Source organism: Xiphias gladius, chromosome 20 (assembly GCF_016859285.1).
Source record: "Xiphias gladius isolate SHS-SW01 ecotype Sanya breed wild chromosome 20, ASM1685928v1, whole genome shotgun sequence".
Lineage (NCBI taxonomy): Eukaryota > Metazoa > Chordata > Actinopteri > Istiophoriformes > Xiphiidae > Xiphias > Xiphias gladius.
This window is the reverse complement of record NC_053419.1, coordinates 10,305,927-10,378,015: the sequence shown is the minus strand read 5'-3', so window position 1 is coordinate 10,378,015 and position 72,089 is coordinate 10,305,927. Positions and strand designations below refer to the sequence as shown.

The 72,089-nt window shown below is 38.2% G+C and overlaps 1 protein-coding gene across 1 annotated transcript; it reads left to right on the top strand.

Annotated features, from left to right (window-relative positions):
• Positions 1-20,198: 20,198 nt before the first annotated feature.
• Positions 20,199-68,283, top strand: LOC120806402 (splicing factor SWAP). Its single transcript, XM_040157551.1, has 20 exons — positions 20,199-20,577; positions 22,188-22,351; positions 24,503-24,634; positions 26,404-26,480; positions 28,221-28,446; positions 28,691-28,791; positions 29,755-29,905; positions 33,523-33,787; positions 34,154-34,306; positions 34,485-34,578; positions 41,599-41,668; positions 42,595-42,698; positions 42,823-42,952; positions 46,735-46,931; positions 52,768-52,965; positions 53,182-53,333; positions 56,147-56,278; positions 56,793-56,933; positions 60,850-60,922; positions 67,562-68,283. Exons 1-20 carry the CDS (start codon positions 20,378-20,380, stop codon positions 67,625-67,627), a joined length of 2,826 nt encoding a protein of 941 aa, XP_040013485.1. The 5' UTR covers positions 20,199-20,377; the 3' UTR covers positions 67,628-68,283.
• Positions 68,284-72,089: the final 3,806 nt, after the last annotated feature.

The window sequence follows — 72,089 nt, the reverse complement described above, 5'->3', positions numbered from 1 at the left end:
TTGACTGACTCCCTCTGCTGTGTTTGCTGCCTGGGATGGACGATTGTGTGTTTGTTGCAGGGTCGGGTTTGTTTCAGAGGCTATCCATCTTCTGAAACTCAGCCTTTGTTATCTACCACCCTTTACTGACACTGACAGGAACAATGTAAATCAATATGCACTTTCAATAAGAACTAAAGGGTAACATTACCTTACTACCTCTGACTGCTCCAGGTGATATCTCATATACGTCAACATTTCTTGGTGTTTGGCAACCCATGATTGTGATTTGAATATGTTTATCCAAACACATCCATTACAATCACTTTAATGTTCTATATGTATTTCATACTCTTGTTTGACAGACCGGCAGGTTACTTTCATGGAGATTACAGGTATTATCCACTTCAACAATACAAAAGATAAACTTACAAAAGCAAGACTACTATTATGAGGTGCAGACAGGCTTTGCGTAAAAGGTAAGTTTTCACCCCCACTTTCAAATCACAAGGGATTAGAGGGAAAGGGGACAAGTAGGGCAGGAATTTTAACCTCAGTTTTCTCATTTTTAACCATTTAACTAAACACAAATATAGATAAAACGGCTGACAAGACTGAAAGCCAAGCAATGAGTTTAATACAAAGACATTTTTGAGGAAGGGACAGGGAAGACAATGCCTTTCATATTTAAAAACATGAAAACATGACTGCAACAACAGAAGAAGACCTAAAAACTACGTAAACTACAGTTTTCATTTAGCCAGCAAGACACACTGTTACCCTCAGATTTCTTTACCTAAGGAGGGTGTGTGGTTTGTATTTTTGATGAGACACAAGCCGTCTCACTTTGAAGCTTTTTGGGCCCCTTCTTGTACAGATATTGACTTTCACTGATCAGGGTGGCCATCTGAGCCTTTTTTGTAACCCTCCAGTAAGCAAGTAAACCGTATTTGAATGTTGATGCCGTTGCAGTTTTCAAGTTCATACACTTACATCTCCTGTGGGAGGAAAGGACATCAATACTACTGGATCTAACCCACAACCAACTCACAGCCCATTTACAGATGACAGCTCGAATGCTCTTTTGGAGTCAAGTATGTCTAACTGTGAATTTAGGGCATCTGTTAGAAAACCACGACAAAAAATCAGGCCAACAAGTTGACATTCTATGCAAAAAGAAATCAAAGGAGACCTTTTGTCAAGGATGTATCTATTGTCACCTTATAAACATAACTTACTGTAATATTTGAACATACTGCAAAAGAAAAGCGAGGACTCGACCTCTTAATAAAAAATAAGGCTGACACTGTAATTGGACTACTAGTCTCAACGGTATTTGACATGAGTCTCTTATTTTCTTAGTTATTACAGGTACTTTTTTGAAGGAAACCTAAACATGAAATATTATAAAGGGATACAGCCAAATGCACTTTGTGCACCAAAAAACATCCTGTGCCATATGTGCTAATCTGTATACAAACATCCTGTATCATATGAAACAGCTTATGACAACTCAACAAAGAGCTTGCAATTCAAGCAGTACTGAACAGCACGATCAGCACAACAAAGTCAACATTGGTTGTGAAAAAGTGCTGGCAAAGGCTTCTCCAGTTCTGTTAACTACTTATTGGTGGTGCCAGTTATTATATAACTATGCCCAACTCCAGACAATACCAGAGCTTTTGGGGTAGAGTTCCTGCCACACCTTGGGTTCCATTGAATTTAGATTTTATAAAGCTGGCTTTTTTGATACAACGTAGTACCACCACCAGTGTCTTTACTATTTTCACTAAAGACAAGGAATTAACCATTTAGAGCAAATGAATTTGGTGGACAAGGCTCTGATCTTTGAAGGAGATCTCAAAAAATACAACTGGGGTGGTGGAGGGAGCTGCAGCTGCAAACAGTGTTGGCATAAGACAAGTAGCAGAATAATAGAGAGTGTCAGGTTACAGTGGCTGTCGCTGTATAACTGGATGAATTTAATTGGATGTTAGTAGTCAGCTGGTAGCCAAATAGCTTGAGAGTGAGCTAATGTTTGGAAAACATGAATAAATCAGCTGGTGCCAATCATCCAATGCAAGTGTGACATCACTGCTCTGCCTGAATAACCCTTTGCTCCATTTTCTTGCTGCTTATAACATAACATAACATGGCCTGTATACAACACTGTATTGCTTAATTGCATGGATAGCCTGTAACCAAATGGGACCCAGTTACCCATATCAAAATGCTGTCTTCAGTGGTCAGTATGGATTTGCTTTTCATGTTCCAATTAGCGGCATATAGATTGTCAGAAAAAAAACAAACAACTTAAGGTCCACTTCTAGATTTCTTCAACATCACATGACCCACAGCAGTAGATGGAGTCTGTTCAGTAAGCGTATAGATGGCTGTAACGACTGTTTTCAAATTTAGAAAAATATAACCAGTTCTTCAACCTACAGTACAACCTACAAACGTAAATTCAGATTCTCCAATGTGTCATGAATGAATTATTCAGTATTAAACATGTGATGGCCATATTCCAGTTTGTTCACTTAATTACTAAGTAACACCGCTGCTTCTGAACATTAAATCATTATGGTTTTATCACCTATAAGTCTTAACTGTGTTTTTTAATCCAGAACTGACTGCTGCTCTCTGGGGCAAACGTCTGACTCTCTGAGCCATCTCACTTGAGGCCACCAGCCCTTGTCGCATAGGGATTTATTCTTTAATACAATGTACTTTTAAATAAAATGCTTATTTTGTCTTCTGGCTTCCTAAGGGGGTGAGCCCAGTGGGTGCTGCTCTTCAGCTGTCGCTCACTTATGCCAGTTTTTTTTTCTCCCTCCTATTCCGATCACTGTGGTAGCGGGGGGAAGGGGGATGAGAGGGAGGGGTGGCTGTTCACATTTTACCATCAAGTATACATTGGCAGGGGTTATGGGATTTAGAAGTTGGGCAGTGGGGTTTAGGGGTTTAGAGGAAGTGCAGAGCATAGAGTTAGCAGTGTTGTTTATACGAGGCTGCCAGTGACATGAATATTTATAAAAATGTGTCTGTGAGCATCCATTTGAAAAAAGCACGGGTGGGTGCATCTGTATCCTAATGAAGGGGTTTATTCCAGTGAAACAGAGCAAGGAAATGGCTCTTGAGAATTTCTATGGAAATCAAGGGCCTGGCTCCTTGGATGAGCTGCACCTTCAGCTATGATATAGGAAGGGAAATACATTTTTCAAAGGTTGGTACATTGAAAGACTGAAAGAGACATTAAGATATGATAAAGTCATCATCTACCTCTTTGTGCTCATATCATATGGCTTTCATTTGGACATTGAAATTACACCTGGATACCTTTTCTGTGTGTTTTAAATTGAGTACACTACTTGTGTTCCATTTATTGTGTTGGATACTTTCCTAGTTGTCTTAATGTTACCTTTGACAGGGTAGATACACCCGATGGTAATTCCCACTCCCCACCCAAAAACTCCTGAAGATGTATATTTACTGAAGAGATTTAATTTATTGTATACAACAAACCTGAGTACACCCCTGGCCCTGGTCAAAATCACTAAAATATTAAGTAATTAAAAATCCTGTTCATTTAATACAGTTTTATTTGTATTTGAACCAAAGCCCATGAAGAACGAAGCCAAATTATTGAAAAACATGTTTGACTATTGACACTATAATGAAAGGTCCATAGTTAAGAACCAACTGCAACAAACACCAGTACACCCTTTTATATTTTTAATAATTTGTATAACCACCTTTATTTTAGATGAAAGATTCGATCTTCCTGGGCTTGGATGATACCAGTTTCCCACAAATCGGTGGAGAGATGTTTTGCCATTCTTCACAGATGATTCTTTTCAGGTGCTCTTTGTTGGAGGGGTTTTGTTGCTCCACCTTCCACTTTAAAATACTCCAAAGTTGTCCAATTGGATTCAAGTCAGGGGACACACTTTGCAAGATCATAGTTTTCACTTTTTTCTTCTTCAAGTAACACCACACCACATATTTTTTTCTCACAATTAAGTTTACACCCACCCAAAGCCTGTTATGTACAGGTACTAGTAGTAAAGTGATGATGTATTGCAACCTGCTTCTTCAACTGTGTCTTTTACAGAAAATCATTAAAAAGATGCTCTGGATGACTGGAGGGGGCTTATTTGACAACCAGTTGGTTTTGACGGTTTTGACGCAGCTGGTATTTGATGCCCTGTTGATGCATCACAGTAGGCATAGTGTCCCTACATCAGCAGGGATCCAGGAGACTTTTTTGTGTATGTGAAATAACTTGGAAGTTCCCACTGTTCTTCACTTTGACTTGAAGGCAGACCTTTTCATCAGCTTAAAATCATCTTTTTTCTTGTACCACCTTGAGCTAGCTTTCTGTTAATTTGTGGAAAACTAGTATGCAGCCAAGCAAGGGGACCTGAGGAGGGTAACCAACAGTGATGTTTTGTTAACTCTGCAGTTTTCTGTATGTCCAGCAGATACAGAGTAACACTAGCATTCATTTGGAGTCTTATTTTAATCTACCTTGAGAATTTAAGTCCAGTATTTACTCTCCTTTTTGCTCTGATTTGCTCTAATATCTGGTTCTTTATCTACTAAATGTTCTGCTCTTCATCAGTCACTAACATTGTCTGTCTGCTGTTTGGTGCTGGGCAGGAAGCATGCAGTGGGTTTTTAGACCTTTGTTTGCTGAAAACAGCTACTTGCTACTCACAATGAGAACGGTGAAAGTCAACCAAAACAGCAAAGTTGCAGGCTGGAAAACAAAGGTGAAAGATGCTATAAAACACCCTAGAACTAAGTGAAACTACAGAGTGGGTTTAATATTTTTCACTACAGGTGTGATCCTTTGTTAATATAAAAATATGGATTAGAACAGCTTTAAAAAAAGTTTAAAAAAGAGAGCTAATTGGACATAATGCAAATTAAGTCACTGTCCTAGGGCATTGAATGGCAAGATAAAATATGGATTTCACCTGCAGATATGGATTTTAGGTGGAAAACTTTTTCTATACATACTATTGCCAAAGTTAACCTCATATTGCAGAAACAAAGGTTTCACAGGCAACTTTTGATCAACTTTTGAAACACGGACATTATTTATTTATTTTAAAATGCAGCAGGGGTGAATATATGGCTTTCCCTAGAACAAAATTTAATTAATCTTTAAGAATTGTAGTTTAAACATAAAGTTAATTAGCTGACTAGCAAAGAAGAACCTCAGAGGAACATTCTTTAACATGATACTGAACAGAGTGTTTTGAGTGTGTGTGTGTGTGCATACAAAATCCAAATCATATAAAAGTAGAAACTGATTAAGTTAGGATCAAATTTGTGTGTCCAAACGTCTATGTACTCCAAATGCATGAGATACAGAGTAAACACAACTCTATACAAACAGCACCACCAACTACCTGAACATACCTGCAACCAGTTCCCTAATTACCCACCGAGAAGCTTTAACTACAATCTGGGAAAGAGCTAAATCTCTTGGCCCTTGTGAAGCTCAATGCTGTGGAAGCCAGACACCCGGAGAGAGGAAACTGCGTGCAGTCTGTAACCAACATTGCATTTACAAAGTCTCTCTTTTCTCAAAAGTAGCACTACAGTACTATAGTTCATGAGTTTTAGAGAGCAGCAAAATCACTTTAGTTTGCTAGGATCACTGTTTATTTTTTTCTATATGTCTCTCTCTTTGTGTGTCACAGACAGCTTAAGCTTAAGAACAACAAGCATAGAAGGGTAAGTCTTACTCCTGACTGGGAATAGTGACGTTTTCAAAAAACAAATAACACAAAACCCTTTTTTTATTTTTGAAAAATTGTTTTTAAAGTATACTCCTGTGTTGCTGCACTCCTGTACACACACATACAGGATGCATGCCAGTATACTTGGGACATGTTGTCATGAATTCTTTAGAATTATGTAACAATGTGAATGTGCATGAAACATCAATACCAAAAAAGCTCTGGATTGATGTTTGGGGGTTGGAGGAATTTATATTCATAATACTCGTGTATAAGTAGCACATACAGAGGTGTATATACAGAGGTAGAGGAGGTGATGGAAAAACTTCTCACGGATTACAATGCTATGTTCAATTCTTTAATACCTGAAAATGTATTTTAAGGACAATGTGGTTGTGTGTGATAAATTGTATGTCTTGAGGGCTTACAAAGTTCAAATCAAAATCTATGTATATTTGTTTTTTCAGTATTGTTACAAGCAGTTTTCAAGTAACCAAAACAAGCTTAACATAATTCTAATCAGATACAGTATTTGTGGTTATAAAGATATTTTTCACATATTTTCTGATAATTGGAGTGTATATCTTCAGCACTTAATGTATCTTTTAACGTTTGTTTTTCCTTTTAAACAAATTGAAAATGGGCAGCTGTATAGGACATTTTTATAATGTATGGTAAGATTGAGCTATTTATGAGACTTAATTACTCGATCAAAACAAATTAAAATTCTACTCTCCATCTCAAGTAATGAAATGTGTGCCCTCGAAGAAATGCACTATTGACAATAAAAGGAACAAATTGACTCATAAATCAGCTTCTGTTCGAGGCCTGCTTCCATGTCTAGCTACAGGGCAGATAATAAAATACAACAACAAAAGAACAGGACAACAGGTGCCACAGACACAAGAGACCAGCATTTTCACATCAGTTGCCGTACAGGGAGAAAAAGAAGGAAGATGACATTTTACCATGTACATACATGTATTTTATGGCTATTAGTGGGTCCTCAGGGTAGCTGGAGCTGGATCTTAAGACAGAATAACACACGGCCGGTAACAGTTTGTCTTTCTGCTCTCTCTTTGGACCATCTATCAGATCTCAGACTCATTGGGTGTCAGATTATTCGCTTAATCGTCACAGCTGGTCTTGTTTTCTTTGTGTCGTTATGACAAATTAAGAAACTGGAAATGCAGAACTTACTTACATCCAGGTGATTAATTCAGCCATTGCTGCTGACGCCAGGTTCAGCATTTGCTGACTGATTGCCTGCCCGTAGGCAGTAGTGATGACAGTATTTCCACTGTTTACTCACTCATTATATTTGCATACTTCACCTCTCAAACAGTTTATCACAGTGAAACTAAGACACAGGTATAAATGAATGATGCCTAGACGTAGACAAAGAGAAATAAGATATTTTACAAGGTTGCTGGAATGTCCAGTGCCAATTCACTGCTAAGTGATGAGGTACTATTTCAAGCATACAGCAAATAGCATGTGTATATCTCATAATCCCAAGTGTAGCAAAAAGATGATGCAAGAAAATCTAGCTGCTCCCTCCATCTCTTGTAGCCCAGAGCAGATGTTGCTTCTTTTGCCTGTGGGCCCAGACAGAGCCAAGAGACTCTTTAAGTAGGATCCCACAAACACCATTATTTTTCTCCTCCTCTCCTCTCCTCCTCTCCTCCCCTCCCTCCAACCCTTTCCAGCCCAGGTGGTGAACCGTGGCCTGTCTATATGACGCTTTTCTCACAAACTGCTGAAGAAGGAAAAAAAGAGGAAAAAAGAGGAAGAATGATTGGAGCTGGAGGTTTAATCCTTTCCATATATGTAACATCTGTGCCTATCCGAGCTGCTAGAATGGAAATGAAAAAGTATTATGCATAGCACTGAATACAAAGTCGCAAGAAAGCAGACACAAAGTAGCAACACAGACAAACAGTCAAACATAGTTCCACTTCATGTAAATAAAAAAGTAAACCTAAGTTTTGCAGCAGCTAAGTGGCAGTTTACAAAATTTTCAAAGTTTTTGTTCAAGTTGTCTGTTGCTTATTTCCTTTCAAACCATATTTCTATTTTTGATTGTAGGTTTTTTTTTTTCATTCCCACTAAAACACATTGTGTGTATGCTTGAGGCTGAACAAATATGCTAAATGCATTTCCAACCTCATAAAACATTTGCAAAGCCTTTTTTTTCTTTGAAACACGCTGTGTTTACATCAGCTAGCGGTTGCCCTCGTCTCCTTTTATTGGCAAATAAATAAAACCTTTCATGAGTCATTACTGCCATCAGCTGTCGACAGGTATTACGACCTCTGAAATTGACAGAAATATGTATCACATCACCTTCGTACATGTACAACATTTTTGTAATACATCTTTTAAAAAATATGAAGAACCTCTCATTATTAAAACAGGGCTTTGCCAATAGGGGTCAAATACTCAAGAGGGTATCTAACTTGTGCAGCCACGTCCTATTTATCACAGTAGAGTTAAAGAGGACATATTTTTCAATATCTTCGATGCCCTTTGATCAACCCGAATAACATTGAAAGTGCCAGCCAAGCCCCCTAGAATGATCAAAATCCAATCAGTGATATCAGTGCATTCAGTTGATGGACAAACAATCGAATCATTGGAGACGGATTAATACATGATCACCCACCAAATCCATCTTGGGTAACAACAAATTTTAGTGACCAATTGAAGACATGATTATGTATGATAAAGTATGTCAGCTGAAAAGACTGGGGTTTGAAAGAGACACAGTGTGTAATAACTTATGCATGGACACCGAGCTTTAATAGGAAGAAAACAAAACAAAATGTAGTGTGATAGGGACACACTGGGTACAGAGAAATTGGCTTCCAGTTGATTGGCTCTGAAGAGGGACTTCATTATACCTCATATATTATCAATTTGCAAATACATTGCAGCCATTCAATAGTTTCTTTTTAGAAGCTTTTACACCAGGGTACAAAACAAGCTCTCAGGCCTGTCACAAGGAGTTGAACCAAAGTGGTAAATTAATTCAGCTAAATATTCCCTTCAGCAGCAGCTGCGCAGAGACACCATATGCTGAGGTTGCAAGACTATAAATCATTTTGCAAGACACTTTCAACAGGTATCTCGAGTTGTTTGTGGAGGGGGCTGTTTCTTCCACTCTGGGTGTGTCTTCAGTAGTATAGTGCTCTTTTTATGGCGTCCAATTGTTGCTACTTTCTGTGGCTTTACAGTTTCTTTTCTGAGGCATCAGTCCATTAACAACTAGGACATGGTGATGGAAATCTGAAACACTTATTAGTGTTTTTGTTCACGGGGGTGGGTGTAACTTTGTCTGTGTTCCCCGTGTTTACTGTATAATACTTGCTTTTGAAGAAACACTGAACTCCAGCTCTTCCAGACATGTAGACATGACCTTGCAAAATACTAGCCTGGTTCCAGACTTTTGAAGTGCCACTTACATCTCAGATTTGTTCAGATATTCAGATACTGTAGGTTTGGTGTTGTGCCCATTGTTGGCTGTTTCCACAAATTGAGAGAAAAGTCAATCAATCAGAGTTTCTTGGCAGGATTAAGAATAGGGATGTTATTTTATCAAATGTTGATGAGATTCAAGTATATCCACGTTTCAAATTCTCATACTTATTTTACAGATGTGGAAAACATTCTCGTGTCAACTAAATATGATGTTGGCGGGACGGTTAATCACTCACTACTAGTAATAGCCAAGCAAACAAACAAAATACCCCGCCCCATCAAGAAATCAAATTAAGACTAAACTAAGAACACAAAATCAAGCTTTGTGAAGGGAGTGAAATGAAAAGGCAATTCAGACTGATTGTTAGGCTATCATCAGAAAAAAAAATCTGATTAAAAATAAAAATACAACAAATACTCGAAACAAAACACTGAGCCCAATACATTTGTCTCCTTCCAACCACCAATAATGCACCATATACTGTATGTAAAAACTAATAGAGGAACTGCCTTTTACGCTGGTTGGGCATTTGCTTTCCCACTCAGCAGTAATGTTTCCACTTAGCGACTACCACAGCGAGGACCAGCTGAACAGGTCAGCATGCTGTGATGTTTAGGTTTTCCACTACTTATATATGTTGATTAAGACATAAACAGAGTGATGAATTATCCTCAGTGATGTCCAGTATTTGAAATATGCCACCATTCTGCCCTCCAGTTCTCTCTCTGTCAAAGACGGTCAGGCTGCCATTCCATTAGATTCCAACCATGCCAAGATGAAGAATGAACTGACCACAGCCCAGTCAGTGCCGGTGAGTTGTCCTATTTATCATTCGATCTGGGAAAGGCTCACAGTTTTCAAGGATTTCCCCCCAGAAATACTCATCTAAAAAGAGGCAAATTTCAGCAGCAACTGTCTGTTGGCTGTTTCTTTGTCTCTATCCATTTATTGGTTTGTCCCAGTCCGGCAATCACCTTTTGACTTCTCCCAGCCTGGCTCTGTCAAGTTCTCTCTATTTCTCTGTCTTGGCCATTTTCTATTTACATTTTGGCAGATGTAGCAGGGGCAGAGTTTATTTTCCCCTCTTGTGCTCTTTCTGCTATTCTGTATCTTTGTGTCTTTGAAAAACATTACTGTAGGATAAAAACCAATTATCCCTCATGACTGATTATATAATTATTCACAATAACCCATACATTTTAATAGTAACTCACAGTATAAAAATATGGCCCTTCAAAGCATAAATGAAGGCTAAAAAATTCTCAAAGTCATTCATAACTGTCCAATATAATGTCCAAGTCAGCTGCTGACTTAGACATTATATTTGTTGCTTTAAGATCTAATAATTAATGTTTTACTACAAAATGACCAGAAAACTAATTCCATACCAACCTGTACAACTCTCAAACAACATTTATAATCTTATCCCTGGGGCAATCTCCCAATTAAAGAAAAATCTGTTGATAATTTTTGAAAAACAAAAAGTTGACAAAAATAACAGACCAGAAACATAGCTTCTTCAATGCTAACACATGCAACATTCTCACAGTGACAACGCTAACATGCTGGTGTATAGCAGGTATAATGGGTGCCATGTTCACTATCTTATTTTAGCATGTTATTATGCTGACGTTTGCCAAAAGAGAGCCGAAGTCATAATGTCACGTCCGGGCTAGCCTCTTTTCCACTAGCTCTGTTACTCAGTGCAATCTGTCATTCAGCATTTCTTTCTTTGGTCTTTCTGAAAAAATTAAGCATGTTCCCGGGATTTACTTTCCATTTTCTCTAGACAAATCAACATCCACTACAGCAGCTGCAATAAGAAACTGAAACCTTTTTGATTTCAACAAAGTTAAACGATGACTTTATGAGCACTGAAAAAAGTAAAGTTCCCTAAAACTACTACTACTAAAGAGTCAGTGCAGTTACTTACATCATCATAACTTGGTTTCGTCCATATCCATAAAATTGACCAACACTAAAGTCATTTTTTTCTAATCCTTAGAAGTAGTCATTGCTGTCTAAAAACATCTACAGTGTCCAGTCATCTCTGTCCTGCTGTTATTTCAGACATTTTTGAGCTATGACTACAAACTCTTCGACTCGCTCATGGACTCTTTTGTCAAGCTGTGACATATAGCAAACGTCCACGGTTTATGGGAAATGGTATTTGTTAAAGGCTACTAAAAACCATAAATATTGAATAAAAGACAATATTAGTGGGAAATTCAGTGGGATTTTGAATGATCCTACTTCTGGAACAGAACCTGGTAGTTCCAGTTACACTTCGGCTCTCCTTTAGCATTAATGAGGCATTCATGTCATAATGTTTAAGCCATAATTACAAGAAAAATCAGGTCACATCAGCCACCGACTTGTAATTCATGGTGAAAGAACGTGGTGAAAGAACTACAGACATGTCAACAAACTATTGATAGAATGGCTGCAGATGCACCACCACTGGCAGTTACATCGAAATAAAATTCAGTTTTAACACTAATACTATTGATTTGGTTCATTTTATAGGTGCTCCACAGTATTTGTTTGTATCTAGTTTCACACGTTATCTGATGCAACTATAAGTTTAGCGTTAGGGCTAACCACCTTGGAATAATGCATAAACACTGAATTTGGAATAATAGGTGTTTTTCCTGTTCTTCCCATTCTCCCGATATTACGTGAACCCAGCATATATACAGTACAAAGTGCAGCTGAGGTTGATGGGCTGATGATGTGACTAGAAGAAAGGTCAGAATATCACCAAAGTTGTTACAATTCATCCTGAGGGGAACATTAATGTCAGAACCAAATTTCATGGCAAGCCATCCTATAGTTATTGAGATATTTCACTAAAAACCACATGTGAATTTCATGGTGGTCCCACAGGAAAAGTTAGGGGATCACCAAAGTCAGTAGGATTACTCTTCTGGGAACAATGAATGTCTGTACAAAATTTATTGGCAATCCATCCAATACTTGACATATTTCAGTGTGGGGCACAGTGGTGGATTGACTAACAACCTGACAGACCAACCTTGCCTTCCCTAGACCCAATCTGCTAAAAACGACTTCAACTGGAACTCAAAACAGAGTTAAGTTTTACTCTGTGCCTGCTCTGTGATCAGGGCAAGCTTAGGTGTTTGGTCTCATCTGTTGTCACAGATACTTCCTGTGATTAAATATCATGGACCTGCAGCTCAGTGAGTGAAATGCCAAGTCTGGGGCTCATGGAAGCATCTATATATTCTGAGACAGGGGTCAGGATAAAATGGGTTTTACTCTGCACTAATTCAATCCTGCCAAGAACTGCTGTCACACAGCATTTCTATTTCTATTTCTATTATTCATCAAAAAGGCCACAGGCAAAGGTCAATTTACTAGGGGAAAGCTTCTATTGATTATTGATACAATAATAAGTTTTGATCAGTCCTAAAATAAAACTTTAGAGTTAATGTTTATGACATGCTGTCTAGTGTGATTTAGGGAAGAGGCTAATATACTTGGGTGGATTAAGTGTATATCTATTTGATTGACTTGGAGACTGGATGAGGCCTGATAATGCAACTCAAAAACCAGAAGTCTTGAGGGAAATTAAAACTCTTTTTTCAGTGATTGCAGTGTTTAATTTCACTCTGTTGAGCATTTATGACATTGTGGGCCAAAAATCTTTAGCATTACTTAAAGGACCAGTGTGTAGGATTAAGGGGGATCCTTCGGTAGAAATGGAATATAATATTGATAATTATGATTTCATTAGTATAGAGTCACCTGAAACTAAGAAACATTGTGTTTTTGTTAAATTAGAATGAGCCCTTCATATCTACATAGGGAGCAGGTCCTCTTCTACAGAGCCTGCCATGTTTCTACAGTAGCTCAGAGCGGACAAACCAAACACTGGCTCTAGAGGGGGACTTTCGTGTTTTTACGCTACCTTGGTAACGTAGGTTCTCCTACATGTTTGGAAAGGGAGGGGTGAGGGGAGGGTTATTCACCTGGTCGCAATCTGCAACCTCACCGCTAGATGCCAGTAAATCCTTCGCACTGCTCCTTTAAGAGTCCTTGCTCAAACCAATGGCCTCTGCTTTCCATAAGTTAATTAAAGTGCAAATATTGGTTCATAATATTAAAATAACTGGATGACAACGGTACCCTTGCGGATTCTGAGCCTTAGGACTCCTCAATGACCGGGTTCTTTACTGAGGATAGGTAGGTCTGACAACCCAATTAGGGGTGTACTACTATTCCTACCCCCTGTAGGAAGAGTATGATTGAGAGACTGAATAAATTAATGAGTAAATAAAAAATACAAGACCTACACTAACAGAAACGTTCCTCAGTTTATAATATACAAGGTTAACCAATAGCCATTTAATCAAATACACACATGCCCTACGTCTAATGTGACAATTACTTTTTGAACGAAAACAAGACAGTTACTGTATTCAAAATGTCACATTTCCCCTTTAAGCCACATTAACGTAATCATAACAGAGATCACGTACGGAACATTTAAACTAGATTTGCACAGCGCTCTTTGCCTCAGCTTGGTAATGACCTAATTCATAACAATCTACCCATTACTCATCACTGGAAACTCATGCCAATGTCATGGCTGCAGACAGCCTGCATGTCATCCTGTGCAGCCACTGAATGTGAATTGCTGAATATATATCATATATATATGGAGGCATGCATATATGGAGGACCGGATTTCCTGTATAAACACACACACTGAGACAGTACACACAGAGTTATCCTCTCACCAATCTTCTCATCTTCCAATATTCTTAATCTTCAAATAATGTGTGAGTTTGTGTCTGTGAACACGTACATGGCTTCAGTTTTTGTATCTTTGTGTACATCGTGAATCACTTGATCATAAACACCTTGATGATGGCCCTTGGTGGCTAATAAAAAGCTAAAATCTGTCTTAGGCAAGATGTAATCACAGCATTAATCACTCAGATATTGCGAATAAAGTAGATAAACAGCCCTAGAGGTGGAATGCTCAAAATATCTCTACACAATTCTCCCAAAGAATCCTGATGGATTAGCAGGGCCTCATTTGAAATGGCCATAAATATTCATAAATTAATTTCATACTTTGTTTAACCCCACCTGGAAGGGTTGGCTCTCTGTGAAATAATGATTAGAGCCCAGAGGTCCCATTAAGCCTCTGACTAATCCCAATAAATCCACTTGCCTCTGCAGTTCAATCCAACTTACTTGTCTTGCTCCTAAATAATAGTGACAGAAGCAGCACAGAGACATTTGTCTTGTTGGCTCATGTATTGTTCAACATGTCATTCACAGAAAGAATCACCTGGATTGATTCCATGGAACTTGAACTGAAAGGCACATGAGACATGTCTGAGTGCATGATACTGCATAAAGCAGGTGATAAGGATACTTGAATGGTCATTTCTACCAGTGTTGTCTGACATCTGACTGTTAAACACAGAGAACAGCTGACTGCGCTCTCAGCAGTCGGCTATGGTCAGTGAATCAGTAAAACAATCCATGCTCAGTCATAAAAAATTGTTCAATACACTGCTGGATGCACTCTGCCGCAACAATTATTTTGAATTTCATCCAACATTTTTATGCAGCAATGTAGATCTGTCTTTCCTGTCACCCTTGTGAGTTTTGAAATGTTGTGTCAAGCATAACAAGAAAAAAACAAAGTGTCTGGCGAGATTGGAGAGATTTGCATTTTCCCATTATGCCATCATATACAGTCGGTTGATGCAAAAGGTTATGGATCTCGCTGCAGGGAATTGGAAGATTTATATTACTCTCCACAGAGGCAAATCTATCTAATACGACAGTATGACAATATGACAGAGAACTATTCAGCAAGATCAAAGAATAAACTTCAAAGTTCAAAGTTCCTTCATGCCCTGATTCTGAGAGCTGATTACTGAGACAAAGTTACTCATGAGACATTGATGCCATTGTTTAGACACAGCATTAAATGTTCTGTCTAAATACTCAGATCACGCAAAAAGTCCTATTTGAGATTAAAATAATAATAATATTACTGTGAGACAGCAGGTTCTTCATAATACATTCTGTAAATTGAATGGTCTTTAGAGGGCAAAATAAAGAAAATGGACAAAGCAGCATTCTTTTGACTGCATCATTTCAAAAATATAAAAATAATTTTTCAAGGCTTTTTTTATTCCCAGTTCAGAGCACAGCACAGCCTTGTTATTGATGTTGTTGGCTGACTATAAAGAAGAGACACTTGGATGGATCCTGAAATCTTGCCATAATATTGTACCTCCTTTTCAGTGTAGTACCACAGGGTTTAACAAGAGAGAATGGAGTGAATGGCTTTTTGTGAAATCCTTATTTAGTTTATGTACCAATACTTAAGAGCTGATGTTGTAGTCCTTTGTCCAATTTATACACAAAAAGAAACTATAGAGGGTATTGAGCTGTGCTGTTAGACCATCAGACAGCCAGCACCATTCGCTAGGAACCTATAGCCTAATTGTCGAAGTGGTGAGTGTGTGACTGTATATCTCTTACTACTCTCTTTTACCATTTACTGCTCCTCCCAACTTTCATGAACTACTAGTACTATGAACAGTAACATTAATATTGGCATGTGATGTAGTTGTATGTATAGACACAGTCTGCTTGTTTTAATTTCGGCAGACCACCCACAAAAGCGTGGCTGTTTAGAGGGTGGAAACGTGCAATTCTCTTGTTGCCAACTAACTAAAAATATTATTCAAGCCCTGACCATTGATGTATTTGCATCTAGCCTTCCTCCCAAGTCCACACATAAAGCTCCAAGCACAGAGAGGGAATGGAGACAGAGGAAGAGAGGCATAAATTACCCACATTAATGCCATAAGTGTAGTGGGGCTTTGTAGCCTTGCTCAACATCTGTCTACCAACTTCCAAATGGCACCTCTCATGGTTGCTCTCTAGCCATCTGTGAATACAACTGTTCAAGGTATTCAATTATCTGAATAAGAATGGGTTATTACAATGCCTATGAAGAAAGCCCAGCATAACCTACAGTACGTACCAGCACATGTGAATAGCACTTAAAAGATGTATATACAGTATAGTGTTAATTATAGGGAGAAATTTACATGTAAACATGTAAGTCTACTTTTATAAATGTACTTAGACTATACTTGCAGCATATTAACAGTTGCTAAAGTTAAAACAAAAATACTGTTTTAACTCTTGAAAAATATGCATTTTTTTTAAATATAGAAAGCTTTCACAACTCCAGATTTTCTCTGATTCTCGTTGTGTCCTGTTTTGTGTTAGTGCATATGAACATATGCTGCATTAATGCAGCTGCAACAAGTAACAGTAGAGAGTCACAACACTATAACATACCTAACTATTAACCTATAATCCTATACTGTATATAAGATCTTCTAGTCATATTTATGAGCATATTAAACAACAAACAAAAACTTCACCATAATGCCCTGTGTATGTGCGTAAAACACACAAATGTTTCTGCTGCAGTACTACAAACCATTGTCTGAATACTCTAATTCTCTCCGTCTCTCTCGCTCTCTGCCCTACTTGTTTCATCCTTTGCTTTCATTAGTCTGTTATTCTGAACCTAATGACAAATTTTAACAAAACATAGGGGTTGTAAATAATAGAGAGGGAGAGATAAAAGCTTTGTGCCAAGGGCTACAAAGCCAATCTGCTCTATCTCCTTTGTGTCACTTAGTATACCAGCTCAGCTATGCACTTCATTAGGCTTACTGTAATGAGTTACTCAGATTTTCTTTGATAAATAATTTGACATTAAATAGAACTATTGTTTGTGTGCATCATAAAAAACCTCAATTATAGTACATTAATCTGAGTGTGTCTCATACACACACATATACTTGTCATCCAATGCCATACTATATCTTGCATGTTCATCATTATTCATCCACCATGTGGTTCAATGCTACATTTACGAAAAATACATCTGATTGGGAGCAATCAATTGAATGATTTAAAATAGCTTTATAGATTTTGAAATTAACAGTTGGGATGAATGCTCATACCTAGTCCGATTTGAAGGACATTTTATATCGACTTGAATATTTCTTCACCTTTTATGACTTAAACTTTTATTAGAGTAAAACGAGATCAAAACTGTCGCCGTTGGAATGAAGGGGGTAACTCCAGTTTACTTCCACAGTAACTGACACCTGAAATCAGTTTGAAACTCCTGCAGTACTCATAATTTGGGTGATGTCGTCACTGATTTCACCACTGTGTGCTGAAGTGGTTCTCTGAGCAAGAAAAAATATTAAACCGCCCTCCCTCCAACAATTTTCATTATTCATAAACACAACTGTGAAAATGTGATGTGGGCTGGTGGTCTAGACATGGAAAGTGCTCAGTCCATTAGAAAGAGAGTGTCTTGCTTGTCGCTGATATGCTTTTTGAAGCGTTTCAACAACAAATTAGTCTTCATGGAAGTGTACCCATCGTTCCACTATAACATGTGACATGCTTAGTATGCTGCTGTATACCCTAGCTACAAGCTAAGCTGAATTGCCAGTCTGTTCAGACAGCTGGCCTGCGTTCATGTTGAGTGTAAGTGCAACTCAGTCACTTAGACAACAGACCAGAATAGAGAGCGAGACAAATCCGCAGACAATCAAAAAGTGCTGATTTTTTTCTACTTCAAAATAGGCCAGTTAGATTGTGTCTGCAGTGAATCTCTGAATCTGCAAGAATCATTTAATTCCTACTAAGCTATGGACATACCATTCCAGCACACACATAAAATGCTTTATTTGCAGTGGCAGATTTTAAAAACCAAATATTAAATTTTTGGAGTTTTTTTTTAACTTTGGAAATGCTTATAATATGCATATATATTCTTGTATTCTTATTTTCTCTTTTGGCTGTGTATATCCATAGGTTTTTCCATAGACTGCTGCAGATTTAAAGGGTTTCAAGAACAATAAAAAAAAGTTAAAAAATATATATGTCCTGAATGGTGAGAGAAAACAGTGATTCCATCAAAATCATATGAGAAACTAGCCTGTACAACTCTTGTCCAGTATGCTCTTCATTCCAAAGTATTTTTGGCTTCAATGCATTCATCAGAGAAAACAATGGACAGTGTCTGCTTCCATTCCACTATATGTGCTGCCAGATTTGTGTAAGAGATTACTGGTACAGAGGCATGTTTGAAAAGAGGCAGAACCGGGAAGGCCTAAAAACGTTTTCCCCTCTAAATCTTAGTTTACCTATCTAAAAATAAAATTGGAATTGAAACTCAACGATTTACTCCAAAACAGGGGCACAACTAAATCACAGTCTCAACAAATCTAAGCCTTCCCCTTACCCATCTCAGCTAAAGAAATCAACCTTAATCTTAAAAATTATACAAATCAACTATTGCCAGGCCGCTGTTTTTAAGGTAACTATTTCTCAGTACACTCGCAGCTCCTCTCTTCTAAAACATTTAGTTTGCATTTGATACCAACCTTTTCCTAATCTTGCTGCTCTTCAATAGTCAGAGAAAGTGTCAGTTCAAGCTTCACTGCTCCATCATACACCCACATCTTTTCTCCTCCCAAGATGAAATAATCTACCCAACTAAGGATAAAATAATGCCCTTCTTTATCTGAAAACCATTTCCAGGCATACCTCACTATCACCTGTACCTTATGCCTGACCATGACCTGACCTGATTCATGGAATAGGCCTAAAAAGCAGGGGCATCAACGTTTTTTCTGGACTTGAGAAAAGGCAGTTTCTCTTATAGTTCTTTTTTTATAGAAGTTTTAAAACATGGCAATCCGTTCCGTAAAAACTGTTTAATGTTGGATATGTCAGAAATGTTTCTTTTGCCTTTTAACATGCCCAGAATGCCCCAAAAACACATGTATTACAAAAAACGCACTAATCCTCCAAAAATACTGTACTTAATAGAACTGCTGCCCATCGTTATATAGTACATGAAAATGCACTTTATCAACAGCATGTGAAACTGCACTCTTTCAACATTCATAGCACCTTTATCTAATTTAATGAAAATAACTTGGATGTTACCATAAGTATTTTACCTAATTCATTGTCTTCTTTATTGCCTGTTTTTGTGTCGACCTGCTTGTTTATTTATTGTGTACACAAGAGCACAGAAAGAAAACAATCTGCCTTTTGAATTTGAGTTCAATTTGTCCACTAGCCTTCTCCAGAAATTGTTGCCTGTCCTGGAGATTTGTAAGAATTGTGTTCAAAATCTAAAACAATTTAAAAAATTGGAATTGGGTCAGCAGTGACAAAGAGTACATGATTTGTAGTAAACTGGCTATAACATGCAAAACGATATGTACACATGTATAATCCCTATAAATAAGCTTTTTTTCATCACTGCACTGCTGGTTTGACATAGGCTCCCCAATGACTATCATCCACCAAGTCTATGAATGTGGTCATGTTATTTAAATCAGAGGTTCTGACTAAATGGATCTATGTTTTTACAGGAAATAGTCCTGGCTTCCATGCAAGAAAAGGGAACAGAAAACAAGCAGAACATTAAAATGTTCCCGAGTTAACCCAAAGCTTAATTGATCTTATTTAACACTTTCTTAGTACTTCAGCTCCTTTTCACAAACATTATCTTAACCTGTGGTAATGGGAATATGTTTCAAACCTAAATGTACTGGTCTTTGACCCATAATACTCCTCGTGCTACTGATAATCACATTTAATGAAGCCTTACATTCACTTAAATGTGGGCTACAGGACAGTCCAGTTTTGCTGCAACAGCATAGTGTCACAGTTAGGGCCATTCACCACCAGCACATTCGAAATATGAAAACATTGGCCGAAATCATATACGACTCATAAACAAAATCTCTATTTCGAACTAGAAACACACAGTTGAATAAAATTAATAAATATTTGTAAGTTTAAATATTACAGACTGTAGTGAGTTTTAGTAAGGCAGAGAAATTGTCGCAAGTGCTGACCGGAAACGCAGCTGCATCTTCTTGCTTTCCAACATGGCGACCGTTGGCATGTAGAATTTTGTTTTTGAGGATAACATCACGGATTATCGTTACATTTGGACCATCTACAAGCTATTTGGTTTTCAACCCATCACTGTACCATCATTACTATTCTGTCTTGCAAGTTAATTTATTTCACGACTAACTGGGAGATGTATCGGCGCGGAGCGGCAAAGAAAGACCACAACAACAAACCGGTGAAGAAGGATGTGAGTGACAGTGATAAATACGCCGACCTCTTGGTGTTCGGCTATGCCTGCAAACTGTTTCGAGACGACGAAAGGGCTCTTTACCACGAACATGGAAAACATCTTATCCCATGGATGGGGGACAAGAGCATCATGATTGATAGGTCGGTTGAACAAACTTAGACCGAAACATTATGCTAACCATCTATCCTGTCCGTTAGCCTGTTTCAAAATGCAAGGGACCACTTGGGAGTTTATCTTGCAGAAGCTTGGGAATACCTGCAACTGTCGGCGAATGTTATATTTCTTGCCTGCTAACTTGTCCTCGGATGCCCCGAAATGACAATAAATGGTATTTGAAGTTTATAGAATTACATGCGCAGATGCAAATGCTAGCAAGTCTTCGCTAACATTAGCCATGATGCTGTACTATCAATTTAACACTCAGTTGCCACTTTATTAGGCACACTAGCCTAAAACTAATGCAGTCTAATATAACAAAATTGATACCAATTTCCAAACATTGGTTTAAAATGTATTAGTTTGAGTTAGATACCTCCTAAACTGGCAACTGAGTGTGTTTTAGAGACAAACGCAAAGATATTTAAATTCAATAACCCTAAAGATAACATAGGTTAGCTTTGAGGTGGCCTTTGCATCTTGGCATGTTGGGAGAATTTCCTCTGGAAACTTTCACTCATTCACACTTTGTAGTTGAAAAATATGGCTTTAAGAATTGAGTACAACACAGGTGATGTTTCATTCCTTATGTCCTTTTCAAATCCAGTTTTGCTAGTGTACACCAGTGTGTACACAAAGCAGATGACCTGGGATCTTGTTATGCTGTGCTGATATGCACAAGGCCAGAGCAAATTCTAACCAAAACTAAAGTTATTGCAGTTAAGGTGATTCAAAATATCACAATGTCAATGTAAAACTCAAGTTTGACTAACTAACAAAAGATTTAAAGGCGATTTCAGCCTTTCTGCAAAATACTGCTGTGGGTGATGGAGTATTGGTACCACCTCCATGCAGAACACGTAATAAATTACTCTAACCTTAAAAGAGTGCATTTGTCCTTTTGAATCACCTTGATCTGCAGTGACCCAACTTGTGTTTCATTTGTACAGCTTTTGTATGTGTGTCTTTATCACATAACCCAGTTTTTTCCCCAGCAAGGTAGGCTAAGGGGTCCTGCCAAACCCCGAATGCCAACCACAGCACCCCATTTCTTTGTCTTCATGAAGAAACTGCAACTGAGAAGTGGCGTAGAGGGACGAACCCTGGAAAATGTCGTCCATTTGGGTTCTTACGGATAGGTATTTATGTACTTGGGTTTGTGTGAATGTAACTATCTTTGCAGATGTAGAAGTAATGATGAGTGTTACAGGGGGAATTGAACCCTATAAGGTAAGAGGCGAGTTGCTTTGTTTGTTTTTCTTTTGTTTTTTTTCATTTGATGTAAGGTTGTTGGTTTGTAAGACTTGTCCAGGAAGGGAATAGCAGCAGAAAGCTTGCTAGGTATCTTAAGAGCACTATTGACAATTAAGCCCAAGGACTTAAGTAGGGCAATATTGTGTTGTCAGTATTATGAGAATTTATCACAACTTCTAGTATTTTAAAAGTATACTCCCTCATTACAGACTAGAGGTAGAACATTTTTGATGTTGTAAATTTTGGGTTTTAGGTCTTCTTTCCTTGGTAAGTAGGTCCATGTTGTGCATAAAAAGCCTTGTCGAATCCCTTCTTTCTAATCCTTTTTATCATTCAACAGATACGATGGGCGTGGTCACTTACATGACCTTTCAGAGTATGACAGCGGGTCATGGAATACATCCTACCAGCTGTCAGAGGAGGAGGCGAGGATTGAGGCGCTGTGTGATGAGGAGAGGTATCTGGCTCTGCACACTGACCTGTTGGAAGAAGAGGCTAGACAAGGTGGGCAGGGTGCCAGTTCTGACACTGGGCAATCGGACCAATCCAACCAAACATTTTAATAGATACACGTATAGCATATCTAAATGTGTATCTGCCCATAGTGGGTTTATGCAGAATGATAATGAACTTAATATTAACTTTAATTTGGTGTGTAACACTTAATGAAGGCAAACAGCTAGCCAGCAGTAGATATAGTAATCCTATTGGAATTATTGCCATCGCCTACCCCATCATCCTACGACGTGATAGTGTAATGAGACACAGCAAACTCATGACAAACTATAAACACATTGTATGTATTTTAAACAAGACATAAGATGACTTTGTTACCCACATACATGCTATGGCTGTGTAACTCCCATGACCAAAGTCTGAAATCCAAAAACAGGTAAATAAGCAAATGTGAGAGAAATTAAATAGGTCATGTCTTTTTCAAATGAACAGTTGCTGTTGTTTATATACAAAATTTTGAAATAATATTAATTAATATTATTTATTTACCATTCAAACCATTCAAGTAAACAGTAGGAAGGACTTCTGGTTGGAACAGTTTTATTGGCATATGGCGGTAAATTTGGGGATACGTCACTGCTTTCTTACTGGCATAATGACACTTACAAATGGCTTGACACTCGTGTTCCACTTACAGATATTAATGTCCATCAGCAGCAGTCCTAACCCTTGTATTTTACTGGCATACACTGGTCCTTCCAGCTAGCTGTTACTTTGTGGTAGCCAAGGTTTCAGGGCAAGCCACAGCTAAACACAAAGACTGCCATCATGGGACAGTAGCATGATAGCTGTCAAACTGAAATCCTGCCAAAAATGTTGACACTTTGTAGAGTTTCTTACTGCTTTTCTCACTAATGTCTCTTTACACCAATACTTGAATTCCTGAAGTTATTGTTTGAGCCCTTGTCAGTGATGACTTGCTGTTTGAGAGTAAAAATGTTAACCCTCTTCTTAGGCTGTCACTGTTTGAATTAGTGTCCAGATAATTTTTAATCTCAGGTCTGCGTCCTCTTTTAACACTTTGGCTAATATGAAAATCCTCTCTGTACGAATAGAAAAGTGGCTATTCTTACAGCTGCCATGTACTTCAGTCTTGGCTTCTTAAGAAAATCTGATTTTCCAAAGTGATATCTCCTTCTAAGGCATTTTCAGCTTTCCATCTCTTTCAAAAGGACTGGCTTTGACTCTGAGCTCAAGATCTACCATTTCTATGGAAATCAGTTTCAACTCAACTGGGATTCTTGCATCTCAGTCATTTTACATTATAATGAAACAAGCTGTTTTGATGACAAAGCACCCTTCTGAAAGACAGACTTAATAACCGTAATTGAATTAATAAGCCACAGTTTTAGGTAAAATATGGCGTGTTATGACCAAACTGACAGGACAGAATGAGCCGGCTAATGATATGTGTCACACACACACTCACATACTCACTGCAGTAGGTTCATCCCTCGGGCTGGTTTGCCCTTGAATTTAGAGGCCTGACCCTATTCACTCGGGCTATTACCCATCTGTCCAGTGAAGGGACAGCAGGAAAGCATAAGAAATATTGATAGTTTTAGTGGGAATTTTGCCCTTGCTTCTTTAATAAAGATAGAGTTTGCCATGAATTTCAATTTAAAATTGCTGGTGTCTGGGGCCAGCTAACTATGTATATTTGTCTCGCATCCAATAAGTAAGTTCTCTTTTTGTGTTTTGTGGTCTTTTTTCTGTTGATAAGTTGTAAAGCTTGTAAAATGACATGCAATACTGGTAATTTAGGATAGAATTTCTCAGTCACATGCACTCTTTATTTATTGCATCAATAACATTATTCTTATTAATATATAATCACTATCATCAGTTGTTATTGGAATTATTATTGGAAAAAATAACCATTCAAGAACTTTGGCCTTATGAAATACTACGTATCAGAATGATCAAATAGTACTCATATAATGTCATTAAGCATTCAGTGCCAACTTGTGACATGATAGGGTTAGTATAATAAATGCAGTATTATTAATAGTTTGATGTTATCCAGAACTTCACCAAAAAAAAAATCTAAGTCTGTGCAAGGTTTGTGCAGTCTGATGAAAGTGATCCTCAACACTGTTGTAAATTGTTCTCCCTTGCGTGTTTTCTTGTTTTCCACAGAGGAGGAGTACAAACGTCTGAGTGAGGCTCTGGCTGATGAAGGCTCCTACAATGCAGTGGCCTTCAAATACAGCGCTGACTACTATGACCCCTCCCAGCCCACGGAGGAGGAGGATGCTAACAAGGAACCTGGTAAGAATTCACATCACTCACAAACTTTGCAGAGTTAGTAACACTCACATGCTTATGGAGTTGTTCAGTCAATTGGATTTACTTGAGAATAAACGTACAAGGTAGCAAATCACACAGCACAACTTTTAATGGTAGAGCTACCACTGCAAAGGACAGGAACTTGCGGAGTAGTGCTTTGAAAATTCATTGAAGTCTCTTTATTGTCCGGCACCTACACTGTGGCACCAATGTGTTTCTTGTAGGCTACCACACAGCCTACAGGACTTCTGGTTATTCAAAGTAATCACATTAAATTGTGCGTTTAAAGAGTGCATGGAAATCCAGAATCTTTGACATATCCCTTCTGTCTATGACACGTTGCTTGTGGTGGGTTGAGCTTAGTCAAGGGTATGAATACATTTGCCAAAGCTTTTTGGGAGAAAAGCCATTAAGGGTCACATCACACTGGCCATTAACATTTTGAGCCAGTTTTAATTGAATCTCTATTACAGTTTTATATTTTTTTTCTTTGTTGTCATGTCTTTGCCTTCCCTACTTTAAAGACTTATCAAAAATGTGACATTATCAAAAATACAAATACAGATATGAAGACACATGATCAGAATATAAATCAAATGATGATAACTATTATTAGCACCTGGCTGAAAGACAAATAAGCCAGAGGTTTAATTGCAATATGATTTTATTATCTGCAGTCCGTTAAAACATGATAACTCTAGGTCTTATTGTTAACCTCCCTACAAAACCCCACACTAATTATTACTCAGTCATTTCATAATATAGCCATTAGTTTCATGTCCTGTCAAAATAAGGAACTTAATTTGAACATGCAGTATTTCTATTAGCTGAATTTATTTAAATGTACACACTTCACCTTCGCTGAAATACCTGAATTCAACATATTTCTACCTGTTTGGGACTACTGACTGTAGACTGCAGACTGCCTTCTTGTCTCCCTGTATGGAGCTGCCGAGTCAATGTGTGGCCATACTTCAGCTTTGAATAGAGAAACAGTTTGTTACTTTGTCACAGGATAAATGGAATCGATGCTGGACTACCTTTAACCAGTGAGAGTACATCCATTTTTAGAATTTTTTTTTTATTTTACATTATTAATCATTTTTAAATTAGCAGCATTATTCAAACCTAGTGTGCCACGACAAGAATCCTTTTTTTTTATAACTGAGGTAATGATTAAGAGAATGACTTAGAAATTCTTTCAAAATAGGGGCATTGTTTGCAAGGCCATAATATGATTACTAAGTTGGAAATGAGACTTGACATAAGATGTGAACACACGGGTGCTGTGTAGCTTTGAGGCTCGACCAAATAGCTGATTTTAAAATTGTACGCATGGTATAGGTTACGTGACAAACCAAGTGCCAAGTGGAAACTGTAGGAATGGCAGGATGGCTTTTTCTTCCCATAGATGCTGAGTCTTGAATTATGGGCCTGTCCCCTTCATCACTGTGCAAAGTCCCTACAGTACAACATTAAAAATGTTAAGCCAGTTTCCACCTGATCTGTATTCAGGGGAAGATAGAGGATGAAGACTGTAATATTTTACTTTGTTATATTTGTGTAGTGGGGAGGAAGTAATAGGGGTTGTGGTTTTCCCACATTTAAAATATTTTAGGAGCTAAAAATTAATCTTGCGTTACTGCTCAATGGGGTGTATATCCAGCAGGGTATATTTAGTTTTTTGTGACAAATGAAAAACAAAGAATTGATCTCATTCATTTTCTCCTACTATCTCATCAAATGCATAGAAGAGGCAGAGCCCGAGGAGAGTGAGGAACCATTCATTGCTCCCCCTGGGTTGGCTATCCCTCCTGATGTGGAACTGGTGAGTATTAAATGTCCTGCTGGCTTACTGATGTTGATACCCGACTCTGCTTGTATACAGAGTGCGTATACACAACAGGCATATGTAGAGTGGGTTGACACAGCTGACAGAAACATCAATATGCAATCCAACACAAAGTCTTTACTAAAAACTTCCTTTGTGAAACCTTTCATGTGTAGATGTTGTGTAAAAGTTCCCAGTGTCACACATTCTCATATTGGCCACTTGTGATCACGCCCGTCTCAACTGTAGACTGGGAGAATGTAGCTGGTCAGACAATAGAATGCCCATCATTGTTCCCATCCTCAAATTGCTTGTTTTGTCTGAATGTTAACGCTTCACATCGACTTAACATCCAATGATAATAACTGGCGAGTAGTAATAGGCGGAAATATTTAAATGCATTGCTGTTGCTTTGTTGTATCTTGCGGTGTTGTGTCAGACAGTCTTCCCTCAGGACCAGGCCAGTACGCAACAAGAACCCTCTGTGACCCCCTTCAGCTGCCACTTTCTTATGAATGAGAAGAAAGACAAACTTTAATGTTGTTGTGGTTTGTGTGAATATTCAGTATATACCCTGCTGGGTATAAAACAGCCAAAACACCTTTGTGCATAAATACAGAGCATAACCTAGCTGTAGTACACAATATGCATATAATATCAGTCTCTTTTCCCTAGATTTTGAAGATATATCCTTTTCTCTGAATAAATTTCAGTGTAGTGTGTTTTTCATTATTATTTTTTTAAGAATATTCTTACTCTGTTTGATATTGCCTTTTATTTGATAGTTAGAGCAGAGAATGACAGATATAGGGAAAGAGCAGGGGAATGACTTGATGAATTTTGCTTTTTATTAAACTAAGATTACTGTAATGGCATTTGCCTATACTTTATATTCAACTGCGATCACAATGGCCGTAAACTGTGCGTTATACTATCAGGTTGCTGGCATGCTTTATGACTGTTACATGTTAGCTTTTGTCTTTGGTATGGCAACTCTGAGCTCTTGCTGAGCTATAGGTGTGGGGTAGGACGTTTTCTCTATGTATATCACATCAACATAAAATAAGTATTACACACCCCCTATTTCCCTAATGGCTATGTAATCACAGTGAGGAGGGTCCTTGTATGGCAGGAAGTCCTTGGCAGCTTAGAACTCAGTAATGATCTGTTAGGCTTGTACACTTGCATCTTTTTGGTCAGTGCCTTGAAGGGTGGTATTTATTATGACTTTCATGTTGATGGGATATGTGTATTCTTTTGGAGATTGCTGCACTGTACTCTCTAGGTAATGACAATGATTAATCACTGAAAGCACAGATGGGGAACAATAATGAATGAATAATGGACCACTTCTTGTTCCACTGATTTCCACCATACGTGAATTTTCTGAATTAATATCATTACAATGTACATAAGAGTGCTTGGCATGAAAATAATTCAGAGACAAAATGGCTCGTGTCCTTGTTATGAAGAAGCTATTCATAAACTGTGCATTGCATCTTAATGTTATGTACAGCAGTCAGGTTCACTATGTGGCACTTATCTATGGCACTGATGCTTATTTCTCACTATTATGGACTGAGGTTCAGAAGTGTTTCTACAAGAAATAATTCCTATTTTTGTATATTAAAAACTGTTTTTTTTCCAAAACAAGGAAAGTATCACAGAATCAGTTCCTGCATTAAAAATGTTCAGTGTAAAACATCTGTGTTCATTTTTTGACTGTGTTTTTTGTAGCCGGCAACCATTAAGACCCATAATATCATCGAGAGGACAGCCAACTTTGTATGTCAGCAGGGGGCTCAGTTTGAGATAGTGCTGAAAACGAAGCAGGCTGGTAACTCCCAGTTTGACTTCCTTCGTTTTGACCATTACCTGAACCCTTATTACAAACACATCTTGCGGGCCATGAAGGAAGGTCGATATAACCTTGTCTCTGCCAACAAGCAGGAGCAGTCACAGGGTGAGTTATAGAAAGCAGTCACTGAATCCATAGCTGTAATGTACTCACATTGACATTAATTTTGCAGAATTAAGAAGTATCATGTATTGTAACTAATGCATAAATATCAGATCTGTAATACATGAGCAACTGAACAGAAGGATACAGTAAGAAACATCAGCAATCCGCATTAATTATAATGTTAAACATTTTTGTTCATACATGTACTCATTACTTTTTCTTTCTTTTTGCTACCTCGCTGTAGAGTCCGACTCTGATGATTCAGATGAGGACGGGGATGGCAGCTACCTCCATCCCAGCCTGTTTGCCCCTAAGAGGAGCTCTCGCCTGGAGGAACTGGTGAAGGTAATCTAAATAGGCAGGGAATTATACCTGTCTGATAAAGTTGCTAATTTACATTGCATCACTGTCCTATGAAAATTGCCCATCTTGACAATGTCACATTTAGATTGGCTAAGAACAGCCCAGTTTTTACACATTTGTCAAATGATCTGATGGGGTTTTAAACTGCCTAATGTAGCATAGGAACTTAATCTAATCTTAATCTAATTTATCTGAAAAAGTTAAAATGAACAACTTTTGAAATACGTGTTTTTCATTGGACAGTGACAGTAGGCTGCTCATCAAACTGTCTTTATTACATCCTCGTCATTGTAATGTTGTGTAACAATGCTGCAGTTCTAATTGGTAGGCGACTGCTGCCTGTCATGTTAATTATATTTACAACCTGTTTTTATTGCCCCTGTCTGTTACCTGCTATAATAACTCTATTCCCTGTTCCGAAGCTATTACAGTTCTGTTACAGTTTTTTTGCAAGTACTTTCATGTGACTTGTAAAGACAGCAATTAGTCTTTGACTGAGCAGCAACAATGGAAGCATGTCTTTCTAAAGAAACATAATGAGTGAATTTAGCAGAACGCTCTCTAACAGTTGCCTCCCATCAAGAGGGAGATCCTTTTCAAATCAGCTACTGTAATTTTACACTGAGGGCTCATATTAAATATTTTATGGGGTTATCTGTTAAATTCCGTAGATCTCTGTATAGCACTGACGAAGTTTACTGCATAAGGGTACTTGTAGAGTAATGCTTAAATATTGCACTGTCTTCAAATCCTTGCTAATAATTTTATGGTTTCTGACTTCAGAGAGCTTTAAATGTATGGTGTACAGTAATTATTACAATATTACTGGAAAACAGTTCTGTCTCCTACGCTATGATTGTAGTGGGTCTCAATGACCTTTACTCAAACAAAACATAACATAATGGTGTGAAATACTATTTTCAAACAGCCCATGTTGTTTTGCAGCCTCTTAAAGTAATGGACCCAGACCATCCTCTGGCAGCACTTGTACGAAAAGCTCAACAAGAAAGAAATGGCACTGCAGCAATGGTAACCAAACCAGAGGAAGTGACAGACCCAGCTGCATCTAGCACACCAGTGCAATACACTGCTGACCGTGAGTATAGTGGGTTTTGGTTTTTTTTGCTCTAAGAAAAAAAGACAAAACATCTGAAATTTAATAAGACTCTTTATAGTGTTCATCATACGTTGAGTCTGGTCTATTATATTGTGTTCCTTCTTTACTTTTTCTTTTCCTTCTGTTTTTTTCCGTCAGCGAAGTAGAGTTCTTCTTGCTTGTCTTCCACTTACCACAGAAATGGTTTTATTTGTAACAAAAAAAAAAAAAAAAAGTAAAGCCTCCCTTCCTGTACAGGTATCAAAACTGCATTTTTTGTGCTCTTCACCACTGAAAACTGGTGTTTGGCTTCCTCCTTTTGCACCATTTTCTCCTTACGGTGTTTGACCACTGCTGGTTTTTTGATACAACTCTTCACTACTTATTAATGACCATAGTCTCTAATTCATGTGAAGGCATTTGCCAAGTCTTTCAATGAAGTAATATTGACTTTAGTGGTGTTCTGGGTCAGACCTAACACTCTCAAAACCAGAGGACCTGACCTGAACCAACTCTCAGGTTCATACTCTGTAGTCCACCTGGGTTCTTGGTCAGGACAGACTTAAATAGATGTGTGACTTTGTGACAAAATTTCGATTAGATCTGAGAAGATTTGATAACACAATCAAAACATACTGCATCTCTAGTCAAGGATTTAAAACACAACAAATTACTCCCTTGAATGTAGCTTAATTTTGTTAAAAAAAAATAGCATATTACATTATAGGGATAGTTCAGAATTCTTTTAGGATTTACTCTATATACCTGAAATATTATAGGATTGTGATGTTAATTCATGGGCATTCAGTAAGCTCACACGAGGGAGCATTTAAAAATTAAAGCTTACACTGTACTGTATAGACCCACTCAAAAATTGCACTCTTACGTGCTTTGACAAATGGGTACAGTAAATAAAATAAATATACCAAAATATATAGGTAAAATAACATACGACGCAAAAATCTCTGAGACACCTTTTTGTGTGACACTGTGCTTAAGTGCTCTGCATATTTATCATCTTTATTTAAAACATCATTGCTCTCTGCCACAATGTCTTTTTTGACACTACCACTAGGAGTGGCCAAAGCCAGAAATCTTCAAATCCTACGGATAAGGCCTTAAATGTCTATTCAAAATAATAAAACAATTCTTTTGGAAGCTTACCATATCTATTTGCAATCACCTTCCTTCAGATGATAGAAAATGTGCCTGAGTATAACAGCACACCAAAATAAGCACTAGATTCAAAGATACTTGTGTACTGCTATCATGAACCACAGAACTCGATAAACTGTTAGTATGAGCTACTCTAGAAAATCACATGAATATGCCTAACAGTGTTGAGCCTAATGTAATACCTTGATCATATCATATATATGCTGTAATATATATATTTCAAAAAAAATATATCATCCAAGATGGCATTTTTGAGATTGAATGAAAATGACATCTTTAGAATGCATGAAACAAAACAATAGCACTTCCATTAAATAATAATTAAAAAAATGCGGCTCGTGTGCTGCATACTACATACCATATATATACAACAATCATATCATCCATTCATGATGATCATCCACCACCCCCCCCCGTATTCATCACACTGCCACATGAGTAATTGTTCCATGTATATGTGTTCATCTTTCCCTGAAACAATTGCTTAAATAAACCCAAGGTCACTGGCCAGTGCTGACCTGTGAGTGTTTACTTGTCCATTACTGCAGTTTATTCATAGCTGAGACAGTTGTGGAGGGTGTCCTTTGACCTGATCTTTTCTGCAGACATAGGGCTGTTAATGTTAGTAAATAGGTTTCGGATGTCCTAGCTGCTTAATGCTATCGATGAGCACCGTTGCCCGAAACAGGAGCTAATTTGTCCGTCCATGTGGCTGTGCTTGGCGTGGTCCAATGAGGAAGCCTTCTATTGTCTTTTATACATTGTTATTCCGTCACCTATGATGTTAATGCAGGGCTTGGGTATTAAGAGTTTCCATTACCTCTTTTATACTGGATTTCCTCCCTTATTTTAGTGTATGTAATCACTTAGTGTACAAGTTTAGAGTGGGAAAAAAGGAAAGGAGCACTATGCAAAAGTTTGGGCACCCCAAGAGATTTGATCTCTCAGATAACTTTTGTCAAGGTCTTAGATTTTAATTAGCTTTTTAGGGCTATGGCTTGTTCACAGTCATTGTAAGGAATGGCCAAGTAATGCAAATTTCAAAAGCTTTATAAATACTCTGACTCCTCAAACCTTGTCCCAACAATCAGCAAACATGTGCTCCTATAAGTAGATGCCTAGCACTCTGAAAATTAAAATAATTGATGCCCACAAAAGCAGGGGAAGGCTATAAAAATGATTTGAAATGTGTTTTCAGGTAGCCATTTCCTCAGTTTGTAATGGTGGACAAGTTGAGGTCTAGAGGGCCATAAAACTTTCAGAGACAACTGCTTGTAGGATTTCTAGAAAGGCAAATCAAAACCCCGTTTGACTGCAGAAGACACTGGAGTGGTGGCGCACTGTTCTACTATGCAACAACACCTGTGCAAATATGACCGTAATGGAAGAGCCATCAGTAGAAAAGCCTGCATCCTCACCAAGAAATTCAGCATCAGAAGTCTGCAAAGGAACCTCTAAACAAGCCTGATGCATTTTAGAAACAAGTCCTGTGGACCGATGAAGTTAAAATAGAAATTTTTGGCCACAGTGAGCAAAGTTATGTTTGGAGAAAAAAGGGTTCAGAATTTCATGAAAAGAACTCCTCTCCAACTGTTAAGCATGGGGGTGGATCAATCATGCTTTGGGCTTGTGTTGCAGCTAGTAGCACAAGGCATATTTCACTGGTAGAGGAAAGAAGGGATTCAATTACGTACATCACACCATCTGTAAAAAGGCTAAAGATGAAAAGAGGATGGCTTCTACAACAGGATAATGATCCTAAAAACACCTCAAAATCCACAATGGACTACCTCAAGAGGCGTAAGCTGACGGTTTGCGATGGCCCTCACAGTCCCCTGACCTAAACATCATTGAAAATCTGTGGATGGTCCTCAAAAGAGCAGTGCAGGCAAGATGGCCCAAGAATCTCACAGAACTAGAAGCCTTTTGCAAGGAAGAATGGGCAAAAATCCCCAAACAACAAATGAAAGACTGCTACAAAAAGCATTTACAAGCTGTATTACTTGCTAAAGGGGGTGACACTAAGCACTGACCATGCAGGATGCCAAAAGTTTTGTTTCGAGCCCTTTTCCTTTTTTGTTATTTTGAAAGTGGAAAAGATGGAAATAAAAAAGTAATCTTGCTTAAAATATTAAAGAAATGTGTAATCACTGCCACCGTAAAATTTCTGTTACTGTGAATAAGTAAGTGAGTAAAAGATGAACTGATTTCGAAAAGGCATTAAGTTAAAGATGACACATTTATATTTTATATTTTTCATCCGTTCATCCATGGACAAAGCGGAATAGTTTCCCACATACATCCCAACTACTGATGCAAATCTGTGTATTCATCCATATGTCCCACATGAAGTAAAATACAGTAATCGTCCCTCATCTGGCACAATTGAAGCATTTCTGAAAGGTATTCCATGAAATGATTTATTCCTCATTTGTTTATAGCAAATGCAGCAGCAATGTACTATGGATACTACATGCTTCCTGATGGAACATTCTGCTTGGCCCCGCCACCCCCAGGGATAGATGCAACCTCTTACTACAACAATATGCCTTCAGCTGTAATGGCTGCTCCGCCTACTTCTTCTGGGACTTTGCCTCATTTGGGGACTACACCCACCCCTCCTGAAACTATTGCCATAGCACCACCAACTACAGCCCCCTCTCAGGTCCCCAGCTCTGCTGCTCCTTCAAGTGTAACAGAAACCAGGTAGGACATAATGTATAATACCATTTTCTTCTTGATGGCCTGAGTGACATCTAAATATGTGGTTGAATTTCAGTTTTTTGGTACTTTGTTTAATCAAAAATTAATCATCTGATTTAAATATGTTCATAATTATATTTGAGAACCTCGTTTAAGTATGAAAGAAATGGAGTAGCTTTGTCAAAGTTTTACCTAAAACATTCAATTAGAAGTGTTTGCTTTGCCTTGGTGTTTCTCTCTCTGGGTGTTTTTCAGGGTATAGCGTATTAGGAATTATCACTTTAAATGAAATTATTACATAAAGTAAGAAGAGAGGGCACAGTTTCAAAATATTTCTCTCAGTTTAACATCTTTGATTTCCAAAAACAGTTCAAAAGCTGAAGGTCAAGCTTCCACACCAGCAGCACCAGCCATCATTCCCCCACCGCCTGACATCCAGCCAGTCATAGACAAGCTGGCTGAGTACGTTGCAAGGAACGGTTTAAAGTTTGAGGCCAGTGTCCGTGCCAAGAATGATCCACGGTAAGTGTTCTTACCAGAAATAAATCTGTTGCTCAGGTCAGCGCTTGGTTTTGGGAACTCTTATCAGTAACTTTCCTTTCAGATACTGCAGAACCTTTTCATCACCTTCTGGCTCATCTTTTATGAGTGCTCACTTTTCATTTTATACAGTGTGTGTTCTTCCCTCTGTCTACTGCAGGTTTGACTTTTTGCAGTCTTGGCATCAGTACAACACCTATTACGAATTTAAGAAAAATTACTTCATGCAGAAGGAAGGAAAAGGCTTGGCAGAGGTACTATAATCCTTATATATTTGTATATGTGTTTCTGTGTGAGTCTGAGATAGAGCGTCTCCATCTTTCTTAGCAACTTAACATTCCTGTCCCTGTACTGACACCTGTGAACATATGCATATTTGTCACGGGGAAGTGTTGGATACCACATTGCCACAAAATTTGATATGGGTACTCATGACTCTTAGATAATAAATTCTAATGGTTATTGTGACAAAGGTTTTATCTGCTATAGAATCATAAATTATAAAAAATTCTGCATAAAAACCCTAAATAGCTTAATAAAGCTGTGCCAAGTGGCACATGACTAACAACACTGCCATCATGGATGCAGTTGAAGAGGATTTTTACAAAGTCAATTTTGAGAAATAAAGTTCAGTGTAATTAGGCTCAAATCAGTCAGGCAAAAAAACAGACTTAAAACCGCATACAGGGCTGATGAAATTAAATGATAGCAAATGGAGTTATGTGTGCACAATGGGATGGCACAGTTGTTGGAGAACCAGCAAGGCTGTACAAAATCAGCAGGAATTTGTGGAAGCAGTTAGTGCGGCGGTGGGGACTAACATCTCACGTGTACTAGGATTAAAAATCACCTAATACAATATGCAATCCAAAGATTACCCCAACTCTCCTAGAGAAATACTTTCTTCATATTTCATATCTAACAATAAAAATAATGTCCATGTTTTTTTTCTCTTTGTTATTATGTTCTATTCATATCATTTAATTTCCGTTGCTCAGGAAAGATGCTCTGTATGAGCAGATAAAAGCTCAGTAAATGCAAGGTTAATCCTTCACCCCCACAGATGTCCTTCACACTTAAATGTGGGAGAAACACTTCTCCCATTTGTCTCCTGTAATGAAACTCACAGTTGTCCCCTCCTGTAGGTAATTCTGTTCAACAGCATTTGCAGCCAAAATTTAAGCATGAAAAAAGGTTGTCTAAGCATTCACTACACTTACAGTCAACCTTGAAATTAGCTGCTCCTTGTTGCTGATATGTTTGGACCTGCCATGCTAAAATTAGAAGTATCCTGATCCAAAATATTGAAATCAAGAATGGGAGTGAGACAAAGAACAAGGAAGAGATTAAATGGCAGAGTACTTTCAATCGGTAGATCCAGCCCTCTTACCAGGCACCAGGGCAATACAAGCCAAAAGAAATCCTCGGTCTTAACTACTCATCCAGTCTTGTTTTCCACCTTCAAGACTTTTAAGGCTCAAAGTTACCAGTGAGTTAATTTCAGTTGTTCCCAGTACAATCTCCCTTGTTTCAGGTATTTTAGGTATTTTATACAGTCGAGTGTAAATATCTTGAGGAAAGGCATATCACTGCACCAGAACCAAATCTAATTCTTTAAACAAATTGATTTGCAGACTTTTCAGTTGTTGTTTCACTTGTCCAGCCTCGCCAGTGTTTCAAGGCTTCTATACCTACTCTCCCATCAATGTCTGTGCACCCGCACCAGAACGGAAAGCCATTCATAGGGTATCAGGACCTTAATGAGGCATCCCACTCAGTTATCAGCAGTGCCAGGAGACATGTAGTGCTCTCACTTGCTCTTCTGGCTGGTCTTGCTCACCAGTAGCACATGCTTTAGATGCTGGATGGTGCTGTATGGTGTACTGGCTAACCAGTAACTCTACAGTAACCTGTGGTTAGGCGAGGGGTGATTGTTTCCAGGGATACATTCCCCATGTCCTAAGGTAGCCCAGAATGCCACAGAATGTTCTTTGTAATTTTGGGGTGGGGTCATTTATGGCTTCTTCTCAGTCATCATTCTCAGTAAATTGTTGCTTTTGTGTTTCTCCTTCAGGTACAGTAAAACGGTGGCCCTTTCATGTACTATATTTCAGTAAATACCCTAGAGAAACACTTATTCGATAATATACTTGTAATGTTTATAACAGAGCCTCACACAGACTAAGCGTATGGTGATTGGAGGATAATGCAGAAGATGGCCAAGATGGGCACTTACACTGTAATTTTGCCCTCTGCGAGGTAACTGCTAGATGATATTCAATGAGTTCAATTAAGCTGGCTACAGGAATGGGCCCCTGTGTCACTATTCTGAGTCAAGCTCTCCCTGTACCTTTTGAACAAATATGATAGAATATGATAATTCTATTAATACAGTGCCTTTATATTTTCTGATAGCAGGTCTGGTTAGTCAGTTAAATGTGTTTTAATGTTTCTTGTATTACTGAAATTTAATTAAAATAATGACAATGACATTTGAATGCACGTAAATAAATTTAAAAAACATGAATACATAAATATATATATATATAATATAATATATATTTATATATATAATATATATTGCTTATACAGAGGTCATGAATTAATGTAAATAATTAATTTAATGTAATACATCATGAATCAAATGATTGTATTATTTCTTTAAGTCTGTCTCAAAACAGTAGTCACATACCCATGTGTACATTGAAATGGTTTTTGATCATTGTATTTTGTCCCTGCTCTACATTCTGGTCCTGAAAATAAGAGGTTTCATCAGTCTTAGTTAGCCAAGTCAAGTTCAAATTTTCCAAAGTTAGGCTTTTTGATACTTAATTTCCTCTAGGAATAGTAACACAAAGAATTTTATACTAAAAAGACCTACTTTGGAAGATACCCACTTTGTTTGACTAACTCAGACTGCTCCAACCTCATATTAGCTTCAGATAAACTTTAATAATTCATTTTTGTGCAGGACAAAAATGATTTTGTCTCCCGTTTCTTACATATAATCACATTTGGAAGGGATCCCATCACAATTTCACAGTCTGACTTGAAAGTAGGGACAATTACAGCGACCAGATCCTGTCTGAATGTACATACATGTATGTGAATATTATTTTGAAACAGACATCCCATTTATTCTCTGCACTAGTGACAATCTCACATACTGCACAAAATGAAAGCAATTATGAGCTCAACTCCTTCAAAGCACAGCCTGTATTCCTGCCAAGCCCCCTTTAGAATATGATCTCATCACACCACTGAAGATGAATGAACTATGTATATCATAGCACATTCACCAGGTATCTGAGTTGTATTAAGGTTTTAGAATTGCAGTTAGATTTTTTGGAGTTATTAACCAATAGCAATCAATGTCATTTTTTGAATATTGAAAATGGTTTGTGGTTGGGTTATGAAGTTGTTGATCTCCCGCATGGTTTATATGAATAACTTAATGTCCGTTTTGCCCTCATCTTTCCAGCTTGTTAATTGCAAATACATCTTTTTTTTAGTTCTCTTAAAAGGGAAAATTTGTAAGAGAACTGACGTAACAATGTGCCAGGGCTTTGTCTTTTTCGGGTTTCATTGCTGAGCTTTGGTGTTTGTTCATCTGTTGTATTCACAGTGTCTTCATAGGAGCCCACATCAAGTCATCATCCCTCTCAGACAAGGGAAATATATGCGATTTTAGCAGTCAAATACCTGGGCGGATAGATAGATGGATAGATGCCTTATACATATGTACATATATCTATGTATATATATATATATATACTTGGAAATATTTAAGCTTTGTTGAGTCTGCTTTTTGTCAGAATGAGAAAGGAAATAGCGAGAAGTAAGTGAAAAAAGTTTTGCAAGGAGTAGTTTGTCCTCTGACGAATCAAATCCATTAGCTTGTCAGAGTGCAGAGGAGTGTGGCCGATTATGGCACAGCTCAGGCTGCTCCAACAAGCAGCTGCTCACTTTCTCTATCAAGAAACCTGCCTTGTGTTTGTGATTCGTGCTGTGGGTAATAGGATTCAGAAATTGCTGCTCTCAGTCAGTGCTATTATTTATAGTTTCATATTTAATAAAAAAAGTGGGAGAGGGTACTAAAATCAAAGCAGACAGCAGCAGGGTGTGCGGCTTATGTCCCTGTGTGTAATGCTGTGTGTATCTCTAAAATCTTCAGAATGCTGCACTTGGGGAGTGGATAAATGAAATTGTTATCTAAAAAGGAGCATTTTCTAAATGCTGCAAATCATCGCAAGACTTGTCTCCTTCCTGTATGGAGAACTCTACAAATAAGATGTATAGAAAGTCATTGATATATGTTGATGTGCTGGATTTAATACAACACCAAAATTCTTAGTTTTAAGTATTACACACATACTTCTAACAATTCAAGTTATGCATTTCATCTGCTCTGGCATTTCATAGAAAATTTAGGTCCAGCCCCACCTCTGGGAACTACAGAAGCCCTGAAAGGCAATTGAAAACACCAAGGGCATATTGCTGTAATCTGACGGTTTTCCTTTTGCCCAAATTTATTTGATTTTTATAAGCAAAATTTAACATTGACTGTTGTTGAATTTATTTTTGAATTGAGCTGAAAATTTAACGTGGGTTGGGCGTGAAGTAATTCCTTAAAAAAATCTGTGAAATGAAACAAGGCAGAAATCCTTTGCTCAACAATATAATTCGGTTGGGGAGTGGCCAAGCGCAGACTGTGTGAAAGTATCCGAAGTCTAGAGTTGAACTTGGGTCAAACGTTTTTCATTTGCAGCAGGCAAAAATCTGACTAATTTCCTTGTGTAACCAAGGTTTACTAAGCTCACAATTTGTAATCAGCACAGAGTTTGCAACCCTGCTATGAAATGCTGTATGTTCCCACTCGGAGTGGAGGATTGCTACCTTCTGAACTGTCCTGTGCTGTGTTAAGGTAACGCATGGGAATTAATATTTCTAAAGATTCGAATCGCTAAGCTAAAGGTGTGTGTGTGTTTGTGTGTGTGTGTCAACACGAACCAATTTCTGCATATTCCTGCTGAGGTCTTCCCAGAATGGTTTAGAGTAAGTTTCCCCCTGCTTCTTCTCCTGTGAGCTTTGATTTATGAGTTTTTTAGGAGTTATATTCTCTTGGGGCTCTGTAAAGTGCTTTTACTCTTGAAAGCACTGTTCAATTACAGCGGAATAGTGGGAAGTTGCCTTAGAAGCATTCTTCAAACATGGTAAAATGAACCTCATGAGGTTACGTTTTTTTTCCTCCTGTGGCATTGGCTTCATCACCACTTTCCCTCTAATTCCATCAGCAGTTTATATTTGGGATAGCAGCTAAGAGTGCTTGTTCCACAGGTATCACTACAGAGGGTTTCCGGTTATCTGGCCTGTGCACACAAGCCAGCTATAAGAGCTCTGTGAAGATACTTTGTTGATGTGAAGAGTAACAGACCATGTAGTGGAATATTAGAAAGCCAATCAAGATATTTAAAGTTATTTTAGCAACTAATTGTACTCCAAGACAAGAAATTGTCAGAAAAAAGACAGGAGACAAAGAACTATAATCAAACAAGTAATACTGAAATTAATTGATCCTTCAATTAAATAATGGGATTATTTACATGATGACATGACTTTTCATCTCTTAAAACTGTACATTAACAACTATTAAAGCTAGGTAGTGTAGATATGAATGTAAGCATCCATCTGCTGATGCATGGACAAGGTTCCTCATTTTAGATTTATACAAATTTTCACAGAACGTTCCACATTTTTAAAGGAGCAGGCTGGTCCCCATAGATTTCATGTCGCACCCAAAAGTTGTTTTCTGTTCATGTTCAATGTTTATCAATTTTAAAATACTTAAGGTCACATTGTGATGACTATAGCTTAGAAAATTAATAAAACTTGGAAATAACACAAATGAGCTCCTAATTATTTACCTAAGTAATTCATTTAAAAATTAATATGCTGTTAAATTCCAGTCTTTGTACTGCTCATTTTTTCATTTCCTTCCATGACTTTTCAAACAAAAAATGAACCTTGTATCCAAGGCAAGTACGGCATTACACAAGTTAATAAATTCCGTTGTTTGCTTTACTTTTATCTTCCTTTACTGTGCAGTGACAGTAGTTGAGTGTAAAATCTCTTTTTTTCATCTCATAAGATTGGCTAAACTCTAAAGAGTCCTCTGCTTTTTTTTTTTTTATCGGCTCCTGACCTTTTCTGTTATGCTCAGCACCTCATCATGCTGCCACTATAGAAATGTAAGTGGTAAAAGTACTAAACAATATCCATTAGACCGTAGCCACAATTTTCGGTTCTCCACAGTTGCTGTTAGTTACTTTACAGCAACGTTTACTGTAGCACAGCAGGGAGACATCTTCAGAACTGTAAACCCTTACAACAAGAATTAAATGCAACAATTATAGTTTCATTGGAAAGCGATGCAAAGGAGTGACTCATCCAGACTTTTCAGATCCATCCAGTGTTTTTGTTTTTTTTTTCAAACAAACTGACAGGCAGATCGACAAGCAGCACTTCTGGATGCTTCTTTTAGAAATTCCAAAAACCAACTTTTGTACGTATTGCTGCTCTGCTTCCTTCCATTATAAAAGTACATAATGTAAATTAAATGGCATTCAGCAGAGCGCAAGCATCCACCAAGGCCAAACAACCATACACGTCTCTCTCTAGCTCCACTGGATCCAGATTATTATCTAGATCTGAACGAAATTGTACAAAGTCATAGATGTCAGCACCATAAATATGTTTGATTTTTTTGTTTTACATCAAGATCGATTCATTATTTCCTGAGAAAGTGACGAAAATGTCGAAAAATGCCCCATCTTGCAATGTTAAGGAAAGTGATTAAAAAAAAAAAAAAAAATTCTGGATCCGCCCCTTTAACCAGATCCGCACCACCACCTGTCGTCAGTGGTTTTTGCGACAAACAAACAAAAAAAACCAACAGACGTTGGTAATTACATTACCTCCTCGGTGGAGGTAACCAACAAACAGACATGGGTGAGAATATAACCTCATCGGCGTAGGTAATAAAAGTGAGGCCAAGTATGTTTACGTGGAATCTCATATTCACCGTCTGTCTCTTGTCAAAGTCCTGGTTTACCCACAATGTGGATACATTATAGAAAATACAATTGCAGACCTCTACAAAAATGTTACTGGTTTACCAGTTAAAAATTTAAACAAAAACTAAGAAATTGAGTCGAATAAGTTTACAATGTATAACTTATTCTTTTTCTCTCTCTCTAATCTCTTAATTCTTCCAGAGTGGGACAGCAGACGATGGTGATAAGCTTCAGTCAGACAAGTCAGTTAATGAGTCAAAGCTGACTAAAGGTAGGACACTAACACAATCAGAAATACACAGAACATATTGCTTCCTTCAATTCCTCTTCTTTAGTTAGTTCATTCCTTAAATGAGATGCAAAGCCTTTGGGTAAATACGCGTATAGGAGTATGCGTCCCCACACAGTATTTACTCTAGTGTGTATGTGTATGTTGGTGTTTATAAACAGCTGCCTGTGAGTCTTGGTGTTTATGCCAGCAGTTTCATTTGGTGGTATCAGGCTGGGAATGTCTATACAGAGATGAAAGAGTCGCTTACCACAATGCTGGCAGGAGCCATAAACATGCACACATATGCTAATTAAGGAATGCATTCACACAGACTATTTGGAAGCGATAGGTCCCGGAGAAGACCAGGGGAAACTAATAACTAGCTGGAGTAGTGCAGAAGTAAACTATCTAGCCTTCCACAATAAGGATCAAGGTCCTATATTAAGGTTATTTCTTTCGGGAATGAGGAACACTTGTGTACTCTTATCTTTATTAGAGCACACACATTTGATTACAAAACAGAAATCAATGTGACACACCATTGCTGCATCATATTGAAATAGCTGCTTTGTGGCCAACTCTCTGTTTGCCTCTCTGTCTGACTGTTTCTCTGTCTACATTGTATTCTGCATCTTGCCCAGTCTGTTTGTTTGCCTTTCTGTGTTTGTATGTCTATTTCTTTTTCACAAACTCTGTTTAATTCTTAAAATTTTCTTCACTTTCCTTTTTTCATTTTCTCCTTCCTGTTTCTCCACGGTTCTGTTATCTCATTGTCCTTCCCTCTCCTCATCTCCCTTTTTCTTTTTACTTTGAATTTGACAATCAAAAGACGACGTTGGTGCGGTTGTGTACCTGTAACAAACATGCACTCTTCTTAATCCTTTTTGCTCTTTATTTTACCCTTCTGTCTTTCTTTGCCATTACAGCCTCATTTGCCCCCATCTGTTTTGCCATCAAGGCAAAGGAAAATGACTTGCTGCCGCTGGAGAAGAACAGAGTTCGACTGGACGATGACTCAGATGAGGACAAGGTCTAGTTCGGCTTTGTCTAATTTGTGCACATAGTGTAGATCTAAAGGAAAATAAAACTGACCCTTGAAAATATATTTTTAGTACCTTTGAAGTTAACAGATTATCATACATGTTTGATTGAAGTTGCTGGAGGAGGAGGGGCTAGAAGCCGTGATGGGTGGAGCCGAGTTGGTTGACAAGGAGCTTCCTCCAGTCAGTGCACCAGAAGAGAAGAAACCCTCCCTCAGTTTGGAGGAGCTGGAGGCAAAACAAGGTAACATTATCAAATATTGGTAAGAAATTTAAAAAGATTATAGAAAATACTGCACTACTTAAGGCACTATACTGTACGTCTTTATATGCAGTTATTAAACAGCACTAAAACAGAAAAATAACTGACAGGCTGTGTAATGTTTCAAATTTAGTAAACAGTCTTGTTTTGGCGATATTAAGACTCTTTACTCCCTATTTGTGTTTGTTAGTCTATGCATTCAGACAGTCGTCTCTCTCAGTCAGCCTGCATGATTGACTGACTGAATGTTAATAAACCCCAACATCTGTTGATGGTTGTGAGAGAGCCTATTTCTGTCCCTCTGTCCCAGCTGCCCATTATTTTTTTCCTCAGCTCCACGGCTTTAAAGTGGGTGGGCTAAAATTGAAATGTCTCTCAGCATCAGCAAATAAATACAGGTGCTTACAAGACATCTCTGTCACAACTACTGGCCTCTGTTACTTTCTGGGAGGGTTTGAATTGAAGGAAAAACAAAAGGGGAAGAGATGAATTAATCCACTGAGTCTGAATTAGACATTCTTTCAACAGGATGTACCCTGCGGTAAGAGACAAACAGTGTAGTACAGTAAACAACAGTCATATATCTCTCCAAAAGCCTAATGGAGAAGTATTCTCTCTAGAGGTGTCTCTCTCTTTGTTCAATTGTGGATATAGAATATTACACACCAGGGCTCTTCAGTCTTTTCTAAACTAAAGAAATGCATCAATGACTTTGCACTAAGAAAAACAAGTACAGTTATAAAGCCATATTTGTACCAGTCAAAATGCATACAGGCACAAAAAACATTCTCTACATCCTCTGATAAGGATTTTTAGGATTAATACCATTTAAAAAAATAATAACAAATACAAGTCACCTTAGTTGAGGATCTTAGCCATTTTACAGAAAGCACCTGCATAAGGGACTGAGAAAAAACTATTTTCAAGGTTAGAATCAGTTCTAAATTATTAATAAATTTTTATGTATCACTGGCTATTAATGTCAAAAGCAATGGGCTTTTTTTTTTTTTACTGGAAGCTATTGTACTTGAAGTTGATTCATTGCATCTCATTATACTTTTACACCCTCCAACATCTGCAATTGCTCCCTCTTAGCTTCAGAAAATTGTACAGCTTCATCCTCCTCTGCAGGCCTCTTTGAGTGATCACAAAGCAGCTAAAATATAAGATGATGTTCCAAAAAGACATTTTCACATCTCTGTCAATCAAAAACTGACAATCAGCAGATTCCATTGTAATTGAAAATATCACTAATCCTTATGAACCTCAGTCGTTAACCAGACACATAAACCTTCTATATCAAAGGTGTAAAAAGCAGAAGTTGTACTGTCATCTCTCAAAATAACCAACATATAACATGTCTCTGTGAGTTGATCAGTACTAACAACTTAGTGATTGCTTGAGTAAGCACTGAGGAAAAACTGACACAAAGAACCACTTTTAGTGCCATAAAATCTCTCTAACAACAAGAGATGAAAGTAAGGAACATTATCAGAAGTCTACAATTATTTATAGCAATTAATAGTTATTTTTTGTGCTGTGGATTTGAAAGAGACCAATGAGCGAAAACCTGCAAGAGCTTTGGCTACCAAATGTCTATCTCTGTGCTCGTGCTTGAGGTAGTTGTATTTCTTTACCAGACTGCATGAGGTTGCTTGTCAGAGACACATGATTGAGGGGCCAGTCCTCAAGTCAGTTGTTCAGCCAAATACCCTAAAGACATTGTAGGTCTTTAAAGATGCCGATTTCAGCATTTCAGCTCTATAAGACCTCGTTTGAGGTCTATAAGGACATACCAAAAGTGTTGCATTCTCCCTTAGACCAGAAAGACAGCTGCGAGATAGAGCCTGAAAAGATGGACAGGGAGACAGTCAAAGACAAATGTGCTACTTTTCAGTATCAAGGGGGCTGACACGTCCCATTTAGGTTCAGTGGAACAGTCTTAGAATGTAATGGTCTCTCTCTGAGCTGACAGACTGCCTGGGAAAGAGGCAGGAAAAGCCTAATTAATAGCTGAATGAAATGGCTTTGTTGTGTAGCAAAGTGGCTGTCAGTCAGCAGGCCTAACTTGATCAGATAGCAGGACAATCAGTGGCAGACAGCAGAACACTAATCTGTATTGATGGGCTGGAAAACAGCCACACATACTAAATATGGTTTCCAGTGATAAGTACATGAATTGTTTAGGCTAAAAATATTTCCCAGTGGATGTGCATGTTTGACAGTGGAGGTACAAGACTTTTATAGCAAATACTAATACTATATTTTTAAATAAATGTGGAGATCAGGTTAAATATACTTTACAGATATACTTTCTCTAAACATAAAGTGTAGTCCATTCATTGAAGGGCTTTCAAAAACTTACAGACTTTTATTTTATTTGCCGTATAAATCGGTATTTCAGGCCACAACTAATCATTATTTTCTTTATCAGTCTGTTAGTTCATATTGAATGAAAAATAATATATACTTGCTTAAAAAATTGCTAACTATATAAACCCACTGGACATAAAAGTACATCAAGATTGTCCTGATAAGTTGTGTCAAATGAGTCTGTAAATACAGTGGTGGGACTCAGACTGGCCAGGACTGTGTATTTTGTTACTTTCTGGGGTAGAGATTGATTTTGCCCCGCTTGGCTGTTGTTCACACTATACTCCAATATTATTTGCCTCGGTAGCCAGCCTATTTTTAACCCTGAAGAAATAACAGTAGCCCCAGTGGTTGCATAACTTCAACAACTTGTTTTTCCACAAGCACCTGCTTTATACTTAACTGTCTTGTCTTGTCTTCTCTGTCTCACTCATCCTATTGCTCTATGGCCCCATCTCATTCATGTGCTCTTCTTACCTATTTATCCCCTCCCGTCTCCTTCACTTCATATCCATTTCTCATCTCTCAAAAACCGTGCATATTTTCCACCCCCATTGTCACGAAGATGTCTGTCTCCTCTTCTCCACCCACATGTTCCCAAAGTCTTTGCTTTTTCTGTATAAACCTTGAATTGCATGGAATTATATATCACCAGAAACTCAGACAGGCCTTATAATTTAGAGCCCGACTTGTCAATCTACTGTAGTTGGAAACTCAGAAAAATGCCAGTCTTCACCTTATTTAGATGGGACAGTAAGAGTGGAAAATTACTCTTATCATCCTTTCCTCCTCATCTATCTTTCACTTTTTGTCCTGTTTGTCTGAAAAGCAGAGCACAGTTACTCTTCCCCTCCTTTTGTCTGTCTTTTCAATAATTTTCTCCTCCCTGATTTCATACATACAGTGAGGGGACAAATTAAAGGAAAAACCTGAAAATTGAGTGGAGAAACAGGATGACAATGCCCCCATCCATAGGGCACGAGGGGTCACTGAATGGTTTGATGAATATGAAAATGACGAGACTCATGCTGTGGCCTTCGCAGTCACCAGATCTCAACCCAACTGAACACCTATGGGAGATTTTGGACTGACTTTTTAGACAGCGCTCTCCATCACCATCGAAACAGCAAATAAGGGAAGAATGGTGTTAATACCTCCAGTAGAGTTCCAGACACTTGTAGAATCAATTCCAAGGTGCACTGAAGCTGTTCTGGTGGCTCATGGTGGCCCAGCACCTCACTAAGACACTTTTTGTTGGTTTCTCTTTTAATTTGTCACCTGTCTGTATCTAGCTGCAGTAAAACAAAAAAGGGACAATGAGTTCAGTTTTTTTTTAATCTTCAGCCAACCATCTCTCTCCTGTTTTTAAATTTTTATCTCCTTGCCCTCAGCCAAGCAAAAACTGGAAGATCGTCTGGCAGCTGCAGCCAGGGAGAAGCTGGCCCAGGCGTCTAAGGAGTCCAAGGAGAAACAGCTACAGGCGGAGAGGAAGAGGAAGGCAGCCCTCTTCCTGCAGACCCTCCGCAGCCCCTTTGCTGGAGAGCCTGAGGCCAAGAGAATTGAGCTAGACTCATCTGCACAGCTTGAGGTAGGTGATTGGTTTTGTAAATGGAGACTCAGTCTTGCTGCTGTGATACTTTTCATATTAAATCTGGGGCCAAAAGTGTCAATAGGTGTGATTTTTACTGGCCTAACTGCAACTTTTTGTTAGAACAAAAATTAGATTAACAAGTGATATCAAAGGAAATATGCTGTTTCTACAAGATCTGCATTTCCAAGATGTTAGGCCAAGCTAAAAATTCTAGTGAAAATGCATTATCTGAATTATAGAGCAGAGAAGATGGTTGTGTGTATAATCAATTATTTTCTTCCGTTCAAATTAAGTTAACCTCATATAAACAACGTCTTCATTTGATTACATGTTTGCATTTATTGAATCAGTTGTTTATTTGTTCATTAAAATGCCACTTAATGATTAGCAGCATTGATGATACAGTTTTTCTCAAGCCACTATTTTCCTCAATATTCAGAGGCATGTAATCTGACAATTTTGGCAAAGAGTATACTTGTCTGAACAAATATATAATAGTATATATAATACTGACATTAACCCACCTTGACATCTCACCTGCCCATTTTAGATAATCTGCTACTCTGTGCTTTGTAATGTACCATATAAAATTTCACCTTTTTTACAGCTACATTCAGCACATTGTGTTCTAAAATGTAGTTGGATACTACAAGATAGAAAATTATACTCATTAACACATTAGAGGCAGGGGATAAATAAGTACATTTTGTCAGCCCAATTGAAACGTAGAGCTTGCCACATCAAATTGTTTGAAGTCCAAACTCCTGGCTGAACCTGGATCCACCCTGAGGCCTGAGGTCATTGGCAGATATTTGCTGGTTCTGCTTCCTCTTTTTAGCCTCTTATGTTTTTTCATTGGTTGCATTGTGGTCAAATATTTGGTCAGAGTTCAGTAAATGGAAAATCACATTTTAGTTGGTCCAGTAACCCCATACTATTTACATTTTTTTTTTATTGTGATGGTTCTTTATCGACTATGCGCATATGAAATCACAGGCGCCTATAGTTGTATCACTACCTGTCAGTTTGTGTGTGTGTGTGTGTGATGAATGTGAAGTGATTAATGTCTGGTTGCTGAGGGAATATTTTCAGATATATCAGTAACAAAGAAGTGAACACTATTAAACGGCATACACTGAAAAAAGTCTTGTATATAGAGCCGATATAGCATATAACATGTTTGTATTAAGCTGTTGCTGTTGAGCTATGTCTGTGCTTACCTCAGTGGCGTGGCAAGCTCAGTTTAGACTGCTTTTCATGTATATGCAGCCTCAGTCCTGGGGTGCGACAGCAATGCCAGTCAGTCATTGCACAAGAGAGAGGTATGCTGAATGAGTTGATCATTATGTAGGTGTTGGCACTGATAACGAAGCCTAGCATCTTTTCCTCGACCCATAATGTAGTATTGTAAATGAGAAAGACTGACCCAGAGATAGAGGGCTGACTCTTACTTAACATTAAAAAGCTTATTTTGTTGTTTTAGGTATGAATTTTTTTTTCTTTCATGGAGTGATTTTTATTTCATAGAATTTAATGTGTTAATTTACATGCTTGCACATTACAAAAATATGTGCGTTTTCTTAATACCTTAATGTTGTATGGTATGAAAAATATATCAATATGAGCTACTGTATTTATCTTTAGAACATACATGTGGAGTAGGCTCTTTGACAAGCTGGTAAAGTTTTTGATATTTTGTTTTTCAATAATTATAAAAAGACAACACCATGCACCAAGACCATTTTGGTAAATGTAATTATACTGTAAAATGCTCAGAGCCCAAATTGTGGAGGTGGAAAACTAATCACCTAATCAGCCGATTTGGCTCCTAATAAAGTTAAAAATTGAATCATAAAAAATGCTTTTCTTCTATCCACCAAGTTCCCTGTTCTTTGTTTTTGTGTCCCAGAGATAATGCACTTTAAAAATCTCCTTTGTAAAGTTTCATAGAGTGGCTTCAATAATGCAAATTTTAAAAGCCTCTTGTCTGACATATTAAACGTAGACAAAAAAAGGCAAGAATACTTTATAGTGTAAATAAGACTTGGTGCTGGTCATTTGATGTGTAGATTGCCCATCCATTTGATGGATCATGCATGTCAGCTCCTCATGTGAGCCCAACTGATGCGTGGTGAACTGGCCTATTGCCTGTTAGGCCAGGTGGCAGTGGGCAGGATCCTGTCACTATTGCACCAGCTCTGTCACTCTTCTCCAGATGTTCTGTGACTTCTGTAGTGGCCAGGAGATTGTACATATCCTAAAGGAACTACCAACATTCGGGTCATTGGCCTACTGATGAATAAATGGATGACGTAGTTGAATGTATTCAAAGTTAGAGGGTGTCAACTTTGTTGGTTTTCAGTCTACAAAGTATTGTTAGTCTTTGAGGGGAAAAAAGTATTTAGATCTAATCAACATTGGTAATAAATAGAAATTAGAAAGTCCATGTTAAATTTGTATGTATGTGTACGGTCAAACAGACATTGACGGTAACATGGTGCTATCTGACCTATTATAGAACATAAGTGTGACTTTTGTTGCCAGAATTTTGCTTATAACTGTTAGAGTGAGTAGGTTTTGGAGTTTGATTTGAGTGTTTCCAGAGTTGAGGTCGAAATAAGGAGAGCTCAGTGGGAAAATTTTGGGGGATTTTTTTTTTTTTTTTTTTTAATACCTTGATTTTAGGGATAGTAACGTAAGGAGCTTTCTGCTATCAGAGGGCACGAGAGGATGCAGAATCGATTTTGAAGTCAGATAAATGGGACAGTGCAAGCCTGCTTAATGATTCGTTCACTAGATGAAATAACAAATGTTACCTGAATTTGGAGCAAGTGAAGGGAGCTCAGAATGGCGTTAAGGTGATTAAAACATCTAATTGTAGTGAATATTGTGGTTGATGCTGTATTTTGGAGGGCCAGAAAACAGTGGTGCAATTCTACATTCAGGTGTGAATGCTGATGCCATGTCTTTGTAGAGTTTTGCGAGCTGCGAACAGCATAAGCTGTTATGAGTCAACAAAACCAGCTGAATAAACTGTACAGGCCTAGGTCTCTTTGCTTTTTAAAGTGACTCCTTTAGTGTTGTGATTCTGTATGGTAGCTGTTTTTTGGTACATTTTGGCTCATCATGATATGGGGAAGGTTGCGCAAGGCCGGTGCAGTGCAGGGAGTGCCGTCTTATGTTTGCAACAGACCAACAGGTTGTCAGTTTTGGCACAACCTTTAACCTTTTCCGGCAAGGACTTGGCTGATTTTCTATCTGTTAAAGTGATTTTTTTCTTGTGAGACATTGGTGACTTTAACATAAATATTTCTTGTGGGTTCATTTATTTTCAGGACAGTTAGAGTAAGAGCCACAATGCTCGGGAGAGAAGCTCACCTGTTTTTCACAGTGATTCTCCTAATAAATTTACTCATCAATTTCCTCATTCATTAGAGATTTCTGCTGCCTAGTCTATTTTATAATGTCAGACAGCACACAAACAGACTGAAAATAAGTAAAGTAGAGTCACTTATTCCTTTCTGTTCGCATTCTGTAGGCAAAATAATTTCCTGATATATGTGGAGTACTAGAGAGTAAAATAGAGTACTGTACAAGTTGTTTTTGTTTGTTAGGCTTATCTGACATGAGAAATTGTTTAACAATGTAAATTTGGCTCATTCACAGTGTCTCATAGTTTATTAGTCTCATTTTATTTTCTGTGAGCATAGGAGACGGTAATTAAGTTATAGATCTATTTATTTATTTATCACTGTGTTTTAATGAGGCCAAAAGTATGTGTGATTAATCACCATTTAAACTATTTAACCTTGTGTTGTTGAGGCATTTATGTTAATCTGATGGCATTCACTTCAGTGCCATGGTGAAAGCGCACGGGAATGTTACTATTTTCAACCCGGTACGATTGCTGTTGTGACTCAGTTAAAAGTGACACAGGCGGATGAGACTGACCTGTAAAATCACATCACATATATATAATGAGATGTAGGTCTGAAAGGGACTTTAGGCTACCACCTCAACAATACACAAATGTCTGTATATTCAACTTTAAGATTGCCCTGGATTTTTCTGCCTCCTCTCCCCTCCTCCCCTCTCTATATCTTGCCAGAGCAGGTGTGTGTGTGGGGGGGGGGCACATATCTTCAGGGCTTGGTGTTGGGATAAGCTTCCCATATGTCAGTCCTAATTTTAAACCAAATCTTGCTTCCTATCATTTCATTATCTCCTCCTTCGCCCAGACACCAGATAGTGTGCAAACAGAAAGGTGTAATAAATATTCTTCTTTTCTCTACTTCCCTGCCCGTTTTTAGATACTTAGTGATTGTCTTCTGTCGTGTGCACTTGTTTCTTTCCTGCCTCTACTTCTTTACCTCATTTGCTTCCTGCTTTCATCTTCTTTCATCATCATCCTTTCCCTCTGTATTTTCCTCTTTCCCTCCCTCTCTCTCTTTCTGTGCTCCACCCATTTCGTACAAATTTTAGCAGACGGGAGAGAGTGGGAGTTTTTGAATTGCAGAGATTGAAATTAGGAAGAGAGAACAGTTCACTTGTTATTAAGTTGAACTGGGACAGCTCAGTTGTATTTGAGCTGAGATATGACACACACATAACCACACATTTCTTTCCATGGCCTCCATGTTCATTACTTATCACACTTATCGCATTCATGCCTTTATGTTAATGTTAGCATTTAAATTATGCAGTTTGATGTCTGTCTTTATCCAAACAACCTTATAGTACAATAAATGCATACATATGTAACATGGGTGGCCACAGGAGAATCTAAGGCCTAAACCTGGAAGATGAAGTCTGACCTTGGAAGATTTAGCATCATGTTCAATCCACTGATGGACTGGAGCCATCTTTTCAGTGCAAATCCAGCAGCAGACCAATCTAATATGAGCAGACAGAGCCACACTGGGGTAATTAGAGGCACTTTGCAGCTGACAGTTGTAACCCAGTGTGTAGCCAGGGGGCTGCACTGTGTTGTGTAACCCACACCATCTTTTAATCAGCTGAGTAAGGTAAGAATGTGAGTAATAATTTCCCAAGAGAGCAAGGGACTTTGACTTTGCCTGGGCCATCCACTTACGATTCCATGCCCCTTTTAGTGCATGCATGATTATTTATAATATCTTCTTTTAAAAAAAAAAATCTCCTAGTGTACATTTTTTCCACCAACTTCTGTTATACATATATACTCTATATTGAGAAGAAATCAAGAACAGATAATGGTTAATATTTATTTTTCTTTCTGTTAAATGTTCCTAACCAAAGTATGGAAATACATAACGATAAATATTTATATTTGGCAAATACAAGATTAGAAGAAGCATCTAAGTAAATGTATCATCAGTTACTCTCAGGCAAATAAAAGTCACAGGCTGGTTATCTTTTCAACCATATTGAGCAAGTGTTGTCAATTTTTTTTTCTTCCATTATAATGTGAGTTGTATTGTTCTGTAACATTGATAAGGATGGACACGGGGGGTTTGCATAAATAAATCTGTAATCTCTACGTACAGTCAACCTTCTGCATTACCTGCATCTCCTTCAGCGGACAGGCGCCCACATTGATTTTCCACAGGTGTACAGATATATTCAGCATGTTAGAATTCATGCTATGGCCCCTTGTCAAAGAGCGAGACTGACTGTTTAATTCAATCAATACATTATTTATTTTCTTTTTATCTTGAAACCAATTAATAGTTAGTAAAAAAAAAAAAACACAAAAAAGATGTCTGTAATGTGTCTGTATCTGTAAAAATGGCCGTCACTGATTTTTTTTTTTTTTTTTTTCTCCGTGTCCTCTTCAATCTACCATTTTCTCTAGATGCAAGAAGCCCTTTCCGTTCTGTCTGACCTTGCACCTTCCCAAGTCTCCTCTGCAACAGCTGCGTATCCTCAGGATCAGAGGACCCCTGTAGAGAGCCAAGGAGCCTATCGCAGCAGGGAGGCCCCATCCTGCTCGTCCTCAACCTCCCACATTACCTCCAGAGGAGCAGACCGAGACCGAAACAGAGACCGAGACCGAGACAAAGACCGAGACAAAGACCGAGACAAAGACCGAGACAAAGACCGAGACAAAGACCGAGATCGAAACAGAGATCGAGACAGAGATCGAGACAGAGATCGAGACAGAGACAGAGACAGAGAAAGAGACAGAGATCGAGAGAGAGACAGAGACAGAGACAGAGATCGAGACAGAGACAGAAACCGAGACAGAGATAGAGATAGAGAAAGACAAAGAGACAGAGACAGAGATCGAGATCGAGATAGAGAAAGGAACAAAGGGAGGGACAAAGAGAAAAAGAAGAAGAAACACAAGAGGAGGTCAAGGTCAAAGTCGAAGAGCAGACACTCCCTTCCCAGTGCCTACAGGAGAGCCCGCAGGTCCCGGTAAGACATTGTGGACACATCCTTGTACTTGATCACAACTGTAAGTGGAAGGGCTGAGAATCTCTCTCCCACATTTTTGATTGGCATATTTTCTTGTCCTGTATGACTACATTCACAATAGCATAAGTATCCATCATGAAAAAGTGTTGGATATTAATGGGATGTTAACTTTTCTGATTTGGTGGAAAAAAATGAGCCGCAGCTGTCTAGTTCAGATCAGTAGTGGCCTCTACTGCTGGTCGCTACAGACACATTACCCTGGAAGGACTACTTGGAATTTCCTCTACAGTTTTATTGTGCTGTTGTTTTCTTTTGACTGTTTGTTCTCTTATATTGCCTTGCTGCAGAAAGAATCTCCCTTTGTGGGAAAGTAAAGATATGAACTGAAGAGGAGGATGTTACAGTATTGTACAACGGGGAAAACACTTAAACAAGCAGTGCCTATTCTTAGTGTTCTCCTGTTTTGCTTAAAGGGACAATATGTAAGTTTTTGCATAGCCAACAGTAGCATTAACAGCTGTTTACTTACCGTTATAGGAGAAACAGGGTGAGTTCAGCATCAAACTTCATTGCTTTACTTGCCAAGAGCTGTCTCCAGTGGTGGAAAGCAATGCCAAGGTTAACTCTTGTTTTGCATCTATTTCTATCACTTCTTTTCTTCTATTGAAGTTAGCATGCTAACCAGCTAGCTCCGGCCCATCCCGTCTCATAATACCGCTTTGCCATAGTGAGCCACTGTTGCGTCCAGTATGCCCACAGTCCAACATGGATGAAGAAGTAGCGCTGCCTGGAGGGCGCATTCTAACCTCTTGTCTTACAAACGTAATGATGGCTGAAGCGCTTGTTTAAGTAAACAGCTGTTAATGTTAACATTGGCTATTAAATGTTAGCAAAAACTTATATATAACACCCTTAAGTTTGGCAGGTGTGCATCAAAAAACCAAAGGCAGATGCTATGTACTGTTTTTGTGTTTAATGTACCCTACCTTTTATATTTGTACCCCACTTTAGCGCCTTCAGCTGCTGAGGCACGTAGCAATTTACTTATGTCATGAAGTGACGTGCAACTATGCATGCAATACAGTGTTAAATTTTTTTGTGGAGCATGAGGGGCGGGAGGGTGATAACTCTCACCCGGGTGCAAATAGACACTCAGAGAACAAAAATATCTTTTCAGAAAAAATAATCTCAACTTTCCCTTTATAGGTGTGGATTTTTATGGGGAATCATCAGTCAACGTAACCATATAAAAGTCTTATTAAAATATTGCTTTACTCACAGACTCACAATGTCATAAACCTAACTGAATGTAATTTTGTTTAAGATCACTACAGACTAACTAACTTGATATAGTAGTTGTTGTGTTCCAAAATCAAATTCCATTACTTATAGAAATCAGGACCAGGCTTTCGATGTCTCTACAAACAATATAAACATTATTAATTTCCTACTTGAAGAAGCCTGTCTGTGATTGGTATAGCTGCTGTTAAAGTCATGAGACATATAATATGTTAGGCTGAGAACATAATGATTAATCACCCTCTGTTTTATATTCCACTTCATCTGAACCTTTAGTGCATAGCACACTGCCCCCATATGAACAAAAAATATTAATAGAAAAAAAATATATCATTCCGTCCCTTCACTTGTTTCTCTATTTGCAGTTTGCTTGCATGCTTTGTTTCACTCTTCCTGACTCTCTTGAAATAGGAAGAAAAAAAGGATAAAAGTGAGAGGAATGAATGCAAGAAATGTGGGGGCTAAAGAGGAAGAAAATGGAAAAAGGGATGAATAAAAGATGTGTGAGAAATAACATTTGAAGAAAGAAGTAAAACAAAGGTGACGGGTTGAGAGTAAGTAATCAAAGGTAGAAAGCTTTGTTTTGCCACCCCAACACAGGCTGGCATTACCTTGGCTTGCCTTTCTGGGTTTGCTTTCAGAAAAGGGGTATAATTTTATTTTTTAAGTCAGGCTATTTCATTTCTGTAAATGACTTGCATGCTCTGCATATGAGCCAGTGGGAGAAAATAAATTTAATTGCACCCTTTATGGAAAGAAATCTGAGAAGTGCATTGATCTCTTACTGTATATTATCCTTTAATATTTAATACTGTTTTCTTTTCAGGCTTGTTTAGAAAAACATTATTTACATATTGAAAGTAAATGGGATATAATTTTTTACCAGCCAGCATGGCTGGTATCATTTTCACCTCGTCTGTGTGTGTGTGTGTTTGTGTGTGTCTGTGTGTGTGTCATTATGGCAAAATGTGGTCCTAGAGACATCTACTGTAGCAGGAACCACCACAGAGGCGGTTTATACTGTATGACTGTCACCACAATAGTGTCACAAAAGTTAACAGGGGTATAGTTGAGATCAAAATGAAGCTTGAGTTCAAAGATGGTTGTGGACCAAGCAAGGGCTTTGAAAGTAGGGAAGGGGCCATTGCCCCCCTCTTTCGCTCCCACATTCGCTTTAAGTTGCGGATCACTGTATCCAATCCGAGCAATCTAAGACATTAGGTAAAACCAAAGACCACCTGGGATGGGATCACAGATAATCACAGTCTAATGGAACCTTATCCAAACATTGTTCAAGTCCTCATTGGCTCTTCCTGGTTTTAAGGTATTTCAAAGTACTCTTAGTCACTCTTTCTATGGCACATTACCTCTGTCATTGTCTTATCACTCTCTTTTCATCCTCTTCTGTTCTCGTTCTTCATTTAAATGTATAAGCTCATCTTCCAAGCTCTGTCTTCTGTAACTTAATGGCCTCATCCCGTCTCACACTTTCTTTATCCTCCTTCTCTGGCCAGATCCCGTTCACACTCCCCGGGAAGAAGGGACAGGAGGGGCAACTCATCAGAGAGGAGACGTGAAGAGAGAGACCGGGAGCGCTATCATCCCAGCACCAGCTCCAGCCTGCCCAGGGGGCATTCGAGATCCAGGTAAACCTAACAGTGGTCTTCATCAGTCTGTGGTGAGAGGAAGCATCGTCGGTCTTCCCATACTAGTGTTTATTTTAACACTGAAAATATTGATTGTTAAACATGTCGAAGCTGAGAGGGGCAATAATACTGCCACGGTTGGGTGATGAGTCTTAAATGTTTGATATTTTAATTAGTTTAATGCTAAAATAATTTGAAATCTTAAAATTTTTTAAATTTATAATACTGTGTGTGTATCTACTATACATTGAGCAATGTTTTATACTGTGAGATTAATGCTGGCGTTGACCAACATACCTATAAGAAAGACACTTGATCCCCAAATGACCACTGAAGGACGCTGCAATGGACAGCTTCCACTTGTATGAATTTAAATGAAGGCTTTGCTGAATACACAAGCCCTACCTTCAGAAAAAAATTCCACCCCCTTGATATATTATGTATTGTGTGGTGTTACTGTCTGAATCTGAAACGTCTGAATTCCTGCTATTCCCTTCTCATTTTTGTCTCCCAGGTCCCCTCCTGAAAAAAGGAGGAGCTCCTTGTCATCCTCCGGACAGATGCAAACTGTGGGTTCCTCTCTCTCCCCATATTCCTCACCCGGCAGAGTTTTGTCCCCGTCAGCTAGCCCTGCCTCCAGCCTGGCCCACTCCAGGTAACCCTATACAAGCCTGTCAATCAACGAGCTAAGCATTTAGATTGCTTTCCCCGGTGTAACTGAAAGTCTCTTCATTTAAGAAACAAAAGGTCGTTGGGAGAGCTTGGGTGTGAAGCTGTCAAATGAGAAGATCTATATAATTTACAATTCTTGCTTTTTAAAACTGTCTTATTTAGACCAATAGATTGCTGCCTCCAGGACTGCCAAGCTTCTGTCTCTCACAAACCAAAAAGAATCCCTAATATACAGCCGGATCTAACAGTTCAGCAGCTGGCTGTTATCGCAACCTGTCAAAACTATGCTGTCAAAACTATGCCAAATTAAAGATGATTTCCAATATATCTCTTGTCTTTGAAGGCTTTTGACAAACACTAACTCTTGCTCAAAACACGTTTCTGCAATTATTTTTGTCATCTAGTGGAAAGAACTGACCATTCGCTAAACCCCTCCCCCAAACGGCAATTGGTGCACATTCAAATTCATTAAAATGAATGAAATGTCATTCGAATTCGTTCGAACTGGATTTTTGGAAAAAGTGACAGCCCCCTAGTCAAGCTTTGTGTTGCTATAGATGTTCTCCACGTGTTCATGAGGCTGTAGTAACAGTGATACCAGAGCAGGGTTTTAAGGGGGTTTCTTTTTATGTAGCCTTTTCAAACTTGAGAGTAAAAGTTTAAAGAATGGTTTAAACTGTGTTTACAGTATCTGCGTTTACATAAGCTGTAAACATTAACATTGCAGCTACCAAGCTTACTACTTACCTGGTATTAACCTAACCTAGCGTTACTTCAAAGGCCAAGAAGCATGTCACTAGCTAACTGCATTTTGTGAGGTTAGAGTTTTTGTTAGAATAAAAAAGTCCCATTCATAATACCACATTCACCGTGTAGTATTTCCCTACTGCGTTTAAGCCTGTCCTTGGTGCTACTATATCAGAGTTTATGGTAAAAAAATCAGCTCTGTTCTGCTCTTAATTGGATTCAGGGAAGTTTACACTCCAGTAACCCCAGCCAAACTAGTTAGCTGAGGTAAGATTCCCCAAATACATTAAGCCTTTAAGTGAAATGCAATGTTTGAAAATATTAACAATAAGGTGTAAAAATCTAACCTCAGTCTAACCTTGCCCAAGAACAAGCTAAGCAGCCACACAGTCTTCGCTTCAGTCTTTTCACATGATATTTAGTATATAGCCATTATATTTAAGAGCCTTTTAAAGGATTCTCCTTTTTAAAATTAGTTAGCTTGAAAAATTAAATCAGCAAGAGAGGCAATAGTCTTGTCATTTTTATCTATATGTAATGTGTCATTATTATAAATCGCAGTATCATCCAAAAGATGTGTAGAAAACAATTGTAATACCAGCATTGTGAATATGAAAGTGAGTAAAAAAAAGCTTGGGTCTTGGTGGTGTCGTGGTGTCTGAGGAAAAGATACTTGAAGCATTAAATCTAAAGAGCTAGTGATATGATGGCTTAGAGCCAACATCTCTCAGCTTCAAGGTCTTAAGGCACAAAGGCATTCCTGGCAATATATATAATCTCCTCTGATGTCTGTGGGTTGCTGGTTTGCTGTTTAAAATAAATCCAACAAAGAAACAATTAAAGCTGCATACATTGACTTTTGAATGCTAGAGGGCAAAATGTAGAGCCACATGGACAACAAAATGAACTCACAGCTAAACCATTCCCTACCCTCCCCTCCCTCTCTGTCCCCAAACAAAATGTATATCAATTTTACTACAGTGCCTTAAGTAGAGGAAGCCATTTGCAGGACTAGACCATTATGAATAAAAACAGAACATTACCTCTGTATGTAGCAACAAAGAAATCACTGATATGTGTGCAAACATGACAAGCACAATGGCACCTAGTTTACTGAAGTAGATGAGTAATTAATTATTTTTGAGTCAAATTCATTTTTACTTGAGCTCAGTTTTTTTTCCTAATCTAATGGTTTCAAGAAAAGAGCTGTGTGTTGAGAGTTTTTGTAGAATATGGGATGGTCAGTGGACAAACGAGGTGAGGAATAGGGAGCTGAAAGTAGAGCTTGCCATCAGTCCAGCAAAGAGCACAAGAAAGCTGGAAAGCGACAGTTTACAGACCAGCTTTCAGGTCAGTGACGGGAGGGAACATAGAAATGCTTTCCTTGGCGTTGCATGGGGTCGTATTACTGCAAGCAAATGTCAGTGTTAATTTATTCAGCTCTCAAATATTTATACATATTGAAGCAATTAACTTCCACTGAGCAGCAGTGTCAGATGTAAGATTTGAAATGCATATCAGTAAAATGAGTTGTGGAAGCCTGAATATCACTAATGTGTCATGCATTATCACTATACAGTATTGATTGACCACAGAAACCATAGAAACACACCGGGCTGGGTACAACGCAATACATTAACTCTGCCATTTCTTATATAAGGAAAATCCCATTCTTTTTCAACCTGGGATTTATTTTCATAGTTTTTTTTCCATCATTCCCATCAGTTGTAACATTTTAAAGTGCTGAGGTCATGTATATGACATGTATATGACCTCACTCACTGTAGGAGGTAAATAACAAGGGCCATGAATAGAAGCACACAAGGTGAATGGAGCTACAATATGAGTTTTTAGATGTTAAAAAATGAAAGGTGCATATCATTAATTATATGCTGGAGCCTTCCTCTATTGATCCCTAATTCTCTGTAAAAGTTTCCAAACACCAGCTGTTGAATTTGGAAACCATTTCATCTAGTTTGTAAATCAATATCAATACATTTTAAATGTTCGTTTGTGTAACTGATTCGTGTTGTGTTGGTGAATCTTCAATTTTTGGAACCCAGTGCAACCTTCAAATAACTTTAATGTTTTCCTTAAAAACTTTTTGAATGATGACATATCATGTAAATATTTTTTGCTTTTACAGGAGGCTTTTTGTTCAGGGACAGACTGGTTGCTTGTAACTAATGTATTTCACAACACAATTTCATTCATTTAAAAGCATTGTTTTTGACCAAAAACATCCAACCTCACCTGTAAAACAGCATGCTGATGCCTCCTATTATACGTGAGAAAGCTTTTGTTCTTAACAAAGAATGGTTTCTTATGCTTTCCGTTGCTTGTATGACGTAATTGATCTGTCTTTTTATAGAGGTGCAATTATTAGAGCAGCCACATAAGCAGAAACATTCCTGGAGGAGATTGGCTTGTTTGTCAGTTAATTTTGTCATAAAAAGTTCTGCTTTGCCTGTGTAGGCGGCTCACCAATAAACTGTGTGAATGGATGGAGCTGGTTTGCGTCAGTTAGAGTTTTGCCGTTTACTTTCTACAAGGGATGGAGCTACAGCATCATACCATAATAATTACAAGTTATATATGTACAGAGGTGTTGTACTCAAGATTGACTGACATACATAGACCTGCACATTTCCCCTGTGGACTGAATCCCTAAAACTGTAACATCAGCATCAGTCAGTTCTGCAGTTTCTTGTCATCTGTTGTGTTCAATCAACTTGATGCACATGACTTTTTCTATTTTAAAAATCCCTTGATAAATTATGAAATGTTAGACAGTAGAGAGATCAAAAGCTTTGGACGGATTCATGAAGTTAAATTTGAGTCCTGCGATTTTGGCAGTTCAGCTGTTTGTCTTCATGACTACACATTTTGTTAGAATTGGACAGTATTGACGTGGTAGTTTTGGTTTGGTTTGGATAGTTTCGTTTTTACAGGTCACATTTCTCTCTTACCTATCTGTCTTTTCCCTCTCCTCTCCTCCGCCTTCTACTTCTCTCAATGCCTGTCCAACTTTGAACATTTCAGAAGATATCATGAATATTGTATATATTCTCCTGTTAACATGATTGGTTTTCTTCCTCTCTCTCCCTGTCCTCCTTTGTTGCCCCCTCTCTCCTCCTTTCTTCTCTCCACAGGGCTGGTTCTCAGGAGAAAGACAAGGCAGTGTCCTCATCCATAGTATCCTCTGTTCAGTCCAAAATAACTCAGGTATTGTTCCCTGCTTTTATGCCAGATATGTCCTCTGCTGAACTTTACAGCTTACCCAGTACAAGCACTGAGTGGTGTTCTGTTTCCACCATACAAATGGGAAAGACAGAAAGCGCTGTTCATTTTCACACGCAATGTATAATTTATTTGAATATAGCCTGCTTAAAGGATAAATTCTGGTATTTTTAAACCTGGGCAATATTTTCCCTTCAATTTTGGTCCAAATGATTAACAGGGACAAAAAAGTTTGGAATTGGTCCAATATTGAGCGAGAACGCTATAACTGGCAACCGTGAAATGGCTGCAATGTAATCCAAAGGGACATTTGTCCGTGTCAAAGCATGTCCACTAAAAGAACTCGTTTTTGCCACTGACAGGCTCAGATTGTTTTTATAAGTGCCTGACAACAGTATGGCAAGGATCCCTACAGAGATGGACCTTTTTGTTTACGTTTCACTTCTTCCAGTCTCAGTTGTAACATCCTTGTGTTCTTTGCAAAAGGAGCCATTTTTTCTGATGTTTGCAAAAGGAGAAGTCACCCTCAATCTTATCAGTAATAATAATAATAATCATCACTAATAACTACCATCATCATTCATTGCCAGCAAGTATCTCTCTGATATCTCCTAATGTATAGGATGTGCAAATGTTTGCATAAAAACGGTCTTACAACGCTAGGTCATATAATAGGTGAGCATAAATATGACTTTTTACACCACACACACAAATTGGCAACAGTAATACCCAGAAAATGTAAGCTTGTTAATATCACTTATTCCATAAATATAAATGTCAATTGCTGAAAAGGGGACTTGGATCTATATAATTACTTCATCAGTCATGACTCAATTGATACTTTGTACACAATACTGGCTTATTGATTGTTTGTTTTGCCATTAACCTGCCATTGCTCTTGCAACAGCATTTTTTCTTCAGAAAAAATTGCTCTGGTGTAAGGTTTCTTCTCCAATTTGACGGGCAGTAGTCATCCTGGTCAAAATGGTCACTGCAAACGCGATAATCTGCGAGGCGCAGTGTACTGACAGGAATGTTTTCATCCATTTGTAGCACAAATAGCCACAACTTCAGCATTTCTCTGTCCCCCAAAGGTAATTTGTGATAGCTTCGCAAAGTGCGGCGCATCATTTTGTTGCCACAATTCGGAAAAGGGCAAACACAAACTATTGTTTGTTTTTTTAATCTTCTAGATAACAGTAAGATATGCTTTCTGTAACCCAGCTTTGTAATGTTACTCCACTCTTCCCCAAAAAGCCCTCTCTAACTCTCACTCATGTTTACACTGTTGCCTTCCTGCAACAACTCACCTCCCACAAGATTTCAGAGCGAGACTTCACCTTGAACAAGACTTCTGTTAGATGTTAGACACACATCTATCTTTGCAGGAATCCTATCCATAATGTCGTCAGACACTGGGGATAATAGTACCCAGGTTCAAAAATACCGGAATTATTAAACTTAAAAGGTGACAATGTCAACGTTGTGTTCACTGCTTGATTTTGCTGTCCCTAAAGTGGCCAAAAAGGAGTAACTGCAGGTTTTGCAAAAGCATGTGGTGATATGTTTTTGACTCGATGCCTGCCACTGTCACCAAGGGCTCAAAAAAGCCACTGTGTCCTATTGAGAGTTAGAGGTTAACATAGACATTTTCTTTCATAAAATGATAAAATCAGTCATACACTAGTCTCTGTATGCATCCAACCTCTGACAATTGTCTATACCAACTGTCAGAATGACAATGCTCTATGCATTGTACTTGTCACATCAGTGTCCTGCTGAAGTCATGTCACCATTGCACTTTCATTTCACAGTAATTTGATCTAAGACTTGCATAAAAAGTTTTTATGCCTCCGCACAGGCCATTACCGTGGCCAGAGGCACTATTTTTTCGGGTTGTCTGCACATCTGTACGTCCGTACATCCGTAAATCCATTCCATTCTCGTGAACGCAGTATCTCAGGGAACGTCTGGAGGGGGTTTCATCATATTTGGCTCAAACCTCTACTTGGACTCAAGGATGAACTGATTGGATTTTGGTGGTCAAAGGTCAAAGGTCGAGGGCACTGTGACCTCACAAAATATTTGGCCATAGATCAAGAATTCATGCACAAATTATGATAAAATACACTTAATATTTTTTATTAAATTCCTTCAAAGTCTTCACTACATATATTATATGAGTCTGGACAGACATGGATGTAAATTGCAATTTTACACGTCGGCGTAGCCATGCAACAACGAGGTGGTGTTTCTAGATCAAATTATTTCTGATACAGACTTATTGAGGTGGCACACAGACTTGGAAAAAGGCATCCGTCATGTACTTTTCTACACAAGACAGCAGCAGCTAGAATCTTTCCCCAAAATTGTTGCCATAAAGTTTCAATCACACTATCATCTGAAGTATCACTGTATGTTGTAGCATTAGGATATCCCCTAATTGGAACTGCAGGGCTGGGCCCAAACCATGAGAAAATAGCCTCAGAAGAAAAGAACACAAAAGTATATATGTCCACATACTTTTGACCACATAGAGCATTGTAATAGACTGAATGGGTTGTATGTGTCAATTTAAATGTAGCTAAGTGGTGGGCTGTGTCTGTGTTTTGTTTAGCTATGGAACACTATGTTCCCCATTTGGGTGCTAAGAGCTCACAATAAAAAGATGACTGTGTCTGAATAAGTGGTACATACTCACCAGTCTCAATGTAACCTCACACACACCTCGCCAATAAATTCTGACCCCAGTACACTTTCTCCCTGCTCCACCCTGGTCATAATCACAATGTCCCATTTATCCCTGCTTTCAGAAATGCATAACAATCGATGCATGGACACGTACCAGTTCTGGAAGAAAAATATGTGGTGTGATGGGCAAACAGCTATAAATTAAATGGATTGAAGGAAGAAAAAAACTGTACTCACTAGATCTCTAGATTCTTAAACACTGCTTGTCTTTGTTTTTCTTCTTCCTATAGAAGTTTTATATCAATATTAATGTGAGCTGCAAGCCACTGTCCGGTTCAATCAGTCATTGTCAAGGCAAAAGAAAATCACACACTGTTCAATTTAGGGTTTTTATTTCTTTTTGTCTAGCTTGCCTCGCTCCTCCAGCAGTATTGTGATATACTGTTCATTTACGTAATTTTGACTGCTCAATTCTCATCAATTCTTAGATGAAAGACATTTTAGCAACTCTCTTGTGTCTTAAATTGTATGTGCTTCTTTGCATTTTCAGTCTTGATCAACATTAATTTCTTTGATTAGTAGTTCTGAAATATCAGTAATTTCATTTCTACTTGTCACTGCATTGCGTGAAGTGATGCAGTGTTTTGTTTTATTGATTTTCACTCAACCAGTATTAAACCAGGAGTGCCGGGCCTAGTATGTAGGCATACACAGTCAATGTGAACTGTAACCTTAGTAATAACTAGTAATTAAATGATTTATAAAACGTGTTGTATATTAACAGTTATACCTACAAGAAAACAAGTGTTAAACTTAATGTAGGAGAGACTGCAGTGTAAGCCAGAATCCACGAAGCATCAGGACTCGAGATAATGGAGGTCAATAGAGTATGAATGGAGAGGCAACACTAGCTGTTCTGCGAACAGTGGTACAAAACAGAATTTGCTTGGTATTCTCTCTTCAAGCCATGGGCCCCTTTGTGATTTTTTTTTTTTTAATTTATTTTTTTTCTTGTTTGTGTGTGTGTGTGTGTGTGGGGGGGGGCATTGTTTACTGACTAGATGCACCACAGATACAAAGCCACACCTTTTGATGCATCTCTTTCATCAACAAAAAACATCTTATTTTGCTCTTTCTCATTATCTCACACAAACAAACGCAAGCTCTTCTGCTGCCTTCATCTCAACATACCAACATGAGCTGGCTCATGAAAAAATGCTGTTTGCTGCTGTTGCAACATGCACAGATTCACAACCACTAACTACTTATACCCCATCTGTGATGTTTTACAAACACATCTTGAATAATTCAGCACATCCTCATCTGCCTAATGGTCTCTTCTTTCCTGAGGGTGCCTGGTTGCTATTTGCCTCATCCCATCTCTCATTTTCCTAATGTTTGTCTTTGTTTCTCTGTCTTCTGTCCCCTCACCTTCTCTGTTATATGTTTGATGTGGTTTATTCTGTTTGATACACACAGTACATTGTGCACTTTGAGAGTATATTTTGTTTACCTGCAAATGGTCTAATAAGAAAACGGTTGAGGAGAACTTATCCCAGGCAAGTGTTGGAATATGTGTGTGTTAGACAGACAGAAAGCTCGAGGAGGGGAGATAAGTCTCTCCCACACAGAATAGCCTTATTTGACCATGTAACTAACCCACATGTTTGGGAGTGAGAAGAGCAACTCAAGACAGAGGGAGAATAGATAGGAACAGTTTATAAGACAAATAACACCCAAATAAGGTCTGTTTGAAAAATAAAAGGGCAACTGGAAAGTATTATGTCCTCACAATATTATTGCATCTTTAAAGTCATAATGCTTAAGGTTTCAGTTCAGGTTGATTTAGCAACAACTGTGATAGGTGTCAGTAACAGCAAGTGTGGTTTAATACCGGTCACAGCAAACACTCTTTGAGCAGCTAAAAATGGAAATACAACAGAGTAGCAACTAGTGTGTCTGTTTACAGTGCAGCCAGACAAATTCCATTGTTTTATTGCAGAAGTCAGTCAATAATTTGACTTTTTCCACCACACTGTAAGCAATCACGATCTGATTTCATGCTGCAGCATTTCAACAGCTCACTGTTGCTGCTCCTTCTTGTTCCATTACGCCCTGAATTAATTAAAACTGATGCGCTGTAAAAAAAAAAAAAAAAATTCCCATAATGACCATTGTTTTGTGTTGTAGATGCATCTTTTGATGAACGACTACTGTCAGCGCTAAACTCAGTGACAGTAACCTAGGTGACAGTTACACTGCGTTTCCTGTGACTGCTTCACAATAAAAGCCACCCTGTGTGTTTTTCAGTTGAATGCTATTAATGTGAACTAGGAGCAGTAGGAAATGTTGCAGTAATTTAATACAGCTCTGACACATCTTTAGGAGAGTAAACAGTAAAGCTGATATCAGTGAGACAGTAATGCTGGATTAAATATATGAATTGTTTCCAGTGAATACCTCATCGGTAGGTGGATAATTAGAATTCGGGAATGGCGGACTCCGTCACTAACAATAAAAACTATTATACAGAAAGATTTTACATACATGTTCACCATAAATAGTATAAAAAACAGGATCTGATTTAATTAAAATCTTAAGGATTCTACCTTGTAAAGAATGGCTTGCAATATGTAAGTCACCACATCAGATTTAAATATGTCACTGCTGACTTAAGGTGTAACAGATCTATGAGGAGTATGTTGTTTCTCAGTCAGGCTGAGCAGTCAGCAGTGGGTTTGGAATATTAAATCTTTTATTTATGTTTTATAGAATATTGAATGACATAAAGATGTCATATATTAAGGTTAACATCCTATGTATTTTTTATTGGAATTCTTTATTGTAAATGGGCTTCATCCTCTTCCAGTATTATCATGTAACCATAGTTGTCTACCCTGTGTGTGACAGCTGTAATGTAACTTGCGATAATCTATTTTTGTTGTAGTTAATTTGCCAAGACACTTGCAGCCGACAAGAATTCAGTTGTATGTGAGCTACTTTCCACTCAGTTGATAATAATTTGGAGCATTGTTTGTCACATTTTGTGAACACTTATTTTTGTGTTTGTGTATGTCTCTATTCAGATACACCAGGGTTTAGAGAGAAAAAGCCTTTTGAGTGATTTGATATGACAGCTCCTTCCCTCTGTGATTACAGCTATTAATTTGTCTCATCTGTCAGGAGAGCTCAAGGGTGGATATTTGTCCATGCGTGTTTGAATCACTCTTGCGATGCAAATGAACACTTCCTATTCTGCAATGGAAGAATTTGCCCCCTGGTCAGCAAAATTTACATTTCTACCTGAAGAAAGAGGGAAAGGAAAGTGAAAACTAAAAACTGCATTTTGGAAGTTCCTTGCTCCACACTCTACTGTTTCCCTGTTCAGCTCTACTCATTTTCGTAAATGCAGCTTTCTACAAATTACAGTTTTTCCTATCATTGACTTATTCACATAATACATTTTCTGTATGCCACTGAGCCTCAATAGTTTCTATGCACTGTGTTGGTCCCCAGCGCATTTGTTGATTCTAGATCAACTGGACTTTTTCATAGCAGTTCTTTGTTGGTGTTGGAAAGGAATGAATAGATGGATTTAAGTTAAACCAAAACATAGAGAACCATCTTCAGTTTGTGCAGGAATTCGAGCCATTGCTGGCTTCAACAACACATACAATCTGATGTAAATATCCCTCAGGCCTTCATCACATTGGCAGCCGCTGTTATACCCCAGTCAGTGGTATTGTTTCACCCTCAAACATATAACAACGTGTCAGCCTTGTCACTTCTTACACCCAAGTTCCTCACACTTATGATGCATGCATCCAAGTGTGCTACATTACGCTTTAACTTCATTCTCAGTTATTCATTGACAGCCAGAATGTGTGGAGTTGTGTCGTACACTAAGCTCATCTGTCTCTCCTCTGTTTTCAGGATCTGATGGCCAAAGTACGAGCCATGCTTGCCACCTCCAAGACCTTCCAACCTCCCAATTCCTAAAGAGGGCATGGTTTTCTATTAGTCATGTCAATCTTGGCCAATTAGCGAGCAGCATTCTCCAATTTCATGGAGATTTATCTGATCTGATCTGTTTCCCTGTGTTTTCCTTGATTAATTATTTCATTGTGATATGAGCATCAACAGATTCAGTTTGGCTGCATTATGTCTTCTGCGGCATCATAAGAGTGAAGTAAAGGCGCTCATTAAGCTGAAGTATCTGGTTTCGCACCTGACCTGAGAAAACAGTTCATCAGCTTGGATGACGGCAGTTGACATATTTTGGTGCAGAGAGACTTAAATGAGGAATTAATTCATGTTATTTTGCATCCTGTTTTAAGACACACTCCTTTTCTCCCACCTGTTGAAAGTCATTCTTTGCAGTATTACCTTAAGCTGCTGGGGGTCTGTATTCTCTCCTTCTATGAAGGGTTGTGTTGTTTTCATAATTTCATTTCTCTCTGCCCTCATCTGCTATCTCCACTGTTGTTTTCCCTCTTTATTTCCTTCCCAAGCTGTCTGTTCTCTCCAGCACCTCAACCCATCTACTTAAGAAGCTGTTTTAATTTTTTACTCTGTCCCTCAGCTCTAGTGCGTGGCCTTCTATTTCTGTTCCTGGTTTGTACTGTAATGAATTTAATGCAGAACTACTTTCTAATCCAAACTGTCAATAAAGTTTCAGTTATGATTTACTTGTGGATTTTACCTCTTTTCTCTTTTTTAGAGACAGTTTTCTTCATCATCTTCTTCACCTTGATGTACTGCTGTTTGTCATAATGCAGTTCAAATATCAGCAACAGACTCAACCCCCCACCCCCTAGTCCTTCTCTTCACCCTTTTCAATTTCGGCTACACTGATAAAATGGAAGAAATTATGTTTACTGCCCTCAAACCTTCACTTCATTTACTGTACGAACTTTAGTGTCACAGCAGCATTGCTGATATACCCAACAAACATAACAGTTGGTCAGCAAATATTCTCCAGGTGTCCGCTACTGCTGCCACTGCTGCTTAAATGGCACTTGTGACCTGGTGGACAGTTACACCAAGGTACAGAAATTGTTTGTAGATTCCTGCTTGATGAGCTCAGGCAGAGTACATGCTCATGGGATTAAATGTTCAGAAATATAACCCTTTTAAGGCCATTTGGAGCCTTAAAGTAATCAATAAAATGACAGAATCAATTGTGAAATAAACAGACAACCGATGAAAACACACTAAAAAGGGCAACATGGTCCTTTCTCTTCACTCTCATTTTAAATTTTGCCACAGCGTTCTGAACATACTGACGTCCTGATTTTGGTTAAGACAGGTAAACAGAGCAGTGCAGCACTGTGGTAAGATAAAATCAATACATCCATTTTTATTTTACCAGCTCGTCCCCTTTTCAGGATCTAAAGGTACATGAGGTCAGGGTTAGAGAATAGTGTCACCTCTCAGAGGGCTCAGTATAATCTGTGTTTACTACTGCAGGGCCTAAATCATAGTTGGACGTTGGTACTGGGTTTCCATACAGTAGGAACAATCACCCAACTTGTGTCATATTTCACCATGTGTATTGTTGTGTTAACTGTAATATTCCGAAGATATGAGAGAAACAATATTTTTCAAACAAACGCAACATTTTTGCAGAATCAGCTCAACCACAAGGTACAGCTGTGCATCATCGGCATAGTAATGGCCTTCCAGACAACGTTGTGATGTAACATAAGATCAGAAAATAGTGTGTAGTGTCATTCGCAAATATTTTCTTTAGGTAAACAAACTGAAGTGAATCAATTTCTGAAACAATCCGTTAATTTCTCATTTCAGTTGAGCTCTGTCAGTTGCAAGCGGATGTGCAGGGATGAGTGTATTCCTGCGAGGGAATGTGATTTATTTGCAGGGATACACTCATTTCTTTATCTGTGAGGGGAACCATGCACGTTCAGCAATTTGTTCAATGAAGGTACTACACAGACAACATGAGCCGTTGAGTGAGAGTCAGCAGCTCAAACTGCCAGAATCAGGCCCAGAAAGTTCAAGAGTAATTCCAAACTTTAGATCAGTTAAAAAGATTTAAAGGTCATTAAAAACTAGTGTCAATCTCCCCGATGTTCAGTAAGAAACTTTACAAATATAAAGAGTCATAAACAGAGTTTGGCGTGTATGTCAAAGCAACATAACGTCCAGTTCTGGAAGCCAGGGTTCATGAGGAATATGCACTGTTTAGCAATGATTCAGTTCAGTGAGTGGGACCACGCAGTCAGAGCTGGTCAGACACTAAACGTTTCGGTTAACAAATCTTTTGAACAAATCTTTTTAATGAACTGATTCTAGTAATTCAGGATACTGAAATGAGCCACTTTGCACATCAGTGGTATACACTAGGTCATTATGAAGTGTACGGAAAAGTGATATATTGTGTTGTTTCATTTGGAGGACTTGGTAACGAAGGATTGACCAAGATGAGATGAACAATTCAGGATTCTGAATCATCAAATTTGCTGAGGATGATCATATTTGGCCAGATCACCAGTAATGACAAGATAACCTAAAGAGAAAATGTTATTTCTTACATCATGATGCCTTGACAGCAGCCTTTTCTTCAATGTCTGTAAAAGTAAGAAGTTTATCATTCACTATAGAATACCAAAGAGTACTGAGGATGCAAGAAGTCTTGGGGTCAAATCCCGGACAAGCCCCCAATTTGGTACAATGCAGCTCAAAGCTGGAAAAAGGACGGGTCATCACACATGTGTTGTAACTAAACATAACTTTGTTTTACATAAGTGAAAGGGAAATTAATGTAAAGACAAATGGGAGAGAGGAAGTCTGCCTGAATGCCACCAGCTTATATAGTGCTGGTGCCAGACCAGATGAACTGAATCTCCCTGGTGACCTGACCTGCAGGGAGAGGCCTGTCCAGAGAGGGTCATCACAGAGCACAACAGTCCCCAATAGAAGTGGTCAGAAGCTTTGGATCTCCCTCAAATATTAACTGACATTGGAAATAGTAATTAAGGCCCCACAACTATTCAGTTTAAGAAACATTGATGCGCTCCTTTCCTCACCACCTTCTACATACCATCAAAAACATCCCAACTGCTCTGCTGTCCTGGAGGCTCTACAGAGGGTAGTTCAAACGTCCTCTCATACAGCAATAGTCAGCTCCCCCCTTCACCATCAGGGAAACTAAGAACATTAAGACCCACACCAACAAAGTAAAGAGCTGTTTCAAGCCTCAGGCCATGAGAATGCTGAATATTCCCTCCCTCCTGACAAACATAAACAGCTGACAGAAACACAGTTTGCAGCTGTGATGTTTTTTGTTTTTTTCTTCCACATCATTCTCCTACACTATATTGACTTACTGTTTTGGGTAACCTGTTTGGCAAGTTAGAATATCATTGTTCTATGTACACATGCATTCATAGAGCAGTAAACAAAACCTGAACTAGTTTCTACCTACTAACTAGTTTACAAGCCCTAAGTTTGCTTAATGTTACAGTAATGAAATTCAAGTACTAATCAATCCGACACTACTCCCATGTCAACCAAAACACTTGTGTCAGTACTAGACAGTTACAAAAGTATGGCTGCAAACACGGCAACGTTTAATTCTATTGACTTTATTCAGTTACTATGTAAACTAGGCCACATCTTAACCTATCTTCTTGCTGCCTTGATGTGTATGCCGTGTATGAGGCAAAGGAGCTAACACAAACATACAAGTACTTGTATACTGACCTTTATCACATGATGGTTTCCCCTTATCACAAGTAGAAAGATCAAAAAATGTTTTGCTGTCAACTCAGCCACTTTAAATGTTTAACTTCTGATAATTGGTCCCATTACAGCACTCAGACTGAACACTGATGCTGGCAAAAGGTTCAATCTGTATTCATTCTGATTTTAGTGCTGTGTCGTCCAAAGAGTAGTACACAGAGTGGAAGCTGGATTGGTTTCTGGTAAATTTGCTCAAGTCTAATCTCCAAGAGTGAAACTACTTTGTCTCCTCTGGACACAACACAAACAACAGAGAAATACAATGAGTCGATTTTTTTTTTTTTTTTTTTTTGAGAATACGTCCGAGAGGTGTTGATTCAACTTGATAGATGAAGTCTTGTATTAGATTGCAGAATACCTTATCTAGCTGGTGGACAAAATAACAGAAACACTACACATAATACACAATAGTAAAATGTTAATTAGTGTGTACTTAATCAAAAATTGTACAAACTTAATAAATATTTTGTTTTTTTGTTTGTTTGATGAATTAACAAAATTGACAATGCCACTACTATACATAGCTAGCATTTAAATAATTCATATAAACCAGTTATTCAAATACATAACTAAAGTAAAATTGCAGTGCGATGATCACTCCGTAATGACTCAAAACCTGTGATTTAGCAGGCCAATGCAATTGTTTGGGCAATACAAGTAGCAGTTCATATTGTATAAGTATTGCGTTAGGTCTACA

Bases quoted from the DNA above. Each gene is read 5' to 3' on its own strand.
- LOC120806402 (XM_040157551.1), top strand. From the start codon at position 20,378: ATGTATCGGCGCGGAGCGGCAAAGAAAGACCACAACAACAAACCGGTG. The intron at 41,669-42,594 runs GTAGGACACTAA...TTGCCATTACAG, and splicing joins TGAGTCAAAGCTGACTAAAG to CCTCATTTGCCCCCATCTGT. The intron at 46,932-52,767 runs GTAGGTGATTGG...CATTTTCTCTAG, and splicing joins ACTCATCTGCACAGCTTGAG to ATGCAAGAAGCCCTTTCCGT.